The 55,619-nt window shown below is 36.1% G+C and overlaps 1 protein-coding gene across 2 annotated transcripts; it reads right to left on the reverse strand.

The window, feature by feature from the left end:
• Nucleotides 1-3,957: 3,957 nt before the first annotated feature.
• TTK (TTK protein kinase) lies at nucleotides 3,958-42,250 on the reverse strand. Of its 2 annotated transcripts, none has more exons than XM_032152600.2 (22): nucleotides 42,129-42,250; nucleotides 40,874-41,014; nucleotides 38,825-39,047; nucleotides 38,368-38,474; nucleotides 35,893-36,036; nucleotides 35,297-35,411; nucleotides 35,044-35,116; nucleotides 34,865-34,959; nucleotides 33,496-33,583; nucleotides 32,293-32,401; nucleotides 24,430-24,578; nucleotides 20,402-20,535; nucleotides 18,889-19,015; nucleotides 15,362-15,454; nucleotides 11,459-11,616; nucleotides 11,184-11,335; nucleotides 10,003-10,127; nucleotides 8,604-8,684; nucleotides 6,776-6,952; nucleotides 6,368-6,452; nucleotides 5,738-5,835; nucleotides 3,958-4,361 (listed from the first exon to the last, which is right to left on the reverse strand). In XM_032152600.2, exons 2-22 carry the CDS (start codon nucleotides 41,010-41,012, stop codon nucleotides 4,278-4,280), a joined length of 2,556 nt encoding a protein of 851 aa, XP_032008491.1. In that variant the 5' UTR covers nucleotides 41,013-41,014; nucleotides 42,129-42,250; the 3' UTR covers nucleotides 3,958-4,277. The 2 variants fall into 2 exon arrangements, with proteins under 2 accessions (XP_032008491.1, XP_032008486.1); XM_032152595.2 differs by having other exon boundaries at nucleotides 20,402-20,538.
• Between the last annotated feature and the right edge of the window lie 13,369 nt (nucleotides 42,251-55,619).

Genomic DNA, 55,619 nt, shown 5'->3' on the forward strand with positions numbered 1-55,619 from the left:
TGCACATTGTGCACATGTACCCTAAAACCTAAAGTATAATAAAAAAATAAATAAATAAAATTAAAAAAATAAATAAAATAAAAAAAATAAAAAAATAAAATCAACAACTAGCACTATCACTATTTTCATTCAATATTAAAATAAAGATATTAGTGCACTCAAAAAAAGAAAGAAGAAAAAGGAACATGATTTAGTAATAAACAAATAGAGCCCCTCTGTGTCTGATGTGATGATCCTACATGTGATGACTATTTATATAGAAAACACTGGAACCTTTAGGTTAATTAGGAAAATAAAAATCTTAGCAAGGTGGCTGGCTATAAGTTCAATACACAAAAACCAATTACACTCCCTGATGAAGTTAATTGCAAAAATTAAATTAAAAAACCAATTACGGTGGTATAAAAGAACAGAAAATTAAGAAAGGTAATTTTTAGAAGATACTATTTACAACAGCAACAGAGCTTTTGTAATAAAGCCAACAAAAGATGTGAAAGACCTGTATGAAAAAAAGTATAAAGTTTATTGAAAGATAAGAGAAGACCTAAATAAAGTGAGAACTATAACATGCTCACTGATAGGAAGACTCATATCATAAAATAGCAATTATCTCTAAATGACCTAAATGTTCTATGAAACTATAAATACAATCTCAGTATGATTTTAAAAATTATTTTATTTATTGTATTTTTTGTATGTGCCTCCTGGAGGCAGGAGCTCACTCTGTCACCCAGGCTGGAGTGCTGTGGCATAATCATAGCTCATTGCAGCCTCAAACTCCTGGACTCAACTGATCTTCCTGCCTTGGACTCCCAAGAAAGTAGGACTACAGGTATGCTGCACCACCACACCCAGCTAATTGTTTTTTATTTTCATTTTTTTGCAAATAATGGATCTGATTATGTAGCCCATGCTGGTCTCAAACTCCTGGCCTCAAGCCGTCTCCCTGCCTCAGCCTCTCAAACTGTTGAGATTACTAGCGTGAGTCACCACCACGCCTGGCCTCAACATGATTATTTTGTCTATGGAATTTAATGAACTAATAAAATTGATATGAAAGCTCAAGGGGCCAAAAATAGTCGATACTCTCCTAAAACTATTTTCAACACATTAACTGATTCTGATTACAGGTAATTGTAATACAAAGAACACTTACAAAGAAATAAAAAAAGGTAATCAAAAAATGACATGAAACATATGAATACCAGAGAGTAAGGACCTGGCTTTTCAGTGATAGAAAAAAAAAAAAAAAAAAAAAGAATGGTCAATAAACATATGACAAAATGCCCAACCTCATTACTAAACAAAAAATTAAAGACACTGCAAAAATACTATTGTATACCTATGAGATGGCAAAAACCTTTAAATTCTGACAATATTAAGTATAAAAGATGTTGTACGTAGACCAATGAGTTCTTAATACTGATAGTGGGAATATAAATTGGCATGAATTTTAGTTTTTCAAATTAGTGGGAAATTATGGAATCTAAACATTAATGAAGATGAGAACCCAGAGAGATAAGCACAACTGAGCATTTGTCTTTAGAAGAAACATCTGTGAAACTGAGGTATAGGTTTGGCAACCTGGTAGAGTACGATAAACAAGACTCAAAATCCAGGAACTTCCTAAGGAGGAAAGACACACCTGACATTTGCTTTAAGCTGGAACCAGAAGGGCTGATCTCCCTGGACAAGTGTCCTCTAGAAATAAACCAAGTGGATTTTAACCCGATTTTGTATCACCTGGTTCTGAGAACCTCAAGCTTTGAACTTAGAATATTCTAGCCCTAGGTAAGCCTCTGGGATCTGGTATAAGCAAGCAAAAATCTTCTCTGCACTTGGAAATCCATCTTTGGAAGATGCCATTATAGGAAACCTCATATGCTTGCTTTTTTTCCCCCAAGTACCATGACTAGCACAAAGACAAAGATAATATTCCACACACAAAATAATCACAACATGATTATTTTGTGTGTGGAATTTAATGAACTGATAAAATTGATATGAAAGCTTAAAGGTCAAAAAATAGCCAATGCTTTCCTAAATATGTATTTTCAAAACATTAACTGATTCTGACTATAGGTTAGTAATTGTAACACAAAGACACTTTTATCAATAACCCATTGAAGCAATAGACAAAACAATGCTTTTCCCCATAAGAGAATTTCTAACTCTAAACATGACAAGTATTAAAAAAAATTGTTTATATGCAAAATAAATTTCAAGATAATTTTAAAAAGAAAAAAATAGTATTCTCAATGAACACAGGTAGACAAATGCCTGACTTCCAGGGTGAATTTTTACCATGTTTTCTCTATGAGTGTGGTTTGCAGAATTCCTGTTTAAGCTTACTACTTACCTATTACACTACATTAACTTAAAACCAATAACCCTGAAAACTAATAACCACAGTTACAAATTTGGGAATGAAGAGAATGGGAAGAAATGTCACAAGTGGGAGAAAATATGTGCAAAAGACATCTGATAAAGGACTGTTATTCAAAATACACAAAACTCTTAAACCTTAATAAGAAAATGAACCAATTTAAAAATGGGCAAAAGAAGATATACAGATGTAAATAAGCATATAAAAATGAGATGCTCAACATCATGTCATTAGGGAAATGTAAATTAAAATGAGATACCCCTACCAACCCATTAGAATGCCGCATATCCAAAACACAGACATCAAATGCTGAAAAGGATATGGAGCCACAGGAACTCTCAAACATTGCTGGTGAAAATGCAAAACAGTACAACCACTTTGGAAGACAGTTTGGTGCTTTCTTACACAACTAAACACTCTTACATAGAATTTAGCAGTCAAACTCCTTGGTCCCAAAGGAGTATTTAGCCAAAAGAGCTAAAAAATTAGGTCCAGACAAAAACTTGCACATAGCAACTTTATTCACAATTGCCCAAATTTGGAAGCAACCATGGTATCTTTCAGTAGATAAAGAGATAAACTGCGGAACATCCAGACGATAGAATATTAACTAGTGCTAAAAAGAAATAAGCTAGCAAGCCACAAAAAGACATGTTACTAAGTGAAAGAAGCCAATCTGAAGAGGCTATGTAGACTGTATGATTCCACTTACATGACAGTAACATTCTGGAAAAGTAAAACTACAGAGATAGTAAAAAGATCAGTGGTTCCCAGGCATTAGGGTAGAGGGAAGGATGAAGGGACAAAGAACAGAGGACTTTCAAGACAGTGAAACTATTCTGTATCATGTTACAATGGTAGATAAATGTCATTATATATTTGTCAAAACCCAAATAATATACAATACCAAGAGTGAACCCCAATATAAACTATGGACTTTGGGTGACAATATGTTAAGGTAGGTTTACAGACTGTGATAAATGTACCACTGTGGTGTGGAATGTTGATATGGTGGATGCTGACAGCAAAGGAGGTTATACATGTGTGGGGGCGGGGTGGGGAGACGATACATGGGAACTCTGTACATTCTGCTCAATTTTGCTGTGAACTTAAAGCTCCTATAAAAAATAAAATCTCTTAAAATCTTTTTTTAAAAATTGAGAAAAGGATGCTATGTGAAGATACTTTAAGCTATCAGATTCAGTCAGGAGACTCTGGGGCCACATTTACAATTATCCATTACCTAGCAAGTCATACAGTGAGGGCATGCCCTATACAGCTTACAACACAGAATCCAGCATGATATTCTAAATACCAAAAACAACAGATGTTATGAAGAATATCTGAAAGAGCCAAGTTCAGTCCTAAAATTATAGACTGTTATCAGTGCCAGAAATAATTAGGAAGTCTATTTTGGAATTCAAACCCTTCAGGATTTGTTTTTCAAAGTTCATTTACTAAGGTCTAGTCTCACATCTTCCCTAATCTACTTTTTACCAATTAAGAATTTTGCTGCCATGCCAACAATACATTTGCTTAAAGACAACAACCTTACAACTTTGAAATGTTAGTGTCATTTTATGCCACAAAACTTTATTTACAAAGTTTTTTAGAATATACTTGCTATCCACCCACTATTCCAAGAGTGAAATGATGTCAAGTAGATTACACAAGAGCATAAAACAGAGAAAACAAGTCTACAATATATACAGTGCCATTAAGTGGTTGCTATTTTTACAGTTTTCTTTTAAAGATAATCTACTGAATTTTTTTTGCTGGTAACACTTGAGAGAGATGTTGTCTTCAAATGTAGATTTCCACAGGGATTCAAGAGTATAACAGTCAAGTATATTTTATAGATGGTATTTGACAATTTACGAGTAACTGCAAATCATTTTTTTCCCCTTTTTTTTTCAAAAGTCTTGGATGATGAAGAATTATGACTTTCACCACCACTATAGTGTTCATATAAAGTCTGAAATTAAAAAACACAAATCTTTTAATTTTTTAGTTCAATGTACTATCACATTAGTAGATGTATTTTGATGTATTCTAAATATAATACATTTATTTCTCTCTTGTTCTTACAGTTGGGAAACTATTTTATAAGCTATTAGAGATAATAAAGAATTTTAAACACCAAGCTTATCCTTAAGCATTACCTATCATGAGATATAACTCAATCTTTCTATGAGAGAAATATAACAGAGCTACTAATAAACATACATATGAGCCTTCAAGGCCTTCTTTATCTCTTTACTTTTTCTTAAATACAGCCAGTCTTAGGTAAATTCCTATACAAAATGTCTTTATTAGGAAACTTTATATTCTCAGATGATAATAAACTAATAGAAGACATTACAAATTATTATATAAATATAATAATTAGATGTATATTAAAATCCACGTATTTAAAAATGATTTAAGACTCAGCTAACATCTAACTTATGAAGATGGCAGACATCTTTGCCCTCAAGGAACATACAACTTCAGTTATAAAAATAATCCACCTCAATTATAGCTATAAGAGGCTTTGAACAATACATTAGTATAAATTTAAAACATGGAGATACAAAATACAGAGCAATTACAAAACAAATTTGGTCCACTTTTAATTACTAATTGATTTAGCCATGGTACCTCATATCATATAACTGCAAATAAAGTGAATGTACAGTAAATTCCTTCAGAAATGTATTCAAGTTCTTGGCAACTTAGATGGACTTTATATGTATCCAGAGAGCTACGAGTATGGATAGTTTAGGTTCCCATAATTTTATGATAACGTTGTAACTGAAATATATAATTAGTAACTGCTTGTTGGCTAAACCAGTCGGTCAATAAGCATTCACAGCGTTCTAGAAATAACTAGATGTTTGAAAAATCATGGTATAGACATAAATGGACATTGGGAAGCTAAAAAGCTTGAGACTTGTGCTTTGAGAATTGTGTTGACTGCTGTGTACAGCTTCAAAAAAGCCATTACATGTAACGTCTCTAAGGAAAAAACTGGCTGAAAGGAATGAATTCAAAAGCTGTGTTAATGATGGTGCTGAATTAAAAGACACATTATATTCCTATATTAAATGTATGCCAGTTGAGACCTGACAGCAATCTTTTGAACGCACCTATGTGATGATCTACTTTGAACTGTACTGTATGCAGAAGAAGAATATAAATCAAGTAAATTCATATTTGTCAAAATGCACATGTTAAGTATCTAAATGTAGAAACATGTTTCATAACCAATCTGATGATTGGACCAACTTTTCTTCAGACTACCTGTTTCCTTAAGTGTTGAATTCACTATATAAAACAGTTAAAATTAATATAAAGAATAGACATACTTACTTTAGCAGCTTTCAAAATGGAATTAGGAGAATTCAGACCAACAAGTTGGCCCAGAACATATTTCATTTCTTCAGTGGTTCCCTTGGCCATTTGGTTACCTATAAAATAAATCAATAATACACTAGTACCAATAAGAAAAATATAAGTCCATTATAAATACACATTTTGTTTAACAGCACAAGTGATATTCTTGTAATTTATCACTGATTATAACCCGTTATCTCGAATAAGTAAACATAAATACCAGAAGTAAAAAAAAATTTACTTTAGGCCGGGCGCGGTGGCTCACGCTTGTAATCCCAGCACTTTGGGAGGCCGAGGCGGGCGGATCACGAGGTCAGGAGATAGAGACCACGGTGAAACCCTGTCTCTACTAAACTGTAGTCCAGTATGAAGGTGAGGCAGAGAATGGATGAACCGGAGGGTTTGAGTGAGCCAATTGGCCTTGATCCAGCCTGGGCAAAAAAAAAAAAAAAAAAAAATTTACTATTTATAATAATGGAACTTCCTTAAGGAAAAAGGCAGACTGACAAAGGGTAGCCAATTTAGATTCTGTCTTTGTTATATTAATAGGTAACAGACTGTTTATATTACCAACTAGTAATAAACAAATTTTTAAAGAAGTGGTACCTGGATGAGTTTGAATTTGAACATATGGATGAGCCAGGAGCTCAGGAATGGATATCCTCTGTTTTGGGTCCCTTTTTAAACAACACTATTAAAACAAAGATATTTTAAAAGAAAAACAAAGCAGGTTTTCATATATGATATTGATAAAGTATTTTTCCAGATTACATTATATTATAAAAGTTGCTTTTTAGATATCCCACTCAAGTAATGACAAGGTTATTTCTCCCAAGGCACTTCTGCAAAATCCCCAAATATTTACAAGCTTTAAAACATCTTCAAAGTAAAAAAACTAAAATTCAGTTAGCAATTCTTTTGAATAGAACAGTTATATCTAAGCCAGTTACATAATTCCAATTATTTCAACTCTTTCTTTTAAGTAAATAATTAGTTACATGAAATTAATATTACCTTTAACACATCTTGAAGATCTTTCTCTGGAATATCGGGAAATTCAATATCATGATTAGGATCAATTATGGCATGCAATTTAGAAATCTGATTAATTATCTGCTGAAATGGTGTTTTCCCATAAGTCATATAGTACAAAATACATCCTAAAGACCAAACATCACTTTTGGGGCTTATCTAAGAAAAAAACAAACAAACACAAAAAAGTTGCTGTTATTTTCATATAAAATGGAAAAACATATACATTAAATATATATATTTAAAATCATAATTAAATCTCAATGAATGTGTACTACATTATGTTAACATGACAAAACATCTTTTTCTAGTTTTCATTTCAGTTGGTTATTCCATCAGAAGATATGAGCTTTACTTTAAATCTTTCTATAACCTCAAATTAAAATATTTCAATTAAGACAAAGTATTAAATTCTTCCCAACTTGTGAAAATATAAAACTAAAAAATGTAAGTTTTGAGTTTACTTGTTTTCCCCAGAATTATTGGATTATAATAAATTTTTATATAAGTACAAAGTATGTATACAGTTTCAAAGGTTGTTGAAATTATGCAACCCTTCAGACAAGACCATTGGAAATAATAAATAAGCAATACAACTTTAAACCCAAGCGCATATACTATAGAACTATGCTGAGCTTGTGTCCAAAATCCTCAAGTATTTACAAGCTTTAAAACATCTTCAAAGTAAAAAACTAATTCAGTTAGCAATTCTTTTAAATAGAATAGTTATATCTAAGCCAGTTACACAATTCCAATCATTTAAGCTATTTCAAGTAAATAATTAGTTATATGAAATTAATATTACCTTTAACATATCTTGAAGATGTGTTACTAACTGGTAATGCTATGTGTCTGTTTCCTCACCTCTGATATAGAAATTATAAAAGTACATTGTCATGGGCATTAAATGATAAACTATAAATATGGTTAATCATAGAGAAAAGTTTCTGGTTATCGTAAGTACTCCAGTTGTAAAGCAAATGAAAATAGAATTGATAAATGAAGTCAGGAACTGCTTATTTAAGAAGAACAAAACCACAGAAAGTCTAATAAAAACACAAGAAATTTAAGTTTTAGAACAGTGGAGGCTAAACAAATATAAAAAGAATTTTATGAAAACATTTGGCAAAATTGTATGCCAGTTATTTGAAAAACACTTAAAAGCCAGATTTTCTAAGGAGGCAAATATAATTAAGTAAATAAAAACACATTTATCAAGCAATGACTCTGAGCTGGATAAATGTACTAAGTACTTTATATATTCTTTCCCATTTAATCCTCAATTTATTTTACAATAGGCACTGTCTATAGTCACAATTTAGAGACAGGGAAACTAGGCAAGTCACTTGGCCAAAGACAGTTGTTAATGAAGAGGCAGATCTATGACTTGAATGAATGCAGGTCCCTGGGACAATGTGTGCTTGCACCCACTTGGTTACACTAATGTAGAGAAAGAAGGGTTAGCCGGGGAGCCCAAAGCATCACAGTAGGCAAAAGGAGCCCCAGACGAAAGGCACTCATGAGGCTAACACAAACTCATCGAGGTAGTGAGATAAAGTCAGTGGAAAAGTAGCCAGTGGCAGGCCAGAAAACAATTACATTCTCCAGCTGTACTTGGAAATGTGGAATTCACAAATGAATAAGTGGTGAAAAATAATAAGAATTGGAAACGAAAAAAACCAGCAATGTCTCTGTAATGGCCTAAAAAGTTTTAGAACTGAAAGAAATTGTTATCTGGTAAGTTTATTCAGAAAACAGTGCATTCCCTACTGTTGCCAGATAACTGTGATGTAAATAATCTTTTCAGTACCTTTGACTTAGATTTCCCATTCTCTCTGGAGGAAGACATATCTTTGATTGCTTCTGGTGGCATATAATTAACTGTGCCAACCTATATGCCAAGTCAGAGAAAACACAAATCAATGAAAATGTTTCATTCTGCTTTAGATTCTTAAAAATACAAATGCCAGATCCTTGGAAACTTGGGTAATTATAAATTTCAATGATATCCTTGAAAGCTTCAAATAATTGCTGACAATGTTAAGATATATATATATATATCAAATTTCTTCACAATTGCAGCAAAATGAGTTGGGTTCATAATCAGCAAAGTGACTCCTTTCAGAATGCTGTGCTTTTTCTATGATTATAGTGGGCAACTAGTAAAGTCTGCCCTAAAAACTCTCCAGGCTAAAATCCTATTAATGGCCATAAACTTTGAGGCCATTCAGGGACTTACCATTCGTTCTGTGTTGTAACATACTCAACTTTAAAAAAATATATTTTTTAAATAAGCCAACCAATATATAAATAAAAAGACCATCTAGCTTTGTCTCACAGTAGTCCTCTGAGTTTCTGCAGTAGGATATGTCAACCTTACAATGAACTCATTTTCTTCTAAAATAAATGGTTTGCTTTAAACACAGAATATATCTGCTTTAGGGCCTTGACATGGAAGATATTGTGAAGCTGATTTACAACTCATTGCTCTGCCATACTTTTGATATAAAGAGACATGACTGTCAAATAGGGCATGTCGTCCATCATTCCTTCTAACAAAGTCCATTTTACTCCTGGGATTAAGGTGGACTCACATCAAAAATCTGTAAACATGGAACATATCATCTTGGCTCCAAGCAAGAATATCTTTTATATATACTTTGGTGCCATTGCTTTAGTTTTTACAGAACAACTTCATTAAGTTTGCTGTTGCAATATCTATTATAAAAATGTTGCTTATAATACTTATGGCATTTACAATATGAAGGCCCACTTAAGAAATTTTTTTCCAATTTCAGTGATAGGAAAAGGTCTGCTTCTCTAGAAGAATAAAAATAATTTTACCTCATAGACAATGAAAAACATATAACTGCAACTCCCTCTTTGCTACAAGGAAACTCTGAGCCAAATTTTCAGGTCAGTTTTTGATCATGATCAAGTGATTTCCAAGGAAGATATTACACTGTTTCTCTGCTTCAGCTATAGGAAAACCATTCATAAATGCTGGAGATATTACTGTTTGATCTTGACTTTCTATTCTAAATTATAATGATCATGGCTTATATTTTTAAATCTATTCTTATTAAAAGACTTCAAATCCTTTGAAGAATGAGGTGATTAAAAATATAACACTCATTTGCAATATAATACTTCATAGGTAAAAAAAGAATTGAACTCTACTGTGAGAGAACCAACATGAAAAGCCTTACCTGAGAATCTTTAACAATACTTGTTGTATCTGGTTGCATTTGGTTTGCGATCCCAAAATCAATTAGCTTTAGCATTCCATCAACTATCAGAAAGTTAGCTGGTTTAAGATCACTGTGAACAATGCCTTTAAAATAAAAATCCACTGTAATATTAAACAATGCAAAACATTCTAAGGACCAAAAAATTCACAGTCTACAGGTAAAGCTGTATCTATTCCTTCAATTAGTGAATCCAATTCAATAAATTTTTTTATATATTCTGCAAACATTTACATAGCACTTGTTATGTGCCAGGCACTGTTCTAAGTTCATTGTTTATACAGTACTGAATCATTTAATCTTCACAACAATGCTGAAGTATTATCATCATCCCCACTGTAAGGCAAGGAAGCTAAGGCAATGAGTTTAAGTAACCTGTACAAGGTCACACAGCCTAAGTGACAGTGTCATGAGTTGAAGCCAGACAGTCTGGCTTCAGAATCTATCCTCTTAACCACTATGATTCACCGCCCACTAGAGAGCATCATAAATTATACTGCCAGACAGTAAGACCCTAATGCTGCTGACATCTCCACCCCTATAGCCTGATCTGGATCACTGGTGAATTATCCTTTAACTTATAGAGAGATATAAGGAGGAGATAAATTACAATTAACTAGGGTAACAGTTATTAAGAACAAAAAAATATATAGGATAAGGTAAAGGCAGAGAAAAACCCTAAAAAGAACCAAGGGCAAGTAAAAACCAACCCAGAAGGTAGGCCTAACAGTAAAAAACAAACAAACAAAAAAACCAACTTCTCACACAGGGCATACAATACAAAATGATTAGGACAATGAGTAAAGTAAACATCTCATATTTTTAGGATGCCTGAACCCCAAAGTCTTAGACCTGCTATAATCCAAGTATTTGGAGATAAGGATGACAGACTACGTTAATACTGAGAAAAATACATTTTGTATTACAGATGTGGGAACTTGAGCTCATGTCCTATATCCTTTGGGTTAACAGTGTTTTAAGAAATGGTTTTGTTCCTTTATCTTCACGTAAACTTGTAATTATTTAGTTCATCTTGTTAAAGATACCAATAAGCAATGCCTTAAAATTATAGGTATATTTCTCTAAGATGACACTATTAACAAATATTTTAACCTTACAAATATAAAAAAACTGTTAAATACCATGTTGATGGATTGTGTGAACTGCCTCTAACATATTTTTCCAGTAACTCTTGCGTTCCCATGGATCAATGGATTTTTTCTTTTTAAGCCAACTATTAAGATCAATATTTCCACACTCCATTACCATGTAGATATACTGGTCCGTGATTTCACTGCAATTAAACAAATAAAAGCAACAAAACAATAAATGGCTAGGTTATATTAAAGTTTACTAAATATTTATCTGAAGAACTATGGCAGAAAGTTTTCTTTTTAAATTTAAAAACAATTCTTACTAATCATAAAGTCGGATGATCTTATCACTGTGTTGTTGTAGTTTATTCAAATAAGCTATTTCGTTCCGGTAACTATCAAGAGTTTGGTTATCTGCTTCTTCTAAGTTCACATATTTTATAGCATATATCTGTTTCTTTTCATTCAACACCTGAAATACCTACAGAGTAGAACAAAGAGAAGTTTAGAATATACTATTTATACACTATCACAAAATGATTCTAAATTTATTAGAATTTTAGGTTGAGAAAATTCTTTTTTTTTTTTTTGAGACGGAGTCTCGCTCTGTCACCCAGGCTGGAGTGCAGTGGCGCGATCTCGGCTCACTGCAAGCTCCGCCTCCCGCCTCCCGGGTTCCCGCCATTCTCCTGCCTCAGCTTCCCGAGTAGCTGGGACAACAGGCGCCAGCCACCATGCCCGGCTAATTTTTTGTATTTTTAGTAGAGACGGGGTTTCACCGTGTTAGCCAGGATGGTCTCGATCTCCTGACGTCGTGATCCGCCCACCTCGGCCTCCCAAAGTGCTGGGATTATAGGCGTGAGCCACCGCGCCTGGCCCAGGTTGAGAAAATTCTAAAGGAAATACTGACATGAACAATTAAAAGTTTCTGGGCCTATTCTGAGTGCAGAAGGAAGGCAAATAATTCTGATAGCAGGTAACAGTCCATTCCCAATGACCTATGATGATGGGCATTCAATAATTTAAAGGTATAAATCTAAAGTTTCTGTATCAACATGTAAGAAAAGTTTAAATTTCATATATATAACAATCTGTTGGATGCCCTAAACAGGGAAACAGCATAAAGAAAAAGACACTCCAAAATGTTAAGGACAAGCCTGGTGCAGTAGTTTGCTCCTTTAATGCCAACTACTCAGAAGGCTGAGGTGGGACAATTGCTTGAGCCCAGGAATCTGAGTCCAGCCTCGGCAAAATAGTGAGACACTGTCTCAAGGAAAAATAAAAAAATTAAGGATGACTAAAGGCTATGATATAGAGTCAATTCAATTCACAGATGTTGTTTTCTCTATTGTGCCTAGATTTAGCAATTTTTGCATGAATGAGTTTATTATTGCCCCCACTGTCTCTGCCCTGGCAAAACTCTTACAATCTGGTTTAGGTAAGCCTTATTTCAATTTCATAGAGATAGTGTCAGAGTTATGATTTGTTAGTTTTATGGGAAGTTACCAGTGTCTTGACCATTCTCATTACCCCATGACTGTTCTAGGTACTCTCAATAGTCTCCTTAAAAGTTGGTCACTGCCTAAACTCTGAAACAGGCAAAGCATAAAGGGTATTAGTTTCATAACGCACGTTACTTTCTTTGAGGCATTTGAGTTTTTCAACTCTATCATAATTAACTTAAATGATAATTTAATTGAATTCAGAAAATATGGGTCAGCCATTGCTTTATCACTTGGCCCTTGACTTAAGTAAGCTTACACCTTCATTATACTCCAAGGAAAAAAATGTTAAAATGCCATTAAGACTACTCTACATTCTCTGAAAACATACCACTAAATAAATACCTCTATTAAGTGTCAATACCTTGATACTACTAAAATATAGCCAAATAACAAATAAACAATAAATATTAACCAAGTAATTTCTATGAAAGCAATTAAATTAGGTAATTCAAATAGATTGATAAAAGGAAGTGAATGATGAAACCAATATTTATTGAAGAGTTGATACACATGGTAATGCACATACCTTATTTTTAGTAAGTTAATAAGACGGCCTTATATGCAAGTCTAATTATGTGAGTGGGATTAGGAAATTATAGTAAAACTTAAAATGAGTCCAACAGTGTTTGTTTAATGTGTCATCCTTGACAACTTATAATAGCAAAAGAGCTAAGGACAGACAGTTTACTCAATTCAACTAATAAATTCAATCCCTATCTGTTCTAGGTACTGTTCTGGATACAGGGGCTAATATCACTGAGCAAATCAGAAAAACATCCCTATCTTCATGGACCTCACATTCAAGTGCAGGGGGACACAAACAACAAACCAAATAGGTAAATTACAGAACATGTTAGAAGGTAAGATAAAAACAAACCAGGGGGGAATGGAGAACACTGGTGATTGAAAGGTGGGAGTTGCAGTTTTAGAGTGTGGGCAAGGAAGGCCTAACTCAGAAGACACATGAGGATATCTAGAGGAAAATAGGATGTCATGTTAAAATAGGCCAGGAGGAACTGAAATAAGCTAAATACAGAAAGACAAATACCTCATGTTCTCACTTATATGTGAAATCTAAAAATTAAACTCATAGAGCAGAGCTCATACCACCTTTGACAATGGTGGTTACCAAAGGCTGGAGGTTGAGGGAAATGAGGAGATGTTGGTGAAGGGATACAAAGCCTCAAATAGGAGAAACAAGTTTGATTTTTTTTAGATGATTAGCATAGCATGCTGAAAATAATAATTGGATATTATACATTTCAATATTGCAGAGAGTCAATTGCCAATGTTCTCATTACACACAAAAAATTGAGGTAATAGATGTTAATTAGCTTAATCACTTCATATTGTATTAAAAAAGCTAATACCACCTTGTACCCCATAAAAATATACAGCTATAATTTGTCAATATACGATTTTAAAAAATAGACCAGGAGGGCAAGGACTGAGTCAATGAAATCCTTTAGGAGGCTATTAAAGTAATTTAGGTGAAAATACAAAAGTTGCCTTGACCAAAATAATAATGCTGGAGATGATGAGAAATAGATTCTGGAGACACTTTGAAGTAGAACTAACAAGATTTGCTGATTGGCTAGATGTGTGTATGACAGTAAGAGGCACCAATTTTTTGGTCAATCAGTTGAAAGAACAAAGCTGCCATTTACTCAAAAGGGAAAAGCTATGGAGCAAGAGTTGCGTTTGGACATACTGTTTTAAATGCCTGGTAGACACTAAGAAGCGACGTTGAATAGTCAAGTTGAATATACAAGTCTGGAATTCAAAGGAGAGGTATGAGCTGGAAATACAAGTTTGGGAATTGTCAGCATATACATGGTATTTGAAACCACAAGACTGAAAGAGAACACCAATGAATGAGTTTAAGAAAAAGATGAAAGAGGATTGAGGACTAAGCCCGGAGCACTGCTTCACTGAGATCAGGAACATGAGGAAGACAATAGATATGGCCAATTTGAGAAGAGAAAAACACAAACCAAGTCTGGAAAGCTTCATTGAGAAAAAAAAATCAGTTGTCCCAAATGCTAAGTAATCCAAAATCTAAGCTAAGAATTAGATTTGGCAAAAAAAATGGACGTCATTAGTGGTCTTGATTACAGTTATTTTGGTGAGTGATGAAGGCAAAAATCTAATGGAAGTAGATTTAATTGAATGACAATTAAAGATGGTAAATTTAGATAATGCTTAAGATGCCTTCTATCCAGAGATGTAAAACAATATAAATTTAGAACTCAGGTAAATTTAGAAAAAATCTAATTCCAGAAATTCATTTGTTACTGAATTCTGTTTCTGAAATGAATAACTCAAAAGAAAACAAAATCCATTAGTAAAAATCCTTGCTGAATGATTCTAAACATATTAGCAATTTACATCACATTCTGACTGAGAAATTTCTGATTCTTTTGTGATAATACATAGTGGTCATTCGCTACCCCATGTCAATGTTTTTGTTATTAAAGGAGAAGTTTAGAAGCATAGGACATTGAAAGGAAAGGCAGGAGACTGGGAATAAGAGATCGAAAGAGGATATGTCACTTGTGAGGAGCAGTGGGAAGAGAAGGGCAGGTGTGAAGATGGCTTTTTGGCTCAAGGGCAACATGGCCCCTAGAAGTTAAGGAAAAGCAGCCCTCACAGGTAAAAAGACAAAAAAATAGAAAGTTTAAAATATTTTTATTTATTTCTTAAATATTTTAAGATACTTACCTTGCTTGAACCTCCACTTCCTATCTGCTTTAATATGGAATAAATTCTTCCTTTAACCGAAATGCATTCATTTGCTGAAGAGGATGCTAAAACCTAAATAAGTAAAATATATAAATAAAAGTTCAATCAATATGCCTAAGAAACTAGCTTACATTTGGTACAGTCAACTGCTCCCCATTTTGAAATTATCTTAAATCTTAATTAGAAATGTTACAATATTTTTGAAAGGACTTGTTCTACTTAATCAAAGAAAAAAAACCTTAAAAAATAATGTAGACAAACTTCCAAGGTCTCCCCTTTAACTGGTTTTGACTTAAGAAAATTTAAGGAGAAAAAAACCACTTAATATGCAATATGCAAACTTACAAGCTTAAAAAAATATAAAAAATAAAATATAAAATTATATTTTTCATTTTTATTTTCTATTCTTTTTCCTTATACCTCTTTACTTAAATATATACATATATACACACATAATTATATCTGTATTTTTTTTTTTTTTTTGGAGACAGGGTCTCACTCTGCCTCCCAGAGTGGACTGCAGTGGCATGATCTCGGCTCACCGCACTCTCTGCCTCCCAGGCTCAAGCGATTCTCCTCCTCAACCTCCCGAGTAGCTGGGATTACAGGCATGCCACTACCATCCGGCTATATCTGTATTCTTCTTTCTCATTTAGCCTTATATTATAAAGGAAGCAATGTGCTAAGGTGCTAAGAGCTCCAAAGTCAATGAGAGAAATGCAAATTTCAGCAATGTCCCTGATATGGTTTGGATCTGTCAAATTTCATGTCAAATTGTAATTCCCAATGTTGGAGGTGGGGCCTGGTGAGAGATGACTGAATCATGGGGGCAGATTTCCCCCTCAGTGCTTCTCTGAGAGTTCTCAAGAGATCTGGTGGTTTAAAAGTATGTGCCATCTCCCCCCAAACTCTCTCTCTTCCTCCTGCTCCAGTCATGTGACATTTGCTCCTTTTCACCTTCTGCCATGATTGAAAGTTTCCTGAGGCCTCCCCAGAAGCCAAGAAGATTGCCGGCATCATGCCTACTGTACAGCCTGTGGAACCATTAGCCAATTCAACCTCTTTCCTTTATAGCAGTGTGAGAACTCATTAATACAGTCCCCCACTTTGTCCTGAGTGATGTTCAACAAGTTACTTAATTTTTCAGAACCTCCGCGTCTTCCCTAGCAAACTTTCCGTTGATGTACTATACAACCAGCCCCATCATTCCTTCCTTTATATTGGAGGATCTCTCTGTGTACCTATAAATGCTTTGAACAGATGGAGTGCTGAGAGGACTTATTCTGAGCTGATAAAGAAGTTGAAACAAAAAGAGCTCCTGATTAGCTGATTAACCAAGTTGAAACAAGGTCTGAATAAACCTCAATTTAACTAAGGCCTGCTTTAGGTTCCAAATGGTAGAATCTCTCCTGTAATCTCCTATTTAAATAAAAAGATAAGTATTCTAATTTTTCCACCTCTAGGATTGAGATATATTGTCTATATATATTTCCTGTAACAAAGTACTGGGCTTCTAAACACGTACGTGTTGTAATTTCATCAAGGTTTCCCCACTCCTTCCTTTTGTGCCTCCTCTCTCTTCTTTTCATATTTAAAACTGTGAACATTGCCGAGGGAAGAAAGCAGTTCAATGTCCTTTCTCCATGGCTGCTGACAGTTTTTAGAATAAAATAATTCTTATTTCTGATTCAACATTAATGTGAACTCCAGTTCCCTCCACAGGACTTCCCACATCCCCCTTAGCATGCCCTACTCACTGTGGTTAGAGTTTCCAAAATGCAAATCAGATGATTTCACTTCCCCGCTTCAACCTCTTCCAAAGCTTCCCACCCTCTTAGGGTAAAACTTAAGAGCCCAGCAAACCTTGGGCCTCACTCCTTCCCCTTCCTGAGCTCTAGCCACACTGTGGCCTCATTTCAGTTCTCTTCTGACACTGGCCTCTTCTAGAAGGCTCCACCAAGCCCCTTTACTTGTCATCTGTGACTCGTCTTCTGGATTGCAACCCAAACAGGGCATGACACTAGTAATAGCTAAATAAATGTGTTTTGAATCAATGCATGAACAAACTTGATCATTTTTCTTTTTCCTTTGTAATATATTATATTGTTTCAATCCTCAAAACACTATCACCTCTTTCCAGTTAGCATCTACTGTCAGCTCATTGTTTTGTCCATTATTCTTTCAAATTGTGCAAATTATACATAACACAAAATTTACTACTTCAACCATTTTTAGGTACAATTCAGTGGCATTAAGTACATTCAGTATGTGATGATAAAAAAGTTCTGGTGATAGATGGTGGTGCAAATATCACCACTGAAACTCTATACCCATTAAACAGTAACTCCCCATTCCTCCTTCTCCCTTCCCTGATAACCACTGTTCTTATTCTGTCAACTAATTTTTTTATCAGTTGATTTTTATAGTTAATTACTCATGAGTTTTTTATTGTTTTATTTAAATAACAATTGCTGCTAACATTTCTGATTTACTAAGTGTCATGCTCTGTATTAGGAGTTACATATATATTAACTAATTTAATCTTCACAACCATCCTAGGAGGTAGTTAGCTTTATTAATTTTAGATGATGAAATCGGCACAGAAAATTTAGGTAACTTGCAAAAGATCACACAGACGGTAAGTAGTGAGGCCAAGATTCATGCCCAGTGTTTCCAAGGCCCATGTTTTCTACCAGTATTAAGCTGCCCCAGGACAGTTATTAGAAACCAACTTTTGCCTCATTAGCAAAAAATCTTTCCTTTTAGTTTACAGTTATTAGTATAATACATTCTAGCAGTACCTCATATTGTTATTCTGATATTTTTGAAAATTTGCATTTCCAAATTAATTGTATACTAACAAACAAAATGAAGCTGCTCACTAGCAGCTGACAAAACACAACAAAAAGTAACGTTGGCCAGGTGCAGTGGCTCATGCCTGTAATCCCAGAACTTTCAGAGGCTGAGGCAGGCAGATGGCTTGAGGTCAGGAGTTTGAGACCAGCCTGAGCAACATGGTGAAACCCTGTCTCTAGTAAAAATACAAAAATTAGCCAGGTATGGTGGCGGGTGCCTGTAATCTCAGCTACTCGGGAGGCTAAGGCACGAGAATCGCTTGAACCTGGGAAGCAGAGGTTGTAGTGAGCTGAGATCGCGCCACTGCACTCCAGCTTGTGCAATAGAGCGAGACTGTCTCAAAAAAATAAATAAATAAATAAAAATAAAAAATAAAAGGTAACCTTGATTATAACAGAAATTTTATCCAGCTATTCAAACTGGATCCTTTGGCCTACTTATTAAGAGTAGCTTCATTAGCTTCTTCAGTAATGAACGTCTCAAAGCCACAAGGCACACTCTTATTAGGATATCAAAAAAGTTTTGCCTAGTGGAAATAAGAATGGCCAAATTCTTAAGACCTTTCTTGATAACTAGATGCTATAAAAAAAAAAAAGCTATAAAACTGACTGTATCTTAACATATACCATCATATATAAAACTTATCGAACCTGTAAATTTTGAAGTGGAGTAGCAAGTATTTGCTGCTGTCGCTGCTGGAAACAGGCAGGTTGACCATAAGGTGTTGACAACTGACAAGCAGGTGGAAAGTCATTCTTTACAACTGGAGTTCTAAAACTAGGAAATATGTTTTTTTTTTAATTTAAAACATTACAATTTAACAAATAAGATTCTGTTTCAGTTTCATGTATTTTAGGCTGATATAAACTTAAAAGTGTTACATCAAACAGAACCCAAGTTAGTTTTCATGATATAGCTGACATTTATTCCAGATATGCCACCACCGGATATTTAATTTTGGGGAATTCTTTCTGAAAGTAAATATTTGTACACAGACAAGAAATCTTTGTTTGTAAGATAAAAAAGATGGCATTTAAAACACAAAGTAGTTAGGGTTATTTTATATGAATTTAGCAAACATCAGCTTATGGCCGGTCATAGATTTTGAGTGTTTTTTTAAACAATAATGTTCTATAATGGCTTGCTAGAAATATCAGAAAGCCAATTACATCAGAGGAGTTTGGCCTTTGAGCTTAAATCTGTCCAATATACATTTGTGTTTTGTTTGCCTTGTTTGCTATTAATATATCCTCAACACCTGGAACAATGCTTGGCACAAAAGAGCTCCACAAATATTTGTTAACAATAATTAACCTAATATCACAAGAAATATCTATTATCGCTATTTTAGTTAGCAATCATTCTTTAAAATATTCTACATATAATAACATGAGGCACTATATAGCAAAACTATATTAAGTAGGTAAGAGGCTGGGTTATAAAATCTTTAAGACCAGTTCTAATTAAGATCAAGGATTACATTATGAAAATGAAACGCAAAAGACAACATGCATTTAAGCTATCCCCTACGACATTAAAGATATAGCCACTGGTTGAGGGTTATAATGTATCACATCCCTTTATTTCCTTTCTCTGAAATGTTATTCATTTTCTTTTGTAGTATCCCTCGTGTTCCCTGTCAGTCAGCACACTCATCATCAAACTTCTTCACTTATCCATCATTCCTATTCACTCAAGTACTACAACTTTGAATACCCCCAGAACTACATGAACTGTAACAACCAATCTCTTCCAGAAGCTATCACTTTCCAATTAACACCACTTATGTGAAAAAATTCATCTACTCTTTATCTGCTCTAAGAATGCTAACCTTTAAAATCTCTCTCTCAATAGAGAGATACCTGTATGGCAATACATGATTATCAAGACGTTTTACATCCTTAGAATATTTATAGGTTGTAGATACAGATTACAATATGACAGAAACTATATTCACAACCATCCTTAAAAATACACATTATTGCAACCACTTTCCCCTTTCCATTTTATAGATGAAGACACTGATGCTAAGAAAATAATACGAAGATGGAAAGTCTTTAAAGTAAAAGAGCAGGATTTAATCCCAGATTTATTTGGCCCAGAAGCCCATGTTAATTCTATCATACCACCCTGCCAATCAAGCAAGGGGCCAAAAGTAATTACCAGCTCATGTAATCATCCAAGGTATTGCTGCTTGGTGTCTTACAAATAGATTTTGGGTCAAGCCATTTAGATGCTGATATTGGCGGTGACTGTTTTGAAACTGAAAAGACAGGTTGCTCAAAAGCGGTATGTTTCTGCTAAAACAAAATAAAGAACACTATGATTTAGAGTTTTTAAATTAGTTGCCTGTTCACTCGTTTTTACAAATATTATAACTTTTAAAATAAAATAATAACATATGATATACAAAAGCATACTAAAAGAGATAGGCATATATACATTTTAGACTTTCAATAATTTTTTAGCGTAGTTATTTTACTCCAAATTCTTAAGCCTAGTACATTCTGCTCAAACTGATGGCAAGTATAGGGAAGGCACACAAAACTGTTTAAAACAGAATTTAACATTCTCTTCCATCAGAGCTATTGTAACAGGTATTAAATTCTTATCATCTAAAATAGTACCGTGTTTCTGAAAATTAGCCTTTCTTTAATCAATAAAACTCTATTCCCTTCTCCTCAAATGTAGACAAATACTAATTACTTAGCAAAATGTGGAACGACAAATGCCTATCTTGTGTCCTCCATAAGAAGAGACAGAACCTGTAGAAATTCTTTTTCCAAAAGCATTGTTGGGAAAAAAAAAAAAAAGAACCTGTAGGATTCATCCCGTACAAACCCCAAGCAATGATGAAGGAGCATCCGCTGCAGCAGAGATCAGCAAATTACAGCCTACAGGCTCAAGCTGAATGTGGCCTGCTGCCTGCCTATTTTTGTAAACAAAGTTTTATTAGAACATGGCTATGCCCATTTGTTTACATATTGTCTATGGCTTTTATTTTCATGCTCTAATGGCAGAGGTGAAAAGCTACAACAGAGCCCATCTAGCGTGGAAAGCCTGCTAACACTTTATATAAAGTTTGCTAACCCCTGCTGTAGCACATCTCAATTAAAGAGAGAACCAAGTTTTGCTTGAATACTTTTAGTAACTAAGCACTCACTAGTCTACAGAGGTTCACTTCAATTTCAGGACAGCTTTAGTTATTAGAAAATATTTGCAGATAATGTGGATTATATTGGTTTATCTATTATAATTTCAACACACTGGTCCTCATTACGCACTTGAGAATTACAATGGCTAAATCTATCCTACTTTCTACATTTCAGTCTTGGCCAAGAAGTTTTTTTTCCAGGATAAATTTTCCCTCTTATTTAAGACTTTGTGTGTCTGTGCTCGCGTGCAAGCACACACATATTTTAAGATTAGTGGTAAAGATGTTACTGAGCAACTGCTGTAGTAAGATTAATGAACAAGGAAAATGAAAAAGATCATGATCACAGAGTGGAACATTAGCATTTGCGATTTTGGAGGTCAGAATTGAGGATATAAGGAGTAGGCGGCTAAAGTAAAATTAAGGAAATGGTCATGAGATACGAAGTTAGAAAAATGAAGGCCAGCTGTAGGACTGGTAATACACAGGGGTGTAGAAGCCAACAAAAACAATGACAATTGTTGGGATCTGGTTGATCCAGAGCCTTATATCTTCAAGGAATGATGGGGAGTTACCAGGACATTCAGAGATGAGAGTAAGTCAGAAGTATCAAAAGAGCAGGCCTTTTGCAAGAAAGAGGAAGAAATGGTTTGGACACATAACAGACAGCACACAGCCATATGGTAAGTGAGATGTGAGACAAAAACAATCCCCCTTGAAGGGACTGCTGGACAAGCAGTATCCACAAGAAACTGCCTAGATTCTATACTTTTTCTTTCTACGTGTACTATTCAATGGTTTTTAGCTGCGCAATGGTTCACAGCTGTGCAACCATCACCACTATCCAATTTTAGAATATTTTCGTCTTCTAAAAAGAAACCTCATACCCATTAGCAATCACTCCCCACTCCCCACTGCTCCCAGCCCCTGGCAACCACTAATCTACTTTCCACCTCTATGGATTTGCCTATTCTGACCGTTTTATCTAAATGAGATCATAAAATACATGGGCTTTTGTGGTGAGCTTCTTTCACTTAGCATGTTGTAAATGTTCACTTATGTTGTAACATATACTAGTACTTCATTACTGTTTATTGTTGATTAACATTCCATTGTATGGATGTACCACATTTTGTTTATCCATTCATCGGTTGGATATTTTGTTATTTCCACTTTTTGGCAATTATGAAAATGCTGCTATGAATATTTATGTACAAATATTTGTGTGGATATATGTTTTCAATTCTCTTAACTACAAACCTAGGAGTGGAATTACTGGATCATATAAAGGTACGTTTAACCTTCTGAAGAACTCCCAGACTGTTATACAAAGTGACTGTACCATTTTACATTCCCACTAGCAGCATAAGAAGGTTCTAAAATTCTCCAGATCCTCACCAACACTTGTTATTGTCTCTTTAATTACAGCCATCCTAGTGGGTGTGAAGTAGTATCTAATTATGGTTTTGCTTTGCATTTCTTTAATAATCCATATGGTTTTCAGTTCCCTTACAATCCTATTAGTGTACAATTTTCAAATAGAAAAAAAAGAGGAGATGCTTGTTTGATACAATCTATGACTCAACCTGTCAGGATCCTTATCATCTAGTATTTGTTATCTACATCTACTACTTAAGAGATCTTACTATGACAATATTTACCTTTCTCATTTTTATTTTCTCATGAGTATATAAGGAGTTTTCCAGAGACTGTATGACATGTAATAATGAAATACATACAAAAGCAGACATAAGAATCTAGTCTTCTGTTAAGCCAACCATTAGATTTGTAAAAACTGTAAAAGAATGCTACTCTTCTCACTGTAGTTATTTTGTTTCAGAAAATACAACGTTTTTCATAATAGTACATTTATATTCACATGAGTTAATCAGTTATTTTATTTCTTTTTATTTTTTTTTGAGACGGAGTCTCGTTCTGTTGCCCAGGCTGGAGTGCAGTGGCGTGGTATCTGCTCACTGCAAGCTCCGCCTCCTGGGTTCACACCATTCTCCTGCCTCAGCCTCCTGAGTAGCTGAGACTACAGGTGCCTGCCACCACGACTGGCTAATTTTTCGTATTTTTAGTAGAGATGGGGTTTCGCCGTGTTAGCCAGGATGGTCTTGATCTCCTGACCTCGTGATCCGCCCGCCTTGGCCTCCCAAAGTGCTGGGATTACAGGCGTGAGCCACCGCGCCCAGCCCTCAGTTATTTTTAATAAATTAATAAACATTTTTAAAGTTTCTTGGCTTTACTTCCTAATATAGTAAATAGAGATAAATATAATCAACATAAACAAAAGCTCTTTAGGGGCATTGATAATTAAGAGTATAAAAGACCAAATGTTTGAGAACCACTGAATTAATAAAGCCTTTACTGTATTTTCTACAAGTCACTGAAAAGAAATGGTAAGGAAACTATGGCCATGAATTGCAGCTATAGCTCTTTAGTATCCTACTTGATCATTCCTTCTGAAAATCCACCAGGAATGATGTCTCAGTATGTTACAAATTCAGTTACATTGTCTAGGCTATATTTTTCTATTTTTATCAATGAGTATGACCATAGGAAACTGTTAAGTGCTTGGGACAGCACTGCGCTAGTTCAGAGATCAGCACACAGTTTTCTGCAAAGGACCAGAGAGTAAACATTTTAAACTTTGCAGGCCAGGTGGTCTCTAATACAACTAATCAACTCTGTTCTTATAATGCAAAAGCAGCCACAGACATTAAATGAATGAGTGTGTCAGTGTTCCAATAAATATTTACACAATCAGGCTAAGAACTAGATTCGGCCCATAGCACCAGTCTATCGGCAAGCTAGATACACTATCGAAGATAGAAAATAGTTTAGCCTGACTTACTGAACGTATGACTGCTACCGATCACCACTTTATAAATGATAAAAAAAAAACCTTTAAATAAACTATTCTACTATATATCATACACATTTAATAAAAGAAAACATTTAATATGATCATCAACCTTCAGAAATGCATTATGAACAAAAAAGCAATGTTGTACTTTGGTGGAAAAGTTACCTCTGTATTAACCTTTCGGGCTAATTCTGGAATCTGCCACTGATTTGAAGATGCAGCAGGATTCTGGTTAATACACTCTGACTTTCTCTTAGATTGCCACTGCTTCTGGTTACTCTCTGGAACCTCTGGTTCTTGATACTCTTTAGTTTCTGAAATTGTATTTGTTGTCATTAAAAAGCAAGAATATTTGATCATAATAAACTAAGCCTAAACAACAGAACATATTACAAACTATATATTTAGTTCTTAAAAACAATCTAGGAGGGAGAGAAACTAAAAGCTTTAAGCCAGCTACTTAACAATTTGCTTTTAGCAAGTCAATTTCACAAAGTTGCACTAGAGTCATCTTCTTAAATTGTTACTAAGAACTTTGTCAGAGACCCTGCCACATTTAAATGCTTCTTTACCGATAAATAAGTAAAAATTTAAAAACATATAGATGTTATAAAGTCTTACTAATAGAGAAGCTAATTCATCACTTTTCATAGACGGAGTATCCAACCCTCAAAATGCAGTTTAGAACATTTTTTTTCCTTTTTGCTTTCAGCCTGGAAGCCCTACTTTGAAACTCTTAGTTTCTCCCTTTCCCACCAGGCATGTCCATGAACAGTGTTCACTTATCTAATTATGTACTTGCTTAGAAATTTCAGGGGCCAGTTTTGAAACAAACCAAGCAGAGATGGAGTTGCAGACTCCTCTTGCTTAGGGGGAGTTTCGAACAGTTGGCCTAGCACTACCCAGCTGAAGTCAAGATGACACAAACCATACCTCCAGATGGGCGATTACTCAATATAACTATCAGAAAAAGACATTCAGACCTGCACCACTCCTGAATCTCTTCCACACCTTTTCCTTGTTAAACCCCTTCACTCAGCCCAAAAAGTTGAAATGGTCTTTTGAGGGCATAAGCCTGGCCAGTCCCCAGCTGCTAGCATTTGATTAATAAAACTGCTTTCCTTTCACCACACCTCACTTCTCATGTTTTTGGCCTCTGTGTTGTGAACAGCCGGACCTGAGTCAGTTACACATGTGGTGCCCTGTGTGAGGAACCGTGTGCTCTGAGGGGCTCAGTCTGTACGCCTGGTTTCCAACAAGTGGAGCAATTGGCTGTGGGAGCAGGCCGACGCTCACCCACTCAGGCTACCAGGCCAAGGTAGGGGCCACTTGCAAACGCCAGCTGCTCATGGCTAGCTGACCCTGCAGCTGGGACCTTAAGGAATTCCCAGCAGCTAGGGAGACGACCCTTGTCTCAAGGATTTTTCCTTCCCTTCGTGGCATCAGCTGCTGTAACAGTTAGTGAAAGGAAAGTGGCATCTGGGAAGTCAACAGAATTCAAGGGTTGGATAAATTAACCAAGAGTGTACTGGGAAATCCTCCATCTTAGCCATCTGCGCTTTCTAGTTATCTGCACCTAGTATAGGTCATCTATGGTGCCATTTGGGCCTCTGCCATCTGGACCCAATGCAGGTCACTCTGCAGTGCTGTCTGGGTTTGAGACAAGATCTCAGGACTTTTCTCCAGTCTCCCCTTCTTGGGGATGGGTTTGGAGTGCTCCATCTGCATTGGATCCACCTGTATTTGTGTCTCTGTTTAGCGTTATCCCTCTCTCCGAGGGTGCTTTGAAACCGTCTCCGTCCCACCCAGCAAGACTAGAAAGCAGCAAGATAGGCCGCTCCTCTCCTTGCTAGGGAAGAAATGGTTTCCAACAACCTGGCCTCTGATTTTTGTCATCCTCTTTTGGACTGCAGAATATTTCTTGTATCTGCGTCAAGCTTTGTTAGGGGAGAAAGCATGTGAGCTCTTTCCTGGACTATCAGGACTCCAGCTAGTTACATATTATGGCCCATTTTTCTGCACACTTTAAAACTATGGGCAAATTACGGTAAGAAAAATTCAGAGCTCAAATGGTTAACCTGCAACTACAAAATTAAACAGTCTTCTAAAGCTAGCTCTCTATTTTCTCTTTTCTTTTCTGCCTGCTTTGAATGTGCTGTTATTAAGCTGCTTTGAATGTGCTGTTATTAAGCTGAGATAAAACTCACTGTTTAAACATCACTTGGAGATTTTTTTTATTTTTCTTATACAGTTCAGCCAGTTATGGTTATAACAGAATCATTAGTGACTCATTTGAAACTGAAGAAAAACGGGGAAAAAAGAGGTTTTTAAAACCAAACTGCCATAGAGACTTCTTTACCCAAATTTTGGTTGACAGCTTTCTTTAGATTACCTATCAGGGCAAACAAGGTTTAGCCATGAGAACAGGTTCCAATTTCATCAGAAAAATAATTAGGATCAGCTTCTTTTATAAAGTGGTGAGTTTGTATTGCTATCTTATGGCTAGATTCTGAGGTAAAAGCTATTGGATCTTTGTGCCTGTATGTATACATGTTTAGACATGTTTATATGTACATACATGTATATGCTGAATCTAGCATGCTACCAAATTGGCTTATAAGTAAATGAGTACTCATAAATTAAGTAAGTCCTTATGCTTTTCAAGTTCATATGAATCTCTGGTAAATAAAAGTGATTTTAAAATTATTAATAAAAATAAAATGTCTTCAGAATTATCAGCATACATTTTTGTCTGAGTTTACTGACCAAATGGTTTTATATTTGTCTATGTCTATATATTAAGATGTCAGGGTTTGACATAAAGGTTATAAGACTATAAACACAGTCAAAAACAGACTAATCTTCATGTGATTTTTTTTGACAAATAAGACTAATTTAATTTAGATTGGTGGTTCAACGAAAACAGCTCGATCTTCTGAGTTATCAGCAAAATATATTTAACTCTAAGTTTCTTACTTAGGTTGTTTACCTGTTACTCAGACTTCAAAAATGGTTAACAGGGAAACAACTTTAAATAATGACTAGCTTTGTATAACATCTCAGTTTTCAGAAGTAATCTAGAAAAACTGTTAAAAATGGAAAAAGCTCAGGGCATGTAAATGAGATAAATGCCTGTAGTGGACTTTCAAATTATTTTGAATTAAGTAATTGATGCTTATGAGATGTCTGGGTCATTTCCAATTAAGAAAAAATTATCATATGGGAAAGCATGTTTCAGAAATTACAGAATAGTCTTTTGAAGGTAAGAGCCTGGGCATTCTCCAACTGCCAGCATTTGGTTAATAAAATTGCTTTCCTTTCATCACACCTCATTTCTTGTCTTTCTTGCCTCTGAGTAGCAAGCAGCCAGACTTAAGTCAGTTACAAGACCTCTAGTTTAACATAAAAATTTCACCTTATGCTAGTTTGTAATTTATTCTCTCAAAGGCCTATAAACAAAAATGCCTCAACAATATATTTAACATTCTATAAATATACAATTCCATTCCTTTCATTATAATGGATACAAAAGTCCTAAACAAAATATTAGCAATTGATAGACAAAAGGGATAAAAAATTATATCCAAATTGGGCTTATTCCTAAATGCAAAGTTTGCTTAACATTTGAAAGTCAATGTAATTTGCCATAACAGAATAGAGAAGGAAAATATATAATTAACTAAATAGATGCAAAAAAAATCTGATAAAATTCAACACCCAGTCACACAAAAAAAACTATTATTAGTAGCCTCTGTATAAAACAGAACTCACTCAATTTGACAAAAAGTAGGGACAAAACTCTACACCAATGATCATACTAAGCATAAAATATTGACAGCTTTCCCTTAAAATAAGGAATGAGACAAGAATGGCACCTATCATCCCTTTCTATTCACTGTTATACTGGAGGTCATAGCAATTATAACAAGGCATAGAAAAGAAAGTTAAAAGGATTCAAAAGGAAAAATGCTATACTTTTTTTTTTTCTTTTTTGAGACGGAGTCTCATTCTATTGCCCAGGCTGCTGGAGTGTAATGGCACGATCTCAGCTCACTGCAACTTCCGCCTCCCAGGTTCAAGCGATTCTCCTGCCTCAGCTTCCCGATTAGCTGGGATTACAGGCACCTGCCACCATGCCCGGCTACTTTTTTTTTTTTTTTGTATTTTTAGCAGAGATGGGGTTTCACCATGCTGGCCAGGCTGGTTTCGAACTCCTGACCTCAGGAGATCTGCCCACCTCGGCCTCCCAAAGTGCTGGGATTACAGGTGTGAGCCACCGTGCCCACCCAGCTATACTATTTTCAAACATAACTATGTACCTGTTAAAATCCAAAAAATGCATGGAAAACTATTAGAATTACTCAGTAAATTTAGCAACGCATGAATAAGTAAAAATCAATTATATTTTTTATAAACTAACAACCAAGTTTTTTTTCTTTTGAGACAAGGTCTTCTGTCACCCAGGCTGGAGTGCAGTGGCATGATCATGTGATCATGGCTCATTGCAGTCTCGACCTCCTGGGCTTAAGTGATCCTTTCACCTCAGCCTCCTGCATACCTGAGACCACAGGTACATAACACCACACCCAGCTAACTGTTCTGTAGAGACAAGGTTTCCCTATGTTGCCCAGGCTAGGAAAGGTTTTTAAAAAGATACCATTCATTATCACACCATCAAAAAATATCAAGAATATCTGATCAGCATTAAAAAAAAATTCAAGAATAAACCTAGCAAAAGATACACAAGATCTCTACACAGAAAATAATTATCTCATTAGTTTAAATGAATGAAAAGATATGCTAGGTTATTGAGCTATAAAACTTAATTGTAAAGATGTCAATTTCTCCCCAATTTCTTTATAGGTTCAGTTGAATATCAATCACAATCCCATGTTTTAAAAGTGGTAACCAAAAGATAGATTCTAGTGTTTACATGGAAATCCAAAGGCCAAGAATAGCCAAAATAGTCTTGAAGAACAAAGTTGAAAATTTAAACTGACAGATACCAAGACTTAGTGCAGCTATTAATAGAGCATTAGGCCTGGTGTGATAGCTCACGCTTGTAATCCCAGCACTTTGAGAAGCTGAGGTGGGCAGATTGCTTGAGCTCAGGAGTTTGAGACGGGCCTGGGCAACATAGCAAGACCCCATCTCTACAAAAAAAAATTAAAAATTAGCTGGGCATGGTGGCATATGCCTGTAAGTCCCAGCTACTTAGGAGGCTGAGGCAGAAGGATCACTTGTGCCCAGCAGGCAGAGGTTGCAATGAGCTGTGATCGCACCACTGCACTGCAATCTGGGTTACAGAGCAAGACCCTGTCTCAAAAAAAGAAAAAGACAAAAATGAATATGGAACAGAAAAGAATCCAAAGCCAGACACCATACATAGAATCACCTAATTTACAACAGGTCAGAGAGGTAAAGGAGGATCTTTTCAATAAATGGTGCCAGGTCACCTGGATATCCACTATGGGAAAAATAATGAACCCTGACACTTGATCTTACACATATGTAAACATTAAACTCAGGAAAGATATAAATCAGAAGGTGAAAGGTAAAATGATAAATCTAAAAAATATGGAAATATCTTGCCTGACGGCAGGATATAAATCTTTCCTTACTGGAGACAACACTTGCTTTTTGGCCCAGAAAGCACTAGCAGGCACCAGAGGAATCTGGAAATAGATTTTACTAGTTTTCCACATTTTCCTGCTTTTAAAGATTGGAACTGTTCTCTCCTTTGTCTTGCCAATATTTAAGATTTATGGCTCTTTGTTAAAATACCATTTAAGCAAATCCACTGCTTGGAGAGAAAGAAATACTTCTGAACTGAACCCACCCAGGTGATGGGTAGAACACATGTTAACAAACTTCTGCTTGTTTTTCTATTGTTAATCGTTCTTGTGTTTTCAGGAGAGTGTCTCAACTAAGAAATTAAAAAGAGAAAGAAAAATAGTTATGTGTTTTCCCTTACAAACACATATTCCAACTAATGATTTATATCTAGATCATATAAATACCTCTTAAAAATCAATGAGAAAAAGAAAGAAAAACCAATAGAAATATTAGCAAGACTGCAACGTGGGTGACAGAGTTGCAGTATGTTACAAGAGAGTATCCACATGGCCAATAAATATATGAAATGATGTTCAAAAGCAGACATTAAGGAAACGCAAAATGCAAATTAAAACCACAATGAGACAGATACCACTAGATAGCATCAGAATGCCTAAAATTAAAAGCCAATACAATGATTGCAAAGAACAGGAGCAGGAGCAACATAATTGCTGGTCTAAGGTTAGCAGAACCACTTTTCAGACTGCTTGGCACTATCTTCCAAAGCTGAACACATGCATATCCTGTAACCCAACCATCCCACTCTTGGAATACACTCAATACAAATTTGTACATATGTGAATCAAAAGACACCAAAATATTCATAGCAGCATTATTCATTAGACAAAAAACTGTTATCCATGTACATGTGAATAAACAAATTATACTATATTTATACTAAATAGTATATGGCAATAAAAATCAACAAACTATACATCATAAAAACATGGATAAGTGCCATAAACAATAGTGAGTAAGCAAATACAAGAACACACACTGTACTATTTCATTCTGTGGTGTTAGAAATCAGAATAACGATTACATCTGGAAGGAGAGAGGTATTGACTAGGAGGGGGATCAAGGTTATTGAGGTGCTAGTAATGTTCTATTTTTTGATCTGGCTATTGGTTACAAGTATGCATTCACTTGTGTTATTTCGTTGTGCAGCACTCTTGTGATTTGGGCAGTTTTCTGACTGTATGCTTTATTATATTAATAAAGTATTACTGGTATAGTATAGACAACAAGTATTCATTTAAAACATTAAATTAGGTATTGAGAGTACTATTAACAAGGATATTTAATAAAGATGATTTTCTCAATCATACTAGTTACGACCGATGCCAAGAAAATATGAAATGTAAACACTTTCCACCAAACGCTAGGAGTAAGAATCTGTTCCCAACCAAAATAATGTTTTTTTGTGTGTGTCCTTGTTTGCCTGGGACTGAGGCATTCTTGGGATATTGGACTTTCAGCAAAGTCCCTGGCAAAGGCAAGCCTCACTTTGTCCCAAAGTTCCTCCTCAGTGCTATTAAAACAAATAAAAAATTAATACATCCAATCTGGCAACCTCTATCTGGACAATGCTCATCCTATTAATGATCTGTTTAAATATCTTTAATGGTACCCTGCATTCTAAAAATAAATACAAAATCTAATGGCATTCAAAGTCTACCTAGTCTTATTTCCTATTTGCACACTACCCATGTTACAATCTGCAGCATAACTAGACAGTCTTTTGTTACTGAAACATTTTATTCGTTGTCTGTGTTATCCTCTTCATCTGAAATACTCTATTATTTCCCCCATTTAAATCCTAATTTGTTTCTTCAAACTTCACTATCATCATAAAATATTTCCTTATTTCTCCTAAACCAAATTAGTTCCTTAATTTCTCCCTCTTCTGAATTCTCACAGCATTTCAATTACGTGGCTCTCATGACAATCTCCACATTCTATCCAGCATTACATTTATATATCTCTGTATCTCCCACACTGAACTGCAACCTCCTCGGGACACTGTTTTATTCACTTATATATCCCTAGAACATGTATCACAGTACCCATGCAGTGGAAAACCAAACGCTTGATAAAAGATGAGAGTTGTCATACAAAAACAGCTTCTGTATCCCTTCCAGAAAGTATTTGTCAAGCCAACTGAGAAAAATAACTCAGTTCCATTGCATTTTCCCTCCGCTCTTTCTTTTATGCAGCTTTTACGTAAATAAATTTCCTTTGCTACGGGATTCAATACTTTTCATATACCCTACATAACTGAACTGAAATTCAAGATAAAAGAACATAGACACAGTTGCACATCATAATTCTTAAGTGGCTAGTCTGCTTTCTCAAGCTATCAAATGGTTTTCTTAACTAAACATACAAGTCTACTGATTTTGTCACTCTTACCTTCTAATTTAGCTAGAAGACTTGATTCAGTTTTATTCTTCAGGGTTATTGAATCAGAACTCTTTTCATCTGACACCGGAGGTTCCTTGAAATGACTATTTTGAACAGACTACATGAAAAAGAAAATCAAATAAAGTCCCATAAATAGTAGTACTACTAATTTGTCTTACTGTTTAATATACTAAAGTCTTATCTATATATAGATTGCTCATAAAATTTTCTATTATAATTACATGTAGACTCACAAACCCCCAGCAAAGGTTAACTGCCTGAATTATTAATTAGAGAAATGGGAAGGGTCATAACCATAAATCTGGCCAATTTGCTTTCAGTGGATGTATTAATCAATTGCTAAAATATATTTCACTTAAAGATGGAAAGGGTTAGAAAGTTTGAATTCAACATAGAGTATGCCTCATGACAAGAAAAAAGATTTAAGTATTTTGTTACTGTGATGGCTATTTTATCACCAAAAATAATAGTCAAAATTAATAACTGTATAACTTAAGACAGTTGTTACTCTAAATCCAGAGAGCAATCTTTTTGACACAATTATGTACTGTTCTCTAGGACAGCCAGGATTAGAAAAAATTAATACTTAAAGCATAGATCATGAAAGAGGGAGGCATTACAAAGAACATAAAGTTGAAAAGACACCATGATGCCAGGGGTTTAACTCAATTATAATAATAGTATAACCACTAAAAATCACAGTGTACCAGGAACTAAAATTATTTTAAGTCCACGCAAAGTTGCTGTGCCATGTCAGGAGGTCAGTATTGATTATTTATGTCCTCATCTCTGCCCTAACTCAATTTACTCTCTCATTTTTTTTTCTAAGATGTCTTACCAGAATCATATGATTAAACACAACAAAAAACAAAACTTGGGGGCAACAGCTCCCCCAGTCACGTATTCCCAAACCCAGGCCAACTATCTGCTTAAATACATGCATAATAAATATTACTTCATGATTCTCTTAAGAGATTGTTGATCCTTGCTCTACCACCTTAATCTTGGAGAAACAGTCTAGGATTTCTGCACCAACTTCCCACTGGTAGTCCCACACCTCTTGGGGTATGAGGAACGCTGTTGGAGATATATGAACTATTTATAAACCCTTTCCCCAGAAAAAGCTCCATGAATCCTGATCCTCCCAGATCAGGAACCCTTGCTTTATATAATGATATAGAATTAAAATACCTTTAAATTTCTCAATTCACAGGAATCATTTCCACTTGGTTTAGATCCGGGCACAACCAAATCTCGGCATTCTGATCTAGAGGTTTGTCTTTTACCCGTGAAACAAAATAATTTTAATATTAAATTTGAAAAAAAAATTTTTCAATGTATTTTTTTATCTTAAGTTGGATTTTTATAATAGACATACCTTTTATTGAAAAAATCTCTTAAAAAGACATTTTTTAAAGTGACATAATTCCAATACAAAGGTGACTTAGCTAACAAAGTTACCTGCTGGGCAATGACAAAAGTGAGAGAGATAGGTGATCGCCTACTTCTTCATTATCTAATCAGTAACAATTGGAGTTAGGGTTAGACTGTGGGAAAGGCAAAGTACGTAGATGAAACTACATTTCCAATTACAAATAGCTAAAGGATAAGAACCAGGGTATAGCACTTCTGTGGACCTCCTGTCTATCAATAATAAGAACCAAGAAAATGGCTGGAGTTTTTCTGTTTTTGTTTTTAATTTTTGGAGTAGGAGAAAGTCTCCTTTATTCTTGAGCTCGGTATTTGAAATAGAGATGAACAAGATGAAATCATAGTGATAAGACTTTAAAGCTTAACCTTGACAATCAAAATGTTCTTTTAATGTCAATATTTAGTCAAGTCTAAATATAATAGAAATGTAATTATAAAAGATGCTAACTAAAAATAATCGTTGTATTTCTAAAGTTTATTTGCAAAATGATTCTCCGGACTGTAAGGAGCCTTTTCCAATATAAATATTATAAATGTTGGTCAGAATTAAGAATAGGCCAAAATAACTCTCCTTTAGCTGAGCTAGATGCTACATTCCCATTTCTTAACAGGGAATAAACATGCAAATTGAGGGAACAGAAACACACTGGATGTGATGAACAGTATTTCATCTGTACCTAACCTGCCCCACTTCTTGAAGCCCTAGACTCTGAAGCAAAAGAATAATCATCTTTCCCACTGACAGCGATTCTCCCCTTGAACTATCTGTTCCCAGACCTCCTTCTACCCGTTATGGAGACTCTCAAACAAAACAGGAAGAGATTCTTAGCAGACAGCCTACCCATAAGTGAGAAATCCTCAAATATCAGTCTTTTAAGCTTAATGTTGACTTAATATTTTTTCCTTTTAAAGTTCCTTTAATGAATATTTTTAATGAGAGAAAAAGCAAAACAAAGCTATTTTCCCCACTCATTCCTTTGTTCCTGACAACATTTAGAGACTCAGTATCTTCTAAAACTGAATAAAAATTTAATCATAATTACTATTACTCAGTAAAAGACTTTAAGACCATTCTGCCATCAATCTTCACATATGGACAACAAATTTTAAAAGTTAAAACTCAACATACCTTTTTATAAAACAAGGTACAACTGAATCATCTGTCTTCACATCACAATCTGGGCTATCTAGACGGTTAACTGGGACTCTTCCAAACGGGCATGACTAAAAATATTTTGAAAGATTAAATAACCAACTAGGAAATGAAGACTATCACCACCTTAATCAAGCACATTGAAAGTAACTTACCTGCTTAGTTTTGTTAGTTTGTTTCAATGAATTCCGATAACCTATTTCTGCATCTTGTGGTGGCATGTTCTCTCTAAACAGAAAGAAAATACCCCCAATTTTTCAAAGAATAATATGAATATGTATTTCTACTCTACTGCTAAACATTATCACACAAATGAAAACATGTATGTGGATACATGTAATTACATTAAAAAACACAGATGTACTTACATAGAAGATGAACATTTAAAAACTGTTTCCGTTTCCTTACCCATATAAAAACCTGGCTTTAGTAGTCTGTCCTCTGGAATCGCAACTGTTGTTCCTATTCTGTAAATGCCCAAGTGAACTGGAAAATGATTCTTGGGCAGTTAATACCGTAGATGCTGTAAAAATTTTGAAACTATGATTAAAATTATGAGAAATAAGAAAAGTACAAAAAAGTAATCTTACAAATAAGAATATTTTAAAAGTCAATTCATAGCAAATACTTGTCCCCAGGTAAGATATGCAGACATGAAGATGTTACCAAGATGTTACTTCTCTAACTACTTCTTCAAATTCTCTTAAATTATATAACTGTTTCCCCAGGGTAAAAGCACATTCTCTACTTCCAAAAGAAAAAAAACAAATTCTCTTGCTTAGGGTTGTTTTTCATGTGTTAACGAAAGTTTAGTTGGCAAAAAAGACAAATTTGCACAGGGTTGTAAAGACTTCTTTACTTCTCAAAGTCTTAACCTCCTTTACAATTTAATCTTAGATTTTAACCATTCTACATAAATAATATTTTTCTATAAAATATTATCCTGGGTCTTTATTTGAAGTACTACCTACCACAGAAAAGTATTAGTATACATTAATAGTTACCTGATAAATTCTTCTTTTCCTCCTCTGAAAGCAGCTGCTTTTTTTGAAGGTTCAAATTCCGTAGGGCAATTTCCAGCATTTCTAGCGGTACTGCTCCACGTTCTACAGCTTTTTGAAGAAGTTGTTTACTTTTTTTGACATTACCTAACAAAGCAAAAGATAATTGTCATTTTTAGGCAGTAATCTTTATCCACCACCCAGACCACCCAGATACGTATTCATCAGGACCTAGAAAAAAAAACCAAAAAGACTTAAGCAAAAATATTTATTCCAAAGCTCATGTACTTTATTTCATAGGCAAGTAAGCAATCTCTCACTTCTTATGCAGATAATCAACTCTCTTCTGATAACAATGCATACCAAATAGTTTCCTTGCAATATGTAGCTGACATAATTGTGCATTAGTTTATCACCACTGTCCACTTTCAGAAGTAACAGAAGTGTAACAAAGCAGTTACCAAGAAGGGACAGCAAAGGCCAATCACAACAGTTAGAAACAAGAGGGTGTTCTAGATGTTACAAAAGTGCCAAGAGCATCAGTCTCTTACAACATGCTGTAATAAGTATCATACATAATGACATTTAGTTAAGGGAAGGATGACATCTTTTGTTAAAGAGCATCTTCCATCAAAAGGATTTTCAGGGAAAAACATAATAAATACAGATTAATGTTTAGCTATCACACTCAGCGTATAGCTGAATACCAGCCTGAAAAAGAACGCAGAATAACTGAGGAACGATCATAATTACCTTTCTGAGTATGGACAGATTACCAAACAAATTGGTAAACTTACCCCTAGCATTTGACTTACAAATATTAAATGTATACATCACATATCTTACAGAATATTATCAACATTTATGGGAGCCATTGAGCTATGCTATGCACTTGGCACTGAGGGTATAAAAATGCTTAAGAGATGATCTCTAGCTTCTGGTAGTTTATAAATTTTTAGAAATATCTTTGATAGTGGTTAAGTCTACATTTATTGAGTAGCGGTAGAACTTCATGTATTGTGTATTTTAGCACAACAAAAGAGAGAAAGGCTTAGATTAGAATTAAGATGCTTAACTAATCAGAGAGCTTAGTATTGAGATCAGAGATTTCTTTAAGAATCTGGTGAAAACTGAAATGTCCTCCATCCCTATAAAAATAAACACACACCAGACTGTGCATAGGATTTCAGGGATGTTGCATTATTTCCTGACAGCCAAGCCATCAACTGTGCTCAGAATAATCATAATTTGACCACACTGCATTACTGTGCAATGCATTTGACCACACTGCATCACTGTGCATTACTACCACATTGCAGATAAAGTGGTGCAGATAAAGTTCGTCTTTTTTACAGATAACTCAATTTAAGAGTTTCAATATTTATGTGTTCTAAACATGTAAAATTTATGGTTGTTATTGAGAGTCCACAATACCTCAAGAAATTTTCAAGTAGAATGGAGAGAAAGAAGCCTTGCCAAATTTTCTCTAACAAGTGAGGAGGAATCCATTTTTCTAAAGAAGAAAGGGATAGTAGTTCTAAAAAGTAACCTGATAGAGCGAAGGACATATTGGAGAAGACAATTACTAGGACTCAGAAATCATCTGAATGGGTAAAAATTCAGGGTTCTCAAATCATTTCTGAGTCATATAATTCTTTTCTCCAGCCTCAATCCTGGGGAATACTCTCCAGTGACCAATCCCTGCTATGGAAACCATCATGGGGATTCTTCCAACTGTTAATATGTTTATCACTGGCAGTAAATTGGATCACAGTTGTAGCAGAAACAAGGCAGTGGGAGAATGGAAACAGCTGGCCAGCGGGCAGACTGAGGGTATATCCAAAGGCTCCGGAAAATGAGAAAAGACTAAGGAATGGCCAGGTTAAAAATGTCTTAGGAAGAGATTGTCTTGGTCCTACCCAAAAAAATCCAGAATATGAAGAACCAAGTGAGCAAGAAACAGTTTCTACAGCAGTTTACTTTTTTTATTTTAAAGAACTACCAATTAACGCTACACACACACACACACACACACACACACACACACACAGTTTACTTGACCACCAAGTTACATAGCTACACTTTAATGTACATTTTGGTGCTATGAAACCATAGCGTAAGAAAAGTTTATGTAAGCTCTAGATATTTAAGCTAGAGCTTAAATATCTGATATCCTGTTTCCTACAAATACTCAGTGAAACAGCTACTGTCCTTTAGATGTTTCCTGAATCTAACTAGTTGCACGTACACAATGTTCATGCTCATTTCCCTGGACTACTCTTTATACATGGAAAAGCCAGTATAACAGATATTCTCTACATTTACATTTAGGTGGCATTTTCCCCCCATATTCTCATCTGATCAAGTTTAATGCCTTTTGCCTCAAATTTCCACTTCATATATACGATTTAATATTAGGATGTAAGTTGTAATAAGTTATCCTTTATTTAAAATTTGAATTTGACATTTTCAGATTACCTTGTGAAAGTTCAAATTGTGCAAAAGATATATGAACAAAAGCAAATTTCTTGCAGTTTGCTCTGGTCATTTGAAAGTAGTCACGTGCATCATCTGGGTCTTGAATACTGTAATAAAAGATTTGAGTCAAAATTTAAAAAGAACATAGCTATTTAAACTTGATAATGCTTCATTCAATTTTCCAAAAGACATGGGATATTGCTTTTTTCTGTGGATAAAATTAAATACTAGTAAGTTATTTTAAAAAAATCTTTTTAGGCAGTTTAAAATAAGTAAACTGTTGTGGAAACGTGCATAGAAAAGAGTTTACGTTAGTCTCTTGTTAACTATAAGCAAAAGCATTTGGTAAAAAAATATTAATTTTCTCACAATACTGACATGTTTTTATTTTCTCTCTTTGCAATGTAGTTACATATTATGTAACATAGTTAAACATAGTTAAAATGCTAATACTTACGCTTTTAATTCAGCAAATCTCACTTGAATTCTAGCAAAACTCTCATTTTGGCCATATTTATCTGGGGGAAGGGCTTCAATTGCTTGACTGTAACGACCAATCAACTTATTTAAAAGAGCATCACTTAGCGGAACACTGTTTCTCTCTAGTTTGAGCAACAAACTCAACCAGTCCTCTGGGCTGTTTGCCATCATCATAATTTGGTTAACAGTTCCCGAGTTATCTAAATAAGGGGAACAAAATATATCACAAGAAAAGACATAAAACAAATGCCAAATTGCATTTTTCCTTCAAAATATAGTCAAGCATTTGTACTCTCAGTATCAACGTACATAAAGTCCTTGTAATACTTTTTAAAATTGTAAAAGTTCATATAACTAACTTATTTATCGTATATTTGTCTTTTATGAAGGTATACTTTATCCAAAAGCTATATATTTTGAAGGAAAGAAAAAATTTGAAAATAAGTGAGTTTTTTTGTAAGTAGCCTTTAAAAATTGTATGTAGTTTAAGAAAATTTTATGCTGTTGCAGGATAACTATAATTTTAGCATCCTACCTATCCATAGAAAACTAAATCTCTCCCAATACCACCTGTACTAATTAACTTAGAAAATTCTCTCATCAATGATTTATTCATTAAACTTACTGCTCCAGTCCTAACATAACCTTCTTTACAACCTTACCCATTCAACATTAGCTCTGTATACCTCTTACTTACTTGTAAAACCAAACCAGCTTTACAAAAAATAAACAAATGATATAATCATCTTCTTCTCTCCAAGTAACCTATATTTCTCCTAGAGGCCCTGATAATTTCTTGGTCCAACAAACTCATAGTTATCATGGTCTAGAACTTTGGAATTTATAGGACCTCTCGTGACTGTCAGGTTTCTCTCTGTGGAACCCCAACCAACAGAAACAGCGAGAATAACCTTCAGACAAAATGTTCACACTGTAATGTACTTTTTACTTTCTTGAGTGTTAGTTTTTTAAAAAGATAACTTGAATGTCAGTCTTCTGTTCAGGATATTTTGGTTATTACTGAGCAATATTAAATTCAGATTTCCAGAGAAGCTATCATTCCTTCTATTAACTTCAGTCACTTTCAACAAAGCCTACATCTTTACTTTTAAAAATAAAATTTGTTTCTACTTTCTACTAAAATATAGTGCATGCATAACTTTGCTTTGTCGTTTTAAATTTACTTTGGTCTGACCTTAATTTTTCTATTTTTATCTCCTATTCCTTTCCTAAGAAATTAGTCTGTGAAATGTCTAAAAAACACACATTGCCATCTGTGGCTTTGCAGATGCATTCCTCATGCCTGAGTACCCTATTCTTCCTCTAATCAACAAATAAAACATTTGTGTTTTATCATCCTAGTATTCCTATGATGCCCAGCATGCATTACAATGTAGCATAGTGAATATATAAATTCTCATCTAGAAAGAAACTATGGTTTTAAGCATCTTTGAATCTTCCTCAATACTTAAAATACTCAATTGCCTTGATGTACAACCTTTGTTAGTGTGACATAATTAAGTACAATTATACTCTATTAAGATTTTGCTTAACAGTAAACCTATCATTTTCTAGGTTTTTTTCAAAGTGAACACAGTCAGCCACCATGATTAGATCACAGGTTCTTCCATTTATTTTCAATTCCTCATCTATTTAATGGTTAGTATACATGTAACAAAATTATCCAAAGATCACCATTCAAATGACCAACCATTTGAAATACAGTAAAGAATCAGGCTTCTGAGCTAATACTTTTAGAAGAGCTAGAGTATTAAACTCTGGGCATTTTCACCCATTAATCATTGTTCAATAAATGTTTAAGTGCCTACCTACTATGTGCCAGACACCATTCAAAGTTCTGTGGATAGAACAGATAAAAACCCTGCCTTCATGTAGCCTGCATTCCAGTGGAGGAGAAAGACAATAAACACATGAGTAAATTATAAATAAAGTGATTAGTACTATTTCTTTACCTTAGAGGATATCCAACTAACAGTTACTAACTTAAAAGAAAAGAAAAACTCACCTGTAGTATCAGCAGAAATTTTATTCAAGCTTAGTTCATCAGTAAGGTCTTCATTTTTAAACTTATTTTTAATGTCTCTCACTTTGTTCATTATGGAATCAATTGTCAATTCTCTGCCACTTAAATCCTCGGACTCCATTTCTAAGAAAAAAACTGAACTAGTCATAATTCCTACTTTAGCATCAAAGAAAAAAATGCATTCGCTTTTTAGAACCCAGACGACTAAAGCATTCGTTTCGTGAACACATCTAAATGCAGCTATTACTAGGCTAGTATTAATGGAGGTAAGTGCACAACAACAAGGTACACATCTTTGTAATTTATTCAGCAAGGTTTCATAGGCTAAGTATACTTTTTTCCCCAATATAACATCAATGACGTCACACTCTAGAAATCTGCAAATTTACTGTCACTTAAAAAAATATGATGGAGTGTTTGCTTGGATTCTGGTAGCAACATACACATAAAGATTGCTTGGATTCTGGTAGTGACATAGACATAAGGAATTCGTTTGGCAATGGGAATAACAATTCCTTTATTCGCCTGCTTTACTTGAGTAAATCTTCACAGTGCATGTGCTTTCAAAGCAGAATATGAACATGATGGGGCTTTACTGATAATTAGGAAATCCGCAGGTTTATTCTTGTGCATATCTAACAGAATCATGATTTGCTACCTTAATCTAACACTAAGAAACTACTGTACTGGTACTGAGCACTTGCTTATCTGCATGGTGGTGGTGTTTGTTCAATAAAGTGTCTGCAGTCTTATTGTTAATCGTATCTTTGTGACTCTCAAACACCAACTCAGTGTCACTGATAACAATGCTGCCCCGTCTTCAGGCTTAACAATGAAAAAAAGTCATAAAGTTGCAGCAAGGTATCACTCCACCCCTTAAGTCAGGTTTGAAAGGTAACTGTCAGACCACGGCCACCCCCTTCTTTCCCAGTTCTAACCCGCAAAACAAGAGAGACTGTCCTTTGGAAAACGATCTTGTGCGCAGGTACCCCACCACCCCTTCTTTCCAGCGTGGGCCACACCCACTTCTTACTTCAACAAAACCTCCCGCATCACCCCACCGGCCAGACGCGCTGAGGCAGCGAGACATCCCCTCCCCCTCCAGCTCATTTAGCCGCGTCGCATACCCGGCTTCGAGCTGCCCCAACCTCGCCCCACCCCTCACCGACCAGCGCTGACAATGAGCCCCTACACCGGCTGCGGCCGTTCCTCAGTGCGCCGGTGAGACAGAACTTACCTACAGAAAGCGACGCTGGGGAAATGAAAAGATGGAACCCAAACTCCTTTCCGCAAACACGTTTGAATTTCCCCGTCGCTATCACTGTGGTCTCCTATTGGTCAATGCTAGCCACGTAGAGCGTCTGTCGTGATTGGTTCGTGTGCGACGGGGCCGCCCCTCCTCCTGCGTCAGGCGAGGCCCGCCCCGGAAGAGCCCGCGGCCCGGACCCCACCCGTGCGGCGCCTGGGGTGGTAGGGTGCTGGCGCTTTGCAGGCGTTCCCCGGACGCCAGTGGGCGGGCTTTCCTGCTTTTTCCAGTTTAACCAGGCCGAATTTTTGCCTGGGAGGTAGCCACTGCCAGGCAAACCTACCCGGTGAGAGGAATATAGGGGCGGGGACGGCTGCTCCCAGCATTAGGACCTAAAAGATGCACCTTGGGCCTGCCCTTTGCTGACCCCACCGCCACCCTTCTCCTTCGTTTCCCGCGGTCCTCACAGCCTGGCTTAGAGAGGAGGTGGCAAGAAAGGATCTTTCACTGAGCTACGTTCAGCCCTGCCGCCAGCTCAAGAATTTCAGTGCTTTTTATCCTTGAGCTTCCGCTTATGCCCTTCCATTATCCTTAAATGACTCCTTGCTCTGTCTTCAAGCCAAGACCCTCCTCCCCCTTGTCAAAATTCTGCGCAGAACTCAAGCGCCCGTCATGATTGCCCTGCCTGAAGTCGCCTTATCGGCCCCCCTCCCTCCAAGCCTGCCCCACTTAAGGGCTCAGGTGTCCTCAGGGGTAAAAACATCTCCGTAGTAATCTTCGCGGGTGCGAGGCTCTGCCGCTAAGTGGCTTTGTGGTCCGGGGCAACGGTTACTCCTCGTCTGCAAAACTGAAAGGGATGTGCCTGTTGTGCCAGCATTATGACATATATTCTGTGGTAGGACGGGTTGGTTTTGTGTATGTATAGGAAACTAACTGCAGCTGTCACTTGTTAACTCCAAAGCTGTCCTTAGAACCCTCACATTCCCAACTCTGGATAGCCACCCAGCTAGCATGAGAGCCCTTCGCAATCACTTAATGCATCTTTCTGTGTCAGCTAGCTAGTATTTCTGCTTCAGCAGAGCAAAATGACTTGCTATACCATGGTTGGCTAACCACTTACCTTTGCACCATTGCATCTAATGCTGCTTTTGCCTGGAAAGAGTTTATTATTCCTCCAGTTCTTGTTGATCTGTTTGCGGCCTGATCTCAAAGCTTGCATTTTCCTGAAAATACTGTTGCTGGATGACCTAACCCTAATACTTCTTTCTGTACTTTCGTTTGGTAGTCTCCTTCCGTCTTCTGTCTTTAAATACTATCTATATGTTGATGGCTCCCAAATGTGTATCACTAGCTGAGCTCTCCTCAACTCCATACTCAGATATCCACTGCCTACTTATTAACATCTTCACTTACATGTCTCATATGCATCTTGAACTCAAAATGTCCAAAACCAAGCCCCTGATCTTCCTACCCAAACCTGTTTCTTTTACAAAATCTATAAAAGACAAATTCATTGTCCTAAATTTTTTAGCCCCAAAACCTTTGTGTCATCCCTGATCCCTTATCTAATTCATAAACAGATTGAGTCAGGGCTAGCACAAGAGATTCCTGGACTCCTACCAGTTCTCCCCACCTCCACTGCCACCACTTTAGTCCAAGGCACCTTCATCACTTACCTGATGTTACCTGCAGTAGCCTCCTGGCTGGTCTCCCTGCTTCTGCCCTTGCCTCACCTCAATTTATTCTCTGACATAGCAAAGTCATCTTAAATCAGATTATGTCACTACTTTGCTCAAAACCCTTCAGTGCTCCCTTTATAGCTCGGAATAAAATCAAAAGTCCTTATGATGGTCTGTGACTATTGAGCACTTGAATATGTCTAGTGCAACTGGGAACTGAATTTTTAAATCAATTAACCTTAATTGATTAATTAAATTTAGATTTAAATTTGAAAACTGATATCTCATGGGATTATTTTTAAACTTTTTAAAGTAATTTTTTTTTGCTTTCTTTTTTCTAAACTTGCATTAGTCATGAATTTATTGGAAGACTTTTAAGCATACTTGGAACAACCTAAGTATATGAACCTACTTTTTCAACTGTAAATTTTGTGAGATCCAAATGCAGATGAAGTATTTCCAATGAAAGTGTCTGAGTATGAAATGTGATGCACTGTTAAGTATAAAATACACTCTGGATTTTGAAGACTGAATAAGAAAAAGTAATAAACATTGATAATTTAAAAAATATCAATTACAGGTTAAAATGATATTTTTGCTATATTGAGTTAAATAAAATATATTATTAAAATTAATACCACCCCATCACAGACCAGAGGAGACTAAGAAGACATGACAACTAAATGTACTGTGATATCATAAACTGGATCCTGAAACAGGAGGATGACATTAATGGAAAAATTCGTAAAATTCAAATAAAGTCTGAGGTTTAGTTAATGATAATGCACTAGTGTTGGTTTCTTGGTTTTGAAAAATGCATCACAGTAATGCAAGATCTTAACAACAGAAAAACTGAATGAACAGTATAATACATTTGGAATTTTTTTGTAAATTAAAAATTATTCAAAAATAAAAAGCTTATGAAAATTTAATTTCACCTGTTTCTTTTTACACTTTAATATGGCTAGTAGGAAATTGAAAATTACATATATGGCTTACATTGTGTTTCCATTGGACAGCGGTGATCTGTAAAATCCTACAGTTTTACCTATTTGACCTATTTATTTATCTTGTTTATTTTCTGACTCTCCAAACTTAACCCCACTAGAATGTAAACTCCATAATACAGAAATTTTTGTATACTTTGTTCATTACAGCATCGTTAGTGCTTAGAACAGTGCCTGGTACATTTGTAGGCACTTAATAAATGTTAGCTAAATACTAACATTTACAACCATTAGAGTATTTAAGAATCCTATTTTATTTAACACATTTGTATACTTCTTGCATCACAATTTCTCATTTGGCTTTAAATCAACTGCATCTGACAGTGAATAAACTTGTTCATTTTCAGAGTCAAGCCTTTCACAAAGCAATAAAATTAGCCATAAGATTATGATTTATTTTAAGATGGTAAGTTTCACATTTTTGTCACATAAACAAAAGTTTGGACTGTTTAACTTTGTCATTGTCATCATGTAACTTTTTTGCTAATCTTTGACTTTTCTGTCAGCACAGCTGCCTTTTTCATTCCATTATTTATTTATTTATTTAAATCCCCCCTAAGGAATTTTTTTTTCAATTATTGAGGTCATTGTTACACAAGCTCAGTAAGGCCCAAACTTTGATTTTAGAAACTAATTATTATACATGAATTTATTTTGTGGGTACACAAAAGTAAAATTTCTGATCAATAATAAATCCAGTTCTTACAGCATGCAATCAGTTGTGTGCTGCTTTATGGTCATTTATTCTGGATAAAACATTACTAGTGTATGCTGATTTTAGTGCATTTAGGAGTGATGTGAGCCCATAAGAATGTTGAGACCTGTATGAATACTGTCAGGAAAACTAACTATCACAGAATGGACCAAGCCATACCCAAAAGAAAAGAAAATAATGCCAAGGAGAGATAACAACGTACCTCATAGATCACAAAGAAAAACAGCAATGACACCTTAGATTATGTTCTACAAAGGAAAACAGCAGTGACCAGTTAGGACCACTACTTGGACATCAGGTATTGTTTAATCATGCAGGCAACAAACTATGCTGACAAATAACAGAAGAAAAGTAGGAGTCTCAGTGCCTATTTTTCTTTTTTCTCCAATATGAAGAATAGCAGTCAGACTGACAATCTTAAAAATAAATACAGGACAGGCTATATAAGAAAGACATTTAAATTCCATCCAAATTCTCTGACACAAATGAAGTGTGTGTGTGTGTATGTGTGTGTGTGAGAGAGAGAGAGAGATAGGCTCTGGCTCTGTCACCCAAGCGGGAGTGCAGTGGTGTGATCTTGGTTCACTGCAACTTCTACCTCCTGAACTCAAGCCATCCTTCCACCTGAGACTCCCAAGTAACTAGTACTACAGGTGCATGCCACCACACCTGACTAATTGTTGTATTTTTTGTAGAGACAGGGTTTTGCCATGTTGCCCAGGCTGGTCTCAAACTCCTGAGCTCAAGGAATGCACCTGCCTCGGCCTCCCAAAGTGCAGGGAAGCATTGTGATGGTCTGTGATTACCATCACACCTGGCCATAATTTTTCTTAAAAATGTATCCAGGTTGGGTGCAGTGGCTCATGCCTGTAATCCCAGCACTTTGGGAGGCTGAGGTGGGGCAGATCACCTGAGGTCAGGAGTTCGAGACCAGCCTGACTAACATGGAGAAACCCCGTCTCTACTAAAAATACAAACTTAGGCAGGCGTGCTGGTGCATGCCTGTAATCCCAGCTACACGGAAGGCTGAGGCAGGAGAATTGTGTGAACCTGGGAGGTGGAGGTTGCGGTGAGCCAAGATCTCGCCATTGCACTCCAGCCTGGGCAATAAGAGAAAAAAAAAAAATATATATATATATATATATATAATATATATATTTCCTATATAGAAAGAGCCTCACATAGTTTGTTAATATACCAAAATATCCTGAAGAAAATAAGCAGGATATTGAAAAAAAACGTGCAAATATAATCCCAGAAACATTGCTGGCAATATCTGAAAAGTCATAATAAGTGGAAGCAATGATAGAAAGCCAGAAATGGATAGACATGTGTTACCTTTTTGGAAATGGTGGAATTTGGAAGCTATTAATCTCTATAATCTCAATGTAGATTTTAGACCCATTCTGGGATCAATTACCAAACTGTTTGGAAGCAAAGATCTCTAGAAGTCAACATGAACGCATTAAGAGCAGGCTATATAGAATATACTAAGTTCTGATTTTGATCGTTTCTATATTTAGAAAAGGGAAGGCCATAAATACAGACTATCTTAACTTTGGCAAATACAATGATAAAGGCTCTCTTATTGCTTTTGTGGAAGAAAGGAGCAAGTAATTCCCATATGGTTAATGTGAAGTAGTTCTGCAACTCTGGGTCATTTTTCTCCGAGATCACTTGTTAATGGTTTGAGGAGAGCTTCAGGTTGATCCCTAGTAGAAGGTCTCAGAACTCTGTCTGTGGTTTTATTCTAAACTACATATCTTATCTGTGTCACAAACATATAAAAATGATGCTTAACTTTTCATATGAATTAAAACAAAAAAAGACAAAATTAGAAGATACTTTAAAAGGACAAAGGCGACAATATGCAATTTACAGAGATAAATGCAAGTCTGTACATTTAGATTTCTAAAAATAATAAAATTCTCAAATACACAGTTAGAGTCCAGCCAAGCTGAAGACACATGGTTCAGATTTATTCTCTGGAAACAACAGTAACAACAAAAACAATACAAAATAAATGAAATAGTGGTTTTCAAGCATCAGACATCGGGCAGTACAGTACAGTGATCCTTAAGAATAGTGAAACAAACAAGTGAGTCATAATGTTGCCTCCAGATTACTTACTGGTGAGAGTTTCCAAGCTTCAGTGTACAAAGAGAGAACCCAGGCATTGCCTGGTATTCTAAAGTTAAGAAGATGGAGCTCATAGTCTGGAATGGCCAAGACAGGTGAAGTTCACAGGACAGAGTACCAGAGAAAAAGAGCAGAACAGAGAGAGAATTCTGGAAATCTGCAGAGAATGTCCTTGAGTCTCCAGCTCTGTACTGGTAAGTACAAGTGTATGTGGAAACTATCCCAAACCAGAGGAAAATAACAACCAGGGGAAAGAATAAAAGGGAGTAATATCAAGAGCTCATAAAGGGCAAGAAATAGTTTTTGTTCACAAAGCAAGAAGTAGAAGACTCATGATATTGCCTTAGAACTGGGGCAAAATTAGCCCTACAGCATGCAATGGCCCAGTCTATAAAAGCTGAAGAGCAAACCTTAAAAGGATCAGTATTTATAGAAATATAAGAAAATCCAACTGGGTCAAATTTACGACGTCTGGCATCTAATTAAAAAATTACTAGGCATTTAAAGCAGGAAAATGTAAATCTAAGTGAGGAAGTGGGGGTGGAAATCAGTCAATTAAAACAGATACAGAAGTGGCACAGAGTACCCACTTAATAGACAAACAGTAATTGTTAACTGTATTCCATATGTTCCAGAAAGTAGAGGAAAGTGTAAACATGTTAAAAAGAAATATGGAATATATGAGAGGACCAAAACCAAATGTATAGAGATGAAAAATGCAATACCTGCAATAAAAATTATATTGGATAGGATTAATAGCAGATTATAGTCTGGAAAACAAAATATCCTAAACTTGAAAACATATCAATAATAAACTATGCAAAATAAGGCACAGAGAAGCAAAGAAACAAAAATACAAAGAACTTCAGTGAGTTGTGGAAAAACAACGTGGCATAATGTACATGTGATTGGAGTTTTCAAAAGAAAGAAGGGAGAATTGAAGAATGTATTTGAAGAAAAAATGGCCAAAATTTGTTTAAATATGTTGAAAACCATAAACAAACAAATTAAAGAAGTTCAACAGATTCTAAACACAATAAACTTCATGAAAACAACACCTGTGCACATTATTACATTGGACAAAACTAATGATAAAGAGAAAATATTAAAAGCAACCAGAGGAAAAATACATATTACATATAAATGAACAATCATAAGAACAGTAGACTTCTTGCCAGAAACAATGTACGCTGGGCAACAGTGGAGTGACATCTTTAACCCTTTTCCCATTTAGGAGAAAAAACTACAGTTGCCTGCCAGCACTCATTTAATTTTACATAAACATGCTTTTTGAGGCTGAAGCAAATCTGACTGATTTTCAATGTGAAAATAAAATCTAAAAACTGCTCTTGGAGTTATTTCTAAAAGCAACTAACATCAGAATTGTCTGAATCATCAGTATTGTCAGTTTTGAAAAAATTGGATTCATCAAGTCAATCTTCAGCCAACAACTCTTTGAGAATGATGTTAACATCACACGTAGGAATGCTGTGTTTTCTAGGATTTGACATTTTCAGCAATTGAGAATTACTATGTTTTGTAAATGGAAATACAAAACACCACTACTAAAAACAGAATATTGTAATATTGTTATTATTTTATTTATTTTTTATTTTTTTGAGACAGGGTCTTGCTCTGTTGCCCAAGCTGGAGTGCACTGGTGTGATCTCAGCTCACTGCAACATCTGCCTCCCAGGTTCAAACAATTCTCCTGCCTCAGCCTCCCGAGTAGTGGGGATTACAGGTGTGCACCACCACGACTGGCTAATTTTGTATTTTTAGGCTGTTCTCGAACTCCTGACCTCAAGTGATCTGCCTGCCTTAGCCTCCCAAAGTATTGGGATTACAGGTGTGAGCCACCTCACCTGGCCCAGAATGTTGTAAGTAGAATGATGTCTTTTGTTTCCAAAGTCAATGTACTAGAACGATGCAAAAATAATAAAAGTGAGATATTTTGTGGCAAATTTATCTCAGGGTAAACACAGCAGCTACAGGCATGTATTCTTGGGGCAAACAGGAAAAGGGTTAAAATGTTGGAAGAAAAAGAAAAAATAATTCTGTAAACCTGGAATTGTTATTTCCAGCAAAAAATATTGTTCACTATGAAGGGAAAATAAAGATTTTTTTTTCAGACATACAAAAGCCGAAATAATTCATCACCAGTAGAATGGCACCACAAAAATTATTAAAGGAAACCTTCAGGCAGAAAAATTCTGAATCTACATAAAAGAATAAAGAATAGGCCGGGCGCGGTGGCTCACGCTTGTAATCCCAGCACTTTGGGAGGCCGAGGCGGGCGGATCAGGAGGTCAGGAGATCGAGACCACGGTGAAACCCCGTCTCTATTAAAAATACAAAAAAAATTAGCCGGGCGTGGTGGCGGGCGCCTGTAGTCCCAGCTACTCGGAGAGGCTGAGGCAGGAGAATGGCGTGAACCCGGGAGGCGGAGCTTGCAGTGAGCCGAGATTGCGCCATTGCACTCCAGCCTGGGCGACAGAGCGAGACTCCGTCTCAAAAAAAAAAAAAAAAAAAAAAGAATAAAGAATACTGGAAATGGTAAATATGTGGATATGTAAAAAGATATTTTTCTTATTTTTGAAATCTCTTTAAGAGATAACTAAAGCAAAAGATAATAACAATGTAGTGTCAGGTTTATAACATATAGAGAAGTAAAACATGACAACACTCACACCAGTGCTGGGAGGAGGAAAATGAAAGAATATTATTTAAGGTTTCTTTCTACTATACATAAGTTGGTATATTACTTGTGATAAGTTAAAGGTGAACTCTATAAACCTCCATTGTCTATCCTGGTAACTAGCCACATGTAGCTCTTGAGCCCTTGAAATGTAATTGGCCCAAAATGAATGTGCTGTTAAGTATAGAATACACACCAGATTTCAAAGACATAGTGTAAAAAGAATAAAATTTACCATTAATATTTATATACTGTTGCAAATTATTAATATTGATTATTATTATTAATTAAAATTACAATAATTTGGGTATATTACATTTAATTTCACCTGCTTCTTTTAACTTTTAAAAAGTGTGGCTATTAGAAAACATATAAATTCCATATGTGGGTCACATTATATATCTATTGGACAGTGTCACTAGAAACCCTGAAGTAGCCACTAAAATCAAACAAACACAAGTAAAAACCAACCAACAAACAAACAAATAAAACACAGCTACTAAGTGAACAAAAGACAGAAAACAAAAAATGTTCATTTAATACTAATGAAGCAGAGAAAGAGGAAAAGAGTAAACAAGAACAGATAGGAAAATGGAAAAAAGATAGCAAAACGGTAGATTTAAATCCAACCATATTAACAATCACATTAATGTACATGATCAAAACTCCCGGAAAATGGTAGAGATTTTCAGATGTATAAAAAAGCAAGCTTCAACTATCCACTGCCTTCGCCAACCCCTTTTTCAATATGAAGGCACAAATAGGATAGAAATAAAATAAGGAAAAAGATATACCATGCTATCATTACTAAAACACTAAAATCAGAAACACCTAACATGGCATAGGTCTCTGAAAACAGACTTAAGAGTGTTTGGTTATCTGGGTGAATGGCCTTTGATCTCTGATCTCGGGTACATTTTGAAAGCATCCTCAGAAATGGATCTAGAGTGGAAACTCATCAGAAGTGAGTATGTCTGCTGGAAGTCTAGATAAAATGCTTTAAAGTTTAATCCTAGATTTTATATCACAATTCTTTAGAAAGCTGTGAAAATAGACATTATTTCTCTATGATTAACCATCAGAGAGAAATAGTTTTTGACACATTTCATGGAACGAGCTATCAAGACAGGTCCCCAGATAGTTCAGAGTAGCTAATAAACAAAACATCTCTGCCAAAAACTACAGAGTGAAGAAATGAGATCTCATGCAAATAATTGACCTAATCATTAGAATAAGTCCTCTAACTGCACAGCCCTGTCACCATTTCTACATTCTTCATGCCCCCAGGTCACAGATCTGGATAAGAGGACCAAAAGTAAAACAAGACAGAGAAACAGAAAATAAAAATGTAAATTAAAATGCTCTCCCATGATGTACTCTCTTAAGAGGTAAGTTGATATCCCTTATTATTAGCCCAGTTTTGCATTGCTATAAAGGAATACCTGAGGCTGAGTAATTTATAAAGAAAAGAGGTTTAATTGCCTCACGGTTCTACAGGCTGTATGAGAAGCATGGTGCCAACATCTGTTCAGCTTCTAGTGAAGGCCTCGGGAAGCTTATAATCATGGTGGAAAATAATGAGAAGCCAGAACGGCGCATGGAAGGAGCAGAAGAAAGACAGAGAATGGACGGGTCCCAGACTCTTCTACACAACTAGATCTCATGTGAACTGAGTAGGAACTCACTCATCACCAAGGATATGGCACTAAGCCATTTATGAGATATCTGCCCCCATGATCTAATACCTCCCACTAGGTCCTCCTTCCAACATGAGGTATCACATTTCAACATGAGATCTGGAGGAGACAAATATCCAAACTATATCATTCTGCCCCTGGTCCCCCAAGTCTCTTGTCCTTCTTATGTTAGAAAATACAATTATCCTCTTCTCAGTAGTCCCCAAAAGTCTTAACTCATTCCAGCAATTCCAGCATTAACTCAATCAAAAGTGCAGCATCCAAAGTCTCACCTGAGATTCAAGGACAAGCTCCTTCCACCTACGAGCCTGTAAAATCAAAACAAGTTATTTACTTTCAAGACAAAATAGTGGCACAGACATTGTGTAAATATTCTCATTCCAAATGAGAGAAATCAGCCAAAAGAAAGAAGCAACTGGCCCCACACAAGTCTAAAATGCCACAGGGAACACACTGCATCTTGAAGCTCCATAATAATCTCCTTTGACTCCATGTCTCACATCCAGGGCACATTGGTACAAGGAATGGGCTCCCAAGGCTTTGGGCAGCTCTGGCCCTGTGGCTTTAGAGTGCAGCCACCCACAACTACTCTGATGGAGCTGAGTACCTGCAGCTTTTCCAGGCTTTGGATAAAAGCTGCCAGTGGCTCTACTATTCTGAGGTCTGGTGTATGGCAGCCCCCTTCCCACAGTTCCACTAGGCAGTTCCCTGGTGGGGACTCTGTGTAGGGGTTCCACCCCCACATTTCCCCTTAGCATTACCCTAGCAGAGTTTCTCTGTGGGGACTCTGCCCCTGTGGCAGTCTTCTCTCTGGGCACCCAGGCTTTCTGATACATCCCCTGGAGTCTAGGCGGTAGCTGTCAAGCCTTCTTCACTCCTGCATTCTGCATACCTGTAGAGTTAACACCATGTGGAAACTGCAAAGGCTTACAGCTTGTGCCCTACAGAGTAGTGGGCCGAGCTATACCTGGGTTCCTTTGAGCTGAGGCTGAAGCCAGCATGGCTGGGATGCGGGGAGCAGTATCCTGAAGCTGGGCAGGGCAGTGGCGCCCTGGCCCTGGCCCCTGAAACATTTTTTCCTTCTAGGCCTCTGTGTTAGTCCATTCTTGCATTGCTATAAAGAAATACCTGAGACTGGGTAATTTATAAGAACAGAGGTTTAATTGGCTCACAGTTCAGCAGGCTGTACAGGAAACACAGTGCCAGCATCTGCTAGTGGGGAGGTCTCAGGAAGTTTTTACTCATGGTGGAAGGTGAAGCAGGGGCAGACACCTCACATGGAAAAAGCAGGAGCAAGAGAGTGTGGGGAGGGAGGTGCATATACTTTTAAATGACAAGACCTTGCAGGAACTCACTATTGCAACTCACTCGTTGCAAAGATAGCAACAAGCATGAGGGATCCACCACAATGACCCAAACACCTCCCACCAGGCCCCACCTCCAGCACTGGGGATTACAATTCAACATGAGATTTGGGCAGGGATAAAATACCCAAACTATATCAGCCTCTGAATCTGTGATGAAAGGGACTGTTCTGAAGGTTTCTGAAATGACTTTGAAGCCTTTTTCCTTTTGTATTGGATAGTAGCACTTGGTTCCTTTTTAGTCATGCTAATCTGTCTAGCAAGTGGTTGCTCCACAGCTTGCTTGGATTCCTTACCTGAAAATGCTTTTTCTTTCTCTGCCACATGACCAGGCTGCAAATTTTCCAAACTTTTATGCTCTGCTTCCCTTTTATTTATTTTTTATGTTATGTTATGTTATGTTATTTTATTTTATTTTATTTTATTTTAGAGACAGGGTCTTGCTCCATCATCTAGGCTGGAGTGTAGTAGTGCAATCTTGGCTCTCTGCAGCCACTTCCTCATGGGCTCAAGCAATCCTGCTGCCTCAGCCTCCCAAATAGATGGGACCACAGGTGCACCACCATGACCAGCTATTTTTTTTTGTATTTTTGTGGAGATGGGGTTTCACTGTGTTGCCCAGGCTGCTCTCAAACCCCTGATCTCAAGCAATCTGCCCTCCTCAGCTTCCCAAAGTTCTGGGATTACAGGTGTGAGCCACCATGCCTGGCCTCTGCTTCCCTTTTAACTGTAATTTCCAGCTTTAAGTCACTTGTTTTTTTGCTCCTGTATTTGCTTGTATTTGCTCCTGATCATAAATTGCTAGAAGCAGCCAGGTGACCTCTTTAATATTTTGCTGCTTTGAAATTTCTTCTGCCAAATCGTCTATTAAGTTCAAACTTCCACAGATCCCTAGGACATGAACACAATGAAGCCAAGTTCATTGCTAGGGCATAACATGGGTGACCTTTACTCCAGTTTCCAAAAACTTCCTTATTTCCTCCTGAGACCTCCTCAGCCTGGTTTTCACTATCCCTATCTCTATCAGCATTTTGGTCACAATCATTTAACCAGTCTCTAAGAATTCAAAATTTTCCATCATCTTTGTGTCTTCTTCTGAGCCTTGCAAACTCTTCCAACCTCTCTGCTTGTTGTCCAGTCCCAAAGCCACTTCCACATTTTCAGGTATTTTTATAGCAACACTCCACTCCTGGTACCGATTTTCTGTGTTAGGCTATTTTTGCATTGCTATAAAGGAATATTTGAGGTTGTGCAATTTGTAAAGAAAAGAGGGCCGGGCACGGTGGCTCACACCTGTAATCCTAGCACTTTGGGATGCCAAGGCAGATGGATTGCTTGAGCTCAGGAGTTTGAGACCAGCCTGGCTAACATGGTGAAACCCCGTCTCTAGCAAAAATAAAGAAAATAGCAGGGTATGGTGGCACACGCCTGTAGTCCTGGCTACTTGGGAGGCTGAGGCAAGAGAATCACTTGAATCCAAGAGGTGGAGGTTGCAGTTAGCCAAGATCATGCCACTGCACTCCATTCTGAGTGACAGAGAGACTCCGTCTCAACAACAACAACAACAAAATAAAAGAAGAAAGAGGTTTAATTGGCTCATGGTTCTGCAGGCCGTATGAAAACATGGTGCCAGTATCTGTTCGGTTTCTGGTGAGGGCCTCAGGAAACTTCCAATCATGGCGGAAGGTGATGGGGAGCCAGCATGTCACACGGCAAGAGCATGAGCAAGAGAGAGAAGGGGGAGGTTCCAGACTCTTTTTAAACAGTTGATCTCACATGAACTAACTGAGTGAGAACTCACTCATCACCAGGGGTATGGCACTAAGCCATTTATGTAGGATCTGCCCCCATGATCCAATACTTCCCACTATGCCTCACCTCCAGTATTGGGAATTACATTTCAGCATGAGATTTGAAGAGGACAGACATTCAACCCGTATCACCCTTCTTAGTTTACCTGAAGTAATCAAAATTTCAGATGAACCAAATAGACATGGGAAGAAATGTCTTCGGGGTAAAGATATATATTAGTTAGCTCAAGCTACCGTAACAAAATATTACAGACTGGATGGCTTAAAAAACAGAAATTTATTTTCACACAGTTGTGGAGGCTGGAAACCCAAGGTCAAGGTGCCAGCAGGGCCAGTTTTTGGTAAGGCCTTTCTCCTTGGCCTGCAGATGGT

Source organism: Hylobates moloch, unplaced genomic scaffold (assembly GCF_009828535.3).
Source record: "Hylobates moloch isolate HMO894 unplaced genomic scaffold, HMol_V3 SCAFFOLD_2, whole genome shotgun sequence".
NCBI lineage: Eukaryota > Metazoa > Chordata > Mammalia > Primates > Hylobatidae > Hylobates > Hylobates moloch.

Coding starts and splice junctions, on each gene's coding strand:
- TTK (XM_032152595.2), bottom strand. CDS start 41,012: ATGGAGTCCGAGGATTTAAGTGGCAGAGAATTGACAATTGATTCCATA. Junction 19,016..20,401: donor TTGGATGATTACATGAGCTG/GTAATTACTTTT, acceptor CATATTTCCTAG/TTTTAGAACTCCAGTTGTAA. Junction 15,455..18,888: donor CTCCACTTCAAAATTTACAG/GTTCGATAAGTT, acceptor TTACTTATTTAG/GTTTTAGCATCCTCTTCAGC.